Source organism: Rhinatrema bivittatum, chromosome 6 (genome assembly GCF_901001135.1).
Source record: "Rhinatrema bivittatum chromosome 6, aRhiBiv1.1, whole genome shotgun sequence".
NCBI classification, from domain to species: Eukaryota; Metazoa; Chordata; class Amphibia; order Gymnophiona; family Rhinatrematidae; genus Rhinatrema; species Rhinatrema bivittatum.
This window is the reverse complement of record NC_042620.1, coordinates 45,033,960-45,106,048: the sequence shown is the minus strand read 5'-3', so window position 1 is coordinate 45,106,048 and position 72,089 is coordinate 45,033,960. Positions and strand designations below refer to the sequence as shown.

General features: G+C 42.7%; 1 long non-coding RNA gene across 1 annotated transcript; it reads right to left on the bottom strand.

The window, feature by feature from the left end:
- Window positions 1–23,844: 23,844 nt before the first annotated feature.
- Window positions 23,845–33,822, bottom strand: LOC115093216. The gene is made up of 3 exons (XR_003857230.1): window positions 33,675–33,822; window positions 27,856–28,001; window positions 23,845–24,014 (listed from the first exon to the last, which is right to left on the bottom strand). It is a non-coding gene; the product is annotated as an uncharacterized LOC115093216 (long non-coding RNA).
- Between the last annotated feature and the right edge of the window lie 38,267 nt (window positions 33,823–72,089).

Sequence of the window (72,089 nt, the reverse complement as noted above, 5' to 3'; positions counted from 1 at the left end):
TGAAAATTTGCTGCATTTGGCATAAACTAACAACTCTTTACCATGATTCAACATGATGGGAAAATGTTAAAAAGAATTGCAATAGGATGTAGGGAAGAAAGTCATGGTGTATTTCCAGTGGAGATATGCAAATAATTCAAAGTGGAACTCCAGCCAGGCAGATTTCAAGCTGGTTTGAGCAAGCTGAAACTTTGGATTTTCCTCCATTTCTTCTTCGAATCTTTAGAAAATTTGAAATGGATCCACCAAACCGATGACTGACTGAAGTCCACATCCTATTTTCAAAGATCTGAAGTGGATTTTTAGATCCATTTCATAAATTTCCTGATTATTGTCTAAAAAAAAAAAAAGGTTCCGTGAGCTGATTCAATGAAACTCCAAAACTTTTCCAGGTTTGCCTAATTGTCAAAGCTATTTAAACCAAATTTGTTAATGTCTAGCTACTCATTAAGCAAAATTAGACATTCACATGGCCCAGTGAGAAAATTGTTGCTCTAATCCAAGTTTATTTACCGGCCCTGCGTGACCTATTTTCTATGCCCCACTAAATCCTTACTGACCACATTTCCCCTTCCTCCATGACAGACTATTGTCCACTGTGCAAATACTGCACAACTATTTCAATAAGAGATTGTTGCATATTTATTTCTGACAAATTATGCTTAGAGAGGATCTTTTGTGGGTATCTTGCATTCTGGAAAACTACTATGAACACTATCATTATTAATATCAGATACAGAGCATTGGTAAGATGGAGAGTGGGTGGGGTGGAGGTAGGGGTAGGGCGGGAGGTTTAGATGTTGGTTTAAGTATGGGGGCTTGTACCAAGAATGGTAGAGAATCAACCAGGGAAGTCAACAAAAGCTGACTTGGGTCAAGAGCAATATCCTATCCTGCAGGTGGTCAAGCTTATACTGCTGATAGCTGGGATATAGCCTTAGCTAGAGCAGGGTAGATGGAAACAATCAAACAGTGTGGATATGTCTAATTCATCCTTATCTGACAATATCTACTAAGTATATAGCTATTTTACTACCAGTGATAGAATGACCCTTATATATTGCAAGCAGTTTGTAACAAACCTTGATTATATTAAACTTTTCTTGTCCCCTGAACTAAATCTTGTACTCCAGTTATCACAGGTAACTGTCTTCATAAGAAATTCATTGTCTCTCAATATATGAAATAAGACAGACCCACTCCGGCATTCTAAATTATCTTTTCAGTTATTCTGTTTATTTAAGCATATTGCTTAGACTTTATCATTCAGTACTAAGGATTAATCAATTTGCTTTGCTTAAAGAATAAACAGAAGATACTGTTGATCTTGTTACTTCATGTAAGCCATAGCACATCTTCTTCATATTCTAGAATCATATTTTTTTAGAACAAAATATATACTTTCTAGTCAGTCATTTGAAAGAAATCACATTGTTGTAATTAAGGCAATAAAATTGGATGAATAGTATTGCCAGTAAGACTCATCTCTGGTTTTATCTAAAGGGTAACGACTCAAGAATTATGATTATTCATGAAGTGACAGGTCCAAAAAATAGCATAGCTTCAATCAATGTTTAGAAAATTAGCCTTGCAAGCTGCAGTTTAAAAATGAGTAGATCCCAAATGCAAGTGTGCAAAACATTTTGCACAATAGAGAAAAAATTGTAGAAAGGGAAGTTTGTACTCTTGTGAGTCATACATGCCAAACAATTTTTGCCTTCATTTTATTTTTGCCCCAAACTCAGGCAAGCACTGGTTGACTGGTTTGTCAGTTTTCCAGAGAAACTTTGCCCCTTTTGTGAAACCTTTGGCCAGGGTTGCGCGTCCCGTCTGCGCTAGGCCTGCACCTTCTCACCTTGCTCCTGCGCTGTTGGGCCCCGGGTCATCCTCTCTCGCTGCCGCTGCCGTGCCTCCCATCCGTGATGCTCCGTGGTGGCGTCTCCCAGGCCCTCCACGATAGGCCTAGCTCCACGCCGGGGTACAGCGTCCTCTCCGGCACTGGCCCTGCCCCTAGGTGGACACGCAGACTGCCTGGCCCTTTAAAGGGCCATGGGCAGGAACCAGCTCCATGGCGCAGCCCGATGACGTCATGTAAACTTCGTATATAAGTGAGGCCCTGTCTTCCTGGAACTTGCCTTGGCAATCGGGTCAACACCGCAATGTTATTAGTTTTCCTAACTCCATGTTCCAGTGTCTCCTTGTTCCATTGTCTCCTCGTTCCAGCGTATCCTCGTTCCAGCGTCTCCCTGTTCCTGAGTCTCCGTGTGTTCCTGCATCCTTCCCAGGTAGTACCCCTATGGACTGATCTCTGGTACTGACCTCTGCCTGCCTGACCATTCTCTTGCCTGCTGCCTGGAACTGACCTCTGTCTGCCCGACCATTCTTTTGTCTGCCTCCTGGAACCGACTCTTGCTTGCCTTGACTACGCTCAGACTGACCTTGGTATTGACCCCTGCTTTGGCTGACCACTTCTGGACTGATACTCTGGCTCTGACCCTTGCGCTTCACTTGGACACTCTCTTCTGGCCTATGTGACTACCAGACCAACCTGCTGGGAATCCACTTGCGGCTTCCACCTGACTAGACCCGCAGACGCTGCCTGTCTTGCCTGGAGAACCTTTCTAAACTGTGACCTCCCTGAGGACTCTGGAGCTTCTGGTTCAGGTCTAGTCCATCCTATCTTCATCAGCTGCGCACCCTTGCTCATGATGGACACACCCCTCTGCTACCTCTCCGGGAGACCATCTGAGGCCCACCTAAGTCCAGGCAGTCTGGGTACCCAAGGGCTCAACCTACGGAAAGCCCGGACTGTTATTGGTGAAGCTCCAGCTAGAGCTGTATTTTTGACGGTGTTTCGCAAGTTCCTTTACATTGCTGATACACAATTACTTGTTGCTTGATGATTCTACACCATTGTATTTCATTCAAGACCTTTGAATTGCCTAAGCCCCTGAGGCAGCGGCTGTTGAGCTGCGAAACTCGGCCTGAGTCGGGCGGTTTTATGAATATGTCTCTAATAAATATTTGAAAAAGATCAAGGCATCTATCCTTTTGTGTTTAAAAATTGTCCTCCTCCTATTACAGGACAAGTTACAAGAAGGCTTAACCCTGTGTCTTTAGAGAGATGCAGCTATAGCCTTGTAAAGGTTGTTCCTGAATGCTGAGGTAAGAGAGGAAGCAACAGTAATGAAAATTCATTAGACGCCAAATGCTAAAATATCTAGAGCTGAATACTAACTAGGTCACACTTTAGAAATGTAGTTTCTAATTTTCCACTACCCTCTTTCAGGTTTTGATAAACACCTATGCTTTTTTAGGGTGGGAGGGAAAATTTTAACATAAAATTCTGGTGGAGAAAGCCTTATAAGAGCACGGCAAAGAACAGCAAGCTATAACTCAAGGATACATAATCAGAACAAGCACAATGAATGAATCAGAGAATGCATGACTGAGTACATGAATAAATGAATAAAGGCATGGATGAATCACAAAGAAATAATAGTCAGAAGACATTTTTATATGAATATATATATGTCTGATTTATCAAGGGTTTTCTTCCATTTTGTGTGTGTAGAGAAAACCCCCCATAGTTACGCCTGTGGAGTCAAGTGAAACTAATCCAAAAGTGTGAAAAGGTGAACGTTTTACAATGAACATAGTCAGGTATGTAAATATGCAAATGGGGAACAATCAGTTCATTAGCTATGACCCCCCCCCCCCTTCACAAACCAGGGAATTAGGAGGCAAATGTTTGCACAGCTTGCTTACCACTCAAAATGTTGCTCAGTGTTGCCAACTTATGATACAGAGCAAGTGTGCTTACCAGGCATGATAACTCTGTAGCACGGAAACTCCAGCTCCAGTTCTGATGCATCACCAGGCCTCCTCATTGGCAAGCAGTAAGGGACTTTTCTCCTGCTGGCATGGGGTCAGATGTGTTTATGAGTTTAGATGATGCCATGTTATGGATCGAGAGTGGATTGGGGTGACAGTAGGGTTGACAAGTTTCAACTGTGAAAATTCCAAATACTTGGACACATGGAGTAATACTTGCACCTTTGTCTTGCTTCTACATGACTATTTAATAAAAAAAACCACCAAAAAACATATTACCTGTCTTATTACAAGAAAATTGTGCATAAAGCGAGGTATAACAAAATGATCACAAATATAAAAATTCTAATAACATTCCATAGAAATATAGAAACCTAGAATTGATGGCAGAAAAGGACCAAACAGTGATCCAGTCTGCCCAGCAAGCTTGAGGTAGCATCAAAAGTATCAGGCTTATTGGTTAAAGGTAGTAACATGCACATCAGCAAGATACCCCCATGCTTATTTGTTTTCCCAGACCTTAAAATTTAGTGTCCTCGTTGGTTGCTGTCTGAGTCAGACACCCCCCCCCCCCCCCTTTTCCCTCCTACCATTAAAGCAAAGATTAATATTGGAGCAGGGAGCAACATTGGAGTTGCATCAACAGCATGAAGGTCTATTGGTTAAGGGTAGCAACCACCACACCAACAAGTTACCCCCATGCACTTCCCTCCTCATTTCCATCCTTTAGGCCCTAGGAATCCACAGTGTTTATCCCATGCTCCTTTGAAATCTTCCACCATTTTTGTCTTCACCACCTCCTCCTGAAGGGTGTTCCAGGCATCCACCACCCTTTCCGTGAGGAAATATTTCCAGACGTTGGTTCTGAGTCGTCCTCCTAGGAGTTTCATTTCATGACCCCTAATTCTACTGATTTCTTTCCAATGGAAAAAGTTTGTCATTAAAACCAATGATGGTCTGTATTGTCTGTATCCTATCTCCCCTGCACCTCCTCTCCTCCAGGGTATACATATTTAGGTCCTTCAACCTCTCCTCATAATGCAGTTGATGGAGAGCCCCTCACCATTTTTGTCGCCCTTCTCAGGACCGCCTCCATCCTGTCTCTATCCCTTTTGAGATACGGTCTCTAGAACTGACACAGTACTCCAGGTGAGGCCTCACCAAGTTCTTCCATTAGAAGAGTCGGGAAAATTACAATTTCTTAACTGTAATCCCCATCATTAGAAAAACATGCACTTGCTTTGTCATTTATCTGGTCTCACAAACTTTCTAATAACTCATTAAATCTATTTTGCCCCATTACTGTTGCTTACCCCTTGAGCCAGTGATCGGTCTCCTAGTAAGATTCAGAAGATGGCAGATAAAGCCCAGACTGGTCCATTCAACCTGCCCAGTTAAGATTCCTCTGCTTTGGGTAGATGAGCATACATATTCCCACATGCAAACCAACACCAACTTTCCCCCACTATCTTGTCTGTTGCACCTATCATACCCATTTATGCACCACTGCTATCACAGGGCTGGTGCAAGGTCATTAGTTGTCCTAGGTTGGGAGGCACCTGACAGATAGTGCTCACATGCCTGGCACACTGAACACATGATCGCCATGGGGATAAATGTAAGCAGGACCACCCCCACCCCCAACCACCAACAGCTAGGATACTTCCGCATACAACTTGCCATACAAAAAAGATATTCTGATTCTGGTGTACCTCAGTAATAGGAACACAAACTCCTCTCCAACCAAGTTAATTGTAAAATACAAAACTTGAAAAAAAAAATACACATGTACAGCAAACTTCCCATACCATAGCAGCACTAACTCCAAGAACTCAAACAGCAATAGCCCTACCTATGAAAAGGTAGCAGTGCACCACCAATGCATGTCCTATTGAGAAAACAAAGACTGATACAAATGCCTTCATGCTAGTAAAATACCTCACCTCGGTCACATATAAAACCAGCCTTCCCCAAATGTAGCATAAGAGACCACAAATTACAAATATGGAGGCAAAAATTGGAATGGAAATCACAAAAAGCCACGCTGCATGCAGTGCAAAACTGAAGAACTAAAACCAGAAATACACTAAACAAAGTACAAAGCAGGGGAGGTTCTATAATAAGGCAGGGTGAAGCGACTGCTTTAGGCAGCAGAATTCTGAGGTGGCAAAAAATGCCCCTCCCAGAACACCACTGTGGTGTCTGCCTCCCCCTGCCTGCCCCTGCCGCGGCTGCTGACGCAGGCCGGTGGCGGCAGAAAAGAGGAGGGCTGTTGCCACAGGCCGCTGCCGCTGGAGGCCAAGCTGGGGGGGGCATGGAGGAGGGACGCCGAGACTGCCAGAGGGGGCTGAAGGGAGGAGGGGCGGGGATAGAGCAAGAGGGGGCAGGGCGAGGGGGGGCGCCATCTCATCCCCCACCTCAGGCGGCAGGTTGCCTTGAGCCACCCCTGGTACAAAGATAAAAGAAATGCACGTTCCCAAATCTGACATATTATGGCTCTTACACCCTGCATCTTCTTCCCTGTGTCCCCTCTTTCCCCTGCTCAGCTGTTCCTGCCCTCTTTCTCCCCTCTCCCCTCCCTGCTCAGATTCCCCTAACTCCCTCTTTCCTATCTCTCCCTGCTCAGCAGCCACCACACTTCCTCTCTCGTCCACCTCTCCCTGCCCAGCATCCCAATCTCCTCTCCCCCCCCCCCCCCCCATAGGGTGAAGAGAGCAATCAGCAGCATCACTTCTAGGCCCAGCAGGGGCAGATAAAGTTGGTGTCCCCTCGGGCTCAAAAGAGCAGGAGATGGTGATGTCTCCCTCTGATCTGGGTGTAGGAGGAAACAGCCTCTCACTGGGCCAGAATGAGAAGAAGGAAGCAAGAGGAGCCTCCTGGCAGGCCTGATAAAGAAGTCAGCTGACTGCCACCCGGGCTGATGAGAAGACAGCAGCCTCTTGCTGGTCCCGCGACGTCACCCAGGACCTTGCAGCACACCAGTGTGTGTGCGCTGACACACCTGGGAGAACCATCGCCCCAGGCAAAGCTTGCAGCCTTGAGTCATCCCCCTCCCTCACACACAAGTAAAAATTATGCAGTTATAACTGATTTTCCATGAAAAAGGACATTCAAAGTACAGTCTTCTGAGGTAAAACTAAAACATACAACAACATGTATATTATATTTACATGTAATAGCTGTGGTGCCTAACAGAAAAACCTGCATTAAACCTATTGTAACAATACAGAAAGGGAATGCAAACATCTATCAGTTTTATTACAATTCAATATTTTAACAATTTGTTTATATAATTGTAATAAAACTGATGTTTATATTCCCTTTCTGTATTGCTGTTGTTGTTACTTTAGGGATTATTGTATTGATTACCTTCTTGTGTTGTACAATTGAAAGATTAACCCTATTGTAACACATGCTGGGTGTGGGCTTGGCCACCAGAAAGCCATGAGTAAAGTGAATCACAATTGCAATATGGTAAACCACCCAAACCAAAACAGCACTAACTATCAGCATGCAAACCTAAGAAAAGACAGCACTGCAAATATTGCCCCAGGCCCTAAAACATCAATACACCTATCAGGAAAACAGAACAAGCTAGGCTGCTATAGATCCCTTCACAGAAACTACACTCTAGAAGAATATCATCTCTCCTTGGTCACAGATACAGAACACAGATAGGTTCTCACCAAATACTGGTTTAAACTGATTTTCATCCTAATTGGCAGACATCAGAAGTGTGTGTGTGTGTGTGTGGTGGTGGGGGGTGGGTGCTTAGGAGGCCATGGCAATAGGAACGGCAAAAATAACACTTTTGGCCCACTGTTATCTTCCTCCCCTGGTGGCGGCCGCTGCCCCCACTGCAGCAGCTCCTGCCAGTACCTCTGCCGCAATCCCAGTCACTCACTCAGTGCTGATATGGCAGTGCTTCGGTCCCTCTTCCTGCTCCATGGCTGTCGGCGACTGATGACATCATCAGGCATCGACAGCCATGGAGCAGAAAGAGACCAGACTCCTTGCAAGGCTGTGAATTTTTAGGAGGTGGCCAAGTGGGTAAGAGACTGACTCTGATGGATGATGGGGAGTGGAGGAGGATTAGGAGAAAAAGATGAGGGTGAGGGGATGAAGATGGAATCTGATGGAGATAGTGTTAGGCTGTTCATTTGCATACCTGCTGAACTTCACCAGGCATGGCCAGCAGAGGATCAAAAATGAAGACAGGAGATTATGGATGATGATGAGAGACTTTGGGTGAAAGGAAGGGATTGAAGAAATTGTGGGGTGGGATTGAAGGTGCGGGGGGGGGGGGGGGGGTCAGCATGAAGGAATGAGGGAACTGTGAGGGTGAAAATGAGAGCAAGTGAGGGTATTAGAGGAAAGGGAGGTGGGGAAGTGGGGGCAAGGGGAGGGAGCAAGGTTGGGGAGTGGATGGGGCAGAGGATGAAAGCAAATGGGTGTGGGGATAGGGAAGAGAGGAAGCCCTGAAGGAGAAGAGGGGGCGGGGAGATGGTGGAATCCTGGAGGATGGCTGGTAGCATGAAGAAAGAGGAGGGAGCTAATACGTAAGGCCTGTCATCTTGTTGTTGGGGGCTCCCTTCTCCATCTCTTCCTCTCTCTTCTGCACCCTCCTTCTCCTTTTCCCTGCTCCCACCCCTTCCTCTTGCTATCTTCTTTCTCCTGCCACCACTCCTATCCTATACCCCTACCCTCCACAAGAAAAACAACAAAGGCTCAGTAGGCACAACATAGTGCGATAAATTATGTTGGGGCTGCAGAGCCTTCATTGCTTTTCTTGGGAACATGCCTCTCTTCCTGGCCCCCAGACCTCTCCTCTTTCTTTTCTGCCTCCAGTTCAGACCCTTCTTCTTTCTCTTCAGTATCCCAACTCTATCCCCATCCCCTTTAAGCATCCCACCTCTCTCCTTATTCTAACTCCTTGCTCTCTCCCCATCTCCCCCTTCTCCCCTCTCAGAATGTTTTCCCTTGTCCTCACTTCAGTCCACCAAACTATGCTCCAATATTCACCCAGAAAAATGATGAGTAATTTTTCCCACTAATTTTCTTCCATTTTTATTCTTATGAAAATAAACACATAGAAATTCCCAGGAAAAATAAACAATATAAAAACCGAAAATGAAGGTCCCTATATATAGTGGAAGAAAGGAAAAACAGAAACATTACCGTTCCTCAGAAAACAAACAATAAAACCAAGAAATATAAAACATCTCAATATTAAAACAATATTGCAATATGGTTCATAAAAGTTTCATTATGTTTCATAAATATTTCAGGAGTCAATGAATAGAACATCCAATTAATAACTCACATTTAAAATAAAATTACCAAATACCAGAATTTCAGAAAAGCAGACATATCAAAGTCCAATAATTCATCAAATAGTTGTAAAAAATATCCCCCACTCTCCATACCTGGGAACCTTTGATTTCCAGTCACCATTTGATTGTCATGGATTAGTGGGGGAGTTGGAGGGTGTACATTTTATCCTCTCATACATGCACACACACTCCCTAACACATTTGTTCTCTCCTTCACAAATACACTCTCACATGCACTCCTTCTCTGAGACACACACACATACACACACACACACAAACATACAGGCTCTCACACACTCCCAAGCACTGTCTTACATGCTCACTCTCTCACACACGCAAAAAAACTCTGGCCCACACTCACACAGGTTCTTTCACACTCATTTGTGCTCTCTCCCTCTCCCACACACTCTCCACTCGTGGATGCTCTCTCACATTCACAGGCTTTTCTCCCCCACCAAGCACTTTCACACTCACAGACTCTTCCTCTCACCAAGCACTCTCACACTCACAGGTTCTTCCCCCCCTAAGCTGTCTCTCACTCACAAGCTTTCCCCCCAAGCTCTCTCACACTCATAGGCTCTCCCCCCAAACTCTCTCACACTCAAAGGCTCTTCCCCCCTCCCAAGCTCACAGGCTTTTCCCCCATCAAGCTGTCTCACACTCACAGACTCTTCACCCTCCTAGCTCTCTCACACTCATAGGTTCCTCCAGTTCTAAGCATACACACAAACACCGGGCCTCAGCTTTAGCATATCTATGGCCCCTCTGGGCCTCTTGTGGTGCTGCATTGTGGGAAGAAAGATGCTGGTGGCATTTATTTGTTGCCCAGCAGGAGGGAGAAGAAGAGCTGATGCCCAATATTTTGTACCGTGGGCTGGAGGTGAGACATTTGTGGCTCCGCAGGGGCCTTTTCTTGTTTGGAGCAGGCAGGAGGAGAGGTGCTGACTTCCATGCTGAACCTCTATTTGCTGCACCGTGGGCAGGAGGAAAGATGCCAGCAGGTCCGCAGCTCTTTATATTGTTGGTCGGCGAGTGGGAGAGTAGATGCCGTTGACCCTGCTGAGCTTGCTACTGAATGTGGGCCATGGGTGGGAGGGTATGTGCAGGGTCTGAAATTACAGCAAGGAGAGGGGGTGTTCATGCATATGCAGGCAACCTTTAGGTTCTGTAGTGCCACCATTTGCTGTGGAGTTAAACCACAGCGTCTTCAGTTTGTGTTAGGAAGTGTGAATGTGAAATAGCTGCTCTCGATGGAGGGTTAAAATCCGGACAATTTCTGGACATTTTAGCCCTTCATCTAGCTTCCGGACAGTACCCAGAAATTCCATACTGTCCAGAGAATATCTGGACAGTTGGCAGACCTAAGTGGCAGACTAGCAGCCATGCTATTGAGGAGGGAGAAGACTAGGGGTGGCCAAGATACTGGGGCAGGAGACCAGAGAGAGGAGAATCCCGGCTCAGGTGCGGAGAGTGACACGGAGTCTGGGATGGTGAGGGGCGAGAGCAAACCCAGATAGCCCGGCAAGTATCAGAGCCAGAAGCAAGTCTCTTTCCATGACTGCCTGCCTGCTCTGCCAGTACCAAGCCCTGGAAACAAGCTTCTCCTCTGCCCACATTCTTCATACCTTCAGCCAGCGTCTGCTTCAGAGGTGAACAGAGAGCTATCACCTGAAGCTGGGACCAAGGATAAGTAAGTTAGCCACAAGTATTAATATATTAGGCAAGCTACGGTTTATGTCATGTTGTTACCACCCATGATACAGAACCTTCTTTATGGAAAACTGGTGCTTAGTGGCCAGGATGTTAGAGACCGGAATTGTTGTTATTTTCTAAAGGCTATATCCTGCCAAATCTGATTTTAAAGAAAAAAGTCTGTTTCTGAGGAACATAGACGTTGTCTTTTCCTGACTTAGGATTGTGCAGTAAGGTGGTAGGGCAATTGGAAGTGTTCTGTAGCAGACAGGTCCCTGCACCCCTAAACTTGCTTACAGGCCTGAGACCTACAATCTTTTATCTGACAAATTCCAATAAATTGATCAATGCCACTGACAAAACTTTCATAATAATAAGCACACAATCAAACATAACATAAATTATCATAGAAATAATGAAAGCAATATTCAATGTGGACAAGTTATCCAGATATTCCGGATAAATGACCCACTGAATGTACTCTTTTAATGTTATTGAACAAATGTAACTGAATAACTTAAATCTAACAGGTGATATCTGAATATAACTGATTAGGTTTTAGAGTATCTGAGCAAATGTGGCTGAACTTTCCACTTAACTGGATATATTTAAAAGATTTCCATTTAAGTGGCAGTAAAAGAAAAGGCAAAAAACAGATAAACTCAGGGCCTGTAGGCCCAATCAGGCAGTCACCCACCTCCAAAAACACACAGAATTTAAGGCCAGATCACCAAATTCCTCTCAGACCTCACCTAATCAATATTATTCATTTAGATTTTTATATTCTGATTTTCACAAGTACTATAGGTATTTCTGTATTCCTAGAGGGCTTATAGTCTAAGTTTGTACCTGAGTCAATGGCGGATAAAGTGATTTATCGAAGGTCACAAGGAGAAACAGTGGGACTTGAACGCTGGTCTCCTGGGTTGGAGCCCACTGCTCAAGCCACTAGGCTTAACCCTGTAACGTCCCTATACTGATCTTTTTTTAATATGCATGTAAGTGCATGCTAAAGTGCATGCATACTATTTTCATCTTTCATAAAGTACAGAGTACGCGAGTAGAGTTACTTATGCTCTCCTTACGTATATGCTAATTTTTGTGCATGTAATGTTTTGAAAATTCATCTTATATTGTAGATGAAGTTCTAATCAAGGTCAAAGTAGTTTTCCCTGAAAGGAAAGGCAACATTTGTCTGTTAACAGCAGTTTTATTAAATTAATTAATTTATTCATTTTTATATCATTTTCCCATCTGACCTGCAGAAGGTTGTCTGAAGTAGTGACAATAGATTCCGCATAGGAACGTTTTGCCAGTGTTTAAAGATAGTGGTTATTTAGTAAAAACATTTTTTTGCAGTGTTATCTGAGTAAAATCAGGGGGTTTATTGCAACTAGCTTTTTTTTTTTTTCTCCCATCTGGAAATAAGAAAGGTTCGAAAAGTTCAAACATTTCTACAATAGAATATAATGGGAGGTGGGCAGCTGTGGTTGCATTCCAGCCTAGAGTTATGAGGACTTCAGGCAGGAGTAAATATATTGAATCTGAAGGTGCTGGAGGCAAATAAAATATATCTGGGTGTTAGGAATGTTTATAGGTGAAAGGGAAGACTTTAGTTGAGCATCTATGTGATGCATCTTCCTAAGAACTCTATCTTTTTTTGAGGCCATGACATATTGTACATGAACTATCTCTTTCATAATTGCTTCTATGGCAGTTGCTCTTTGACCTTTTTGCTATATTCATCCTCTGGAGGTCAAAAACACTTTTTAAATGTCAGTCAAAGATTAAAAAAAAAAAAAAAAAAAAGTGAAAGGCATTCTACATGTTTCCTGTTTGAAAAAACAGCTGCATGAATGTGCAAAATACAGTATAAGAGGCTCACAGAACAGTAGTGGATGCTTTTCATATCTTAAGTGGTAAATTTTCAAAATGTTTTCATGTGTAAAATTGGAAATTACGCACAAAAAGGTGGATTTTAAAAGCGTTGCTCGTGCAGAAACTGTCACATGAATCTTAAGAAGCTGAGAAGTACGCATAACCCTGAATTTTGCAAAGGCTGATCATGATGCTTAAGAACACAGTGAGGAAGAAAGAGAGAGATGGAGAGAGAGAGAGAGACTCTGAAAGAGAGACAGTCTGACACACTATATATCTCCCACTGTAGAAGGGGCAAGGGTCTGTAGACCCTTGTAACTCTGCTCCCCCCCCCAAAAAAAAAAACCTACCCAGAAATGAAAGTGCCCCTCTTACAGTGGGGAATTTATAGAGTGTCATATTGCCTCTGTTATAGATCTCACTCTCTCTCACACTCTCTCTCTCCATACAGTCACTTGTGCAAGTACACACATAAAGGTTGCACACATTTGCACGGCAGGGATATTTTAAATGATTTTCAAATATGATATAAAATTAAGCGTATCTCTACATGCGTTCCTTTTAAAATTAGCCAGAAAGGTAGCATGCTTGTGCAGAAGCAGTATTTTGCAAGATTTGGAAGTGTGCACATAATATGCAGTGTTACATGGAGAAGTGAAGGGAAAATAAAGGGTGGTTTAGGGACATTCTGGAGCAGTGTTCAGACGTTCAAGGACAATTTAGTAGTTTGTAGGCGGCATATGTGCATCCATTATCAAACTTGCCCGTGCCCTTTTACACAGGGAGGTCCACATTCAGTAGGCACAGTTACTGGACAAGTTATCTAGCTAAAGTTACTATAGTCGGATAACTTAAAAAGCTACGCAGCTATCTTTGAATATAGCCAGATAGGGTTTTTAATTATCTGGCTAACCTGCTGCTTTAAAAGATATCCAGTTAAGTGGCGATGCCCTCACCTAAAAAAACAGAGTGATAGTGGTGCAATCCCCTTCCTCTCCACCCCAAAGCATAAGAGTAAGGCCCTGTTAGGCTGTGCTTTTCAACCCTCCCCCCAAAAACCTTTGGGGCGGATTTTAAAAGGTGCGCGAATAGCCTACTTTTGTTTGCGCTCCAGGCGCAAACAAAAGAACATAAGAACATAGGAACATAAGAAATTGCCATGCTGGGTCAGACCAAGGGTCCATCAAGCCCAGCATCCTGTTTCCAACAGAGGCCAAACCAGGCCACAAGAACCTGGCAATTACCCAAACACCTAGAAGATCCCATGCTACTGATGCAATTAATAGCAGTGACTATTCCCTAAGTAAACTTGATTAATAGCAGTTAATGGACTTCTCTTCCAAGAACTTATCCAAACCTTTTTTGAACCCAGCTACACTAACTGCACTAACCACATCCTCTGGCAACAAATTCCAGAGATTTATTGTGCGTTGAGTGAAAAAGAATTTTCTCCAATTAGTCTTAAATGTGCTACTTGCTAACTTCATGGAATGCCCCCTAGTCCTTCTATTATTCGAAAGTGTAAATAACCGAGTCACATCTACTCGTTCAAGACCTCTCATGATCTTAAAGACCTCTATGATATCCCCCCTCAGCCGTCTCTTCTCCAAGCTGAACAGCCCTAACCTCTTCAGCCTTTCCTCATAGGGGAGCTGTTCCATCCCCTTTATCATTTTGGTTGCCCTTCTCTGTACCTTCTCCATTGCAACTATATCTTTTTTGAGATACGGCGACCAGAATTGTACACAGTATTCAAGGTGTGGTCTCACCATGGAGCGATATAGAGGCATTATGACATTTTCCGTTTTATTAACCATTCCCTTCCTAATAATTCCTAACATTTCCTAACATAATTCCTAATAATTCCTAACATTTTATTTGCTTTTTTGACTGCTGCAGCAGCTTTTTTGACTGCTGCAGCACGCTGACTGCAGCAGTACGCTGGATTTTAGTAGATACGCGCGGAGCCGCGCGTATCTGCTAAAAACCTGGATCGGCGCGCGCAAGGCTATGGATTTTGTATAGCCGGCGCGCGCCAAGCCGCGCAACCTACCCCCGTTCCCTCCAAGGCCGCTCCGAAATCGGAGCGGCCTCGGAGGGAACTTTCCTTTGCCCTCCCCTCACCTTCCCCTCCTTTCCCCTACCTAAACCACCCGCCCGGCCCTGTCTAAACCCCCCCCTTACCTTTGTCGGGGGATTTACGCCTCGCGCCAGCGGGCCTCCTGCGCGCCGGGCCGCGACCTGGGGGCGGGTACGGAGGGCGCGGCCACACCCCCGGGCCACCCCGGGCCGTAGCCATGCCCCCAGACCCGCACCCGGAACGCTCCCGACACGCCCCGAAAACTCCGCGCGGTTCGGGCCCGCCCCCGACACGCCCCCTCCGAAAACCCCGGGACTTACGCGAGTCCCGGGGCTCTGCGCGCGCCGGGAGGCCTATGTAAAATCGGCTTCCCGGCGCGCAGGGCCCTGCTCGCGTAAATCCGCCCGGTTTTGGGTGGATTTACGCGAGCAGGGCTCTGAAAATCCGCCCCTTTTTGTATCAGTTTAGGAAGGGGCCAGCATTGTATGTCAACCCTGGTCCCGATTCTGACTTAGAAATACAATTGGGCTGTCAGTGTCTCTTCTCCCCTCCTCCCGGAGCAGGGCGCGAAAAGCAGCCTTGCTCCGGGAGGAGGGAAGAAGAGACTGACAGTGAAGCGGCGAAGCGACTTACTTTTTGCTTTTAAGATTTTTTCGCTTTTTTTTTTTTTTTGCGCTTCGGGAGGAGGGGAGAGGACTGGGGCTGCCCCGGAGACCGGCACCCATGATCGCGGCCGGGGCAGGTGAGCGGGGGCTGGGGGAAAGCTTGCCACCTACCCTTACCCCTGCCTCTACCGCAGGGGTAAGGGTAGGCGGTAAGTTAGCAGGTTAAACGCGCGACAAAACGGCAGGGAAAGAGAGCTATAGTCGGGGTGCGGGTACGGGATGCTAGGGAATAGCTACTTCGCTCGTTTGCATGCAATATACATGCCACGTGCGGAAGGGGTTGGCCGGGGATTTTAGGACGTGGTAGGAGTAGGTTAAAATGGATTCGGGATCGCAGGAAGGGATAACGCGGCCGGAAAGTGAGTAGAACGCGGCTTAGGAGCAGGGTAAACGCGGCCGCACTTTACAGGATAGACCTGACTGTGCATTAATGAAAATAACGAAGTCTGTATTTATAACAGAACACTTATTTGACATTTTTATGCCATGTAAACCATTGAGATGATTTGTCTTATCGACGGTATAGAAACTCTTTTATAAATAAATAAATAAAAATAAATAAAATAAACATAAACCAAAGCTATACTTGTTGCTCAAACAAAAAAAGCAGACACATCACATAATATTAAATAATTAAAATGGCAGTCAATCAAGAAAAATAAACTTAAAAAGCCATCTTTACTTACCCCCTTCAGCAGCTCTCCTACTCCTCTTCCATGCAGGCTGTAGTACACACCAGAAGCAGCAGTAGTGGCTAAGCTCTATACTCATGGTCCTCTTCCTTAAGGCCAATGTCTCTCACACACACACCATATCAGTCATGCCCCCATGACCAGTTTCTGTCTCTCACACACCAATCATCTCCCAAACAGTCTTTGGCACACACACACCAGTCACCTTCCTGAACAGTTTCTCTCATGCCATACACACACACAGGCTTCCCACTCCCGTGTTCCACTTACATATATGGGCTTCTCACTCTCATAATCACTTTCTCTGTCTCACACACACTCACCAGTCTCTCACTCCCATGCTTGTTCTCTCCACATGCACAGGCTTCTCATTCCCATAATCACTTTCTTTCTCTCACACACATACACAAACACACACACCAGTCACCTGATCTCTCTCATGCATACACACACACAGGCTTCCCACTCCCAAGTTCTCTTTCAGATATACAGGCTTCTCACTCCCATGCTGTATCTCACACACTCCCAGCTTTCTCAGTCCCATGCTCACTCTTCACATGCACAGGCTTCTCATTCCCATAATCACTTTCTTTCTCTCTCTCACATACACACAAACACACACCAGTCACCTGTTCTGTCTTACATATACAGGCTTCTCCCTCCCATGCTGTGTCTCACACACACCCAGGTTCTCACTCCCATGCTCACTCTCTTCACATGCACAGACTTCTCATTCCCATAATCACTTTCTCTCTGTTACACACACACACACACACACACACACACACACACACCAGTCTCTCTCTCATTTCCATGCTCGCTCTCCACTGCACAGGCTTCTCATTCCCTGAATCACATTCTTTCTCTCATATTCACACACACCAGTCTCTCTCTCATGCATGCACACACACACACACACACAGGCTTCTCACTCCCATGCTTTCTTTCACATACACCCCCACAACACCAGGCTTCTTACTCCCATGCTTTCTCACATACCCAGAGTTCTCACTTCCATGCTTTTTCTCTCTTTCACACACACACACACATCAGTCACATCCCTGACTGTCTCACACTCTCACACATCAGTCATCTCCTTGAGCAGTCACTTTCATTGTCTCTCACATATACACATACATCAGCTCTCTGACCAGTTTCTCTCAATCACACACACATGCTCTCGATCAAATACATTCTCTCACTTACACACAGGCTCTCAATCACACACAGGCAGGCTGGCTGCTTCTCTCTCTTTCTCTCACTCACTTCCTCCCCCCCCCCCCAGCACAAATGGTAGCTGCAGCAGTCTCCTCCTCCTCCAGCCCCCGCAGGCCAAGAAGGAAGAATCCCATCGGCCGCGGGAGGCTCATGCTGCTAACTCCTTTCCCGATTACCGGCTGCTTCAATTGCTCGGGGGGCGATGCTGCAGCGGCCGCTGCTACTTTATCACGCGGCACTGCTCTTTCTTCTTCCCGCGCACGGCATATCACTTCCTGTTCCGGGTCATGGGCGGGGGGGGGGGGGGGGGTCAAGCGCGCGAGAAGAAGAAAAGGACAGCCACAAGTGCCACAGCTTCTTTTAGCACTGCTGCCATTCCCACTGGGCTTGAACGTGCTGATAGCCCGGCGGCAACGGCAGCAGGGAAGAAAGAGCAGCGGGAGAGACCGGGAGCACGCGACACACTGGTTGAGAACCGCTGGGGGAGGTCAGATGGGTCTTTTGGGGCGGGCTGCCAGCAGCGGCTCTTTTATTTTTATCGGGGGGGCGGCGGCTTAATGCAGCTCTTTTAATTTTACCGGGGCAGCGGCTGAGCGCGGCTCTCTTAATTTTACCAGGGCAATGCCGCCCCCGGGAAGCTGGCTCCCTAGGCGACCGCCTAGTTTGCCTAGTGCTTCCGCCGGCCCTGCCACCCACCCAGCCGCAAGAAAGACTAGTGGTGCCTGGCCCCCCCGCCATCCCCCTGACACTCCTCACCTCCCCCTGATATATTTTTTTTATGCAAGCTGGGAGCGAGGGACCCTCTGCTCTGCTTCCAGCGCTGCCTCTCTCAGTGCAGTGCGGGAAGCACTGGGGGTAGCGCAGAGAGTCCCTCGCTCCCGGTTCGCATAAAAAAGGCAATGGCGTTGGCACGCATGTCTATTAAAATCCCCCCACTTATGCAGGGGAAGCTGCAGTTGCACGTACAGGCGCGAGTCCACTTAAAATTGCACACACATGTGCGCGCGTTCAGGCTATTTTCTAACATGCATCTGTTATAAGATGGCCGCGTCCCTGGGTGCGGGCTAATGAAGGCGAGCACATGTGCACCCGCATGCTTGTTTAAAAGTTATCATCGATGTGTGCAGATTTGAAAATGCAATCACTGCACCTTATTTTCCTCCCACCAAACTAATCATGCCACCTAATACAGCTAAAAGTAGGAGCATTGTGAGCCCCAGGTGTACTTTTAGCTGGTTTGAGAGTGGTCAATTTTCAGGCAGCTTTTTCAGCCAGGCAAATCACTACTTATCTGGGTGATGGACTTTTTAAAATTGCCCTTCCCATGGGCTGCTTAGTTTCTCAGGCTATTTACCTCTCGCTTTCATTTTTTTCTGTTTTTTTTTTTTTTGTGCAAAAACGCAAGGATACTTTTCTTTTTCTTCTGCACATTCCATGGATTCTTCCCCTTAGCCGCACTGAACTAAGAGGAATTGCAAAATAACTAATTCATTCAAAAGAAATTGCACAAGATGGAGGTAGAGCGCCAAATGAGAATGGATTCGGATTTCTTATTTTCAAATAGCAGATGAACAAAGGAACAGTAAAAGCTTAAAAACAATCAGAATTCCAACAATATATGCCTAACGATATACCTTGCCTTGTGAATTAGCAATGTAAAGCAAACCGACTAGGAGAGCATTGGAAAGCAGTGCCTTCTGAAAAGAAGTAGCGAGCTACATTTAACATTTGCTGTTAACCTTTTCGGCAGCCAGTTAAAAAAAATAATCTAAGCATTTAGAGCATTACTTTGAATAGAACTATGATCCGACAGCTAAACAGAATTATTTCTTCAGGGTATAGTAAGGATTAGTCGTCCTCGAATCATTGGAAGATGTTAATTAGCACCAAATAAAGAACAATGTCTGCTTTCCTCCTTTGAGCCTGAGATTTGGGACAAGTTACTTCGCACGTGAGCAGAATGTGGAAGCACGAAGAGATTTGCATATCTGATTTTAATAGGTTTCATCCCACTGGGAAAAGACACTTGATTCTCTATGACCCACACCAATTATCATGATTTTCCCCATCGGCCAGTCATAATTTTAATAACTAATCAAACTAAGCCTGAAGGTTTTGCAAAATGCTAACTATGTACTTGCACTTTTGCTAGTTGCATAGCCGGTGCTTTGCTGCTTAACATTCCTGAAGTTTTTAAAAGGCTTTTTCTCAGTCCAATATGTTTAATCTTCTATGGAGTAATATATTATTTAGTCACAAACCAATTAATTATTTCCTCACAAAACATGCACATATTCTAAGGCAAAATGTCATTGAACGAGGATCAAACTAATCTAATCCATACAATATTCAAGGTCAATTATAGCTGATAAATAAATATATTCTGGTCAGGACTAGATTGGCAATAGCAGATAGAATCATATAGCCAAATTTGATCAAAGGGTTTTTTTTTTTTGACTCAGCAGTTTCCTCCTACTGCTTTGAACTTCTGACTTGATTGGAATCAGCCTCTATCGATTTGTGGTGCACTGACCTTTCCTTCATAGCTACCGGAGGGGCTTTCCCCTGTTTTATAACTCCTTGCCTAGTTCAGCCAATTGCCTTGACAGTGCTTGCTCAGACTGCGGCTCGCTCTGGATCCTGATACGTGTTCATCCTGAGTCTGACCAGCAGGTGTCACCATTGAGCAATGGTTGAGGCTGCTTCACCCCCCTCAGGGGTTATGAATACTGCCGCCCCAGTATCCTCAGCCCCAGGCCACATGGACAACAGAAGGCCTGAAACTGCCAGCGACCCTGCCACTGAGACACCAGGCTGTCTTACAATATATCATTATAACTATATGTTATAATATTTTTACACCTGATTCATTTTTTTAAGATCATGATTGTGTATTGAAATTGATTTTCCTAGTATATGATTTTTTTTTATAGCTGTGCAGAATAAGGGTTAAGAAACATAATTATTGGTGGTCCAGGCCAGTGGGTCCGACTTTTTCAAACCCAAGTCACATCTACATTAACAAAAATGTTGCAGGGCAGGCCAGCCTCCATGGAGCAAGCAGTGTGAATGTGGAAAGGATTCTAAGGCTCAAAAAAAGAGCTAGGGAAGCACTGGAAGCCCCAACCAGGCTCTATTCCAAATTTTAAAACAAAGGGAGAGAGGGGGAGGAGGCACACATGCAATCAAAATGGACCAGTTCCCTCTGTATACAAAGAAGGGGGGAAAAACTGGTGTGGTGAGGGCAATCAGATCAGTGAGCTACCTCGGCTGCTGCATGTGACTGCCAGAGCTCTTCCACTGCCGTTGCCTCTAACACACAGTGAGCTGCATCCTGCGCTCAGTTCATGCTCTCCCCATCTTATGCAGCCGAGGATGAGAACGAGGCTGAAAAAGGACTCAAAGGAGAGGCTCAGGAAGGGGGAAGAGGAGAAGGCGCTGAGTGTAATTTATGGGCTGTACAAAGTGGAGCTGTACAAAGTGGAGCTATTTCAGGTATGCTGGGGCTTGTGCTGGAGAAAGGAAGGAACAGGCATGCTTGAACACACATGTTCCTAGAAAGGAACATGTGTGGTCAAGCATGTTTAAGAGCCACTGCTGGACTGCTGGTATCTCCTGTTGCTGCGAGGTGCTGAGAGCAGAATCCAGGTGCTAGTGCGGATCTGAGGCAACGGTGACTTCTCCGTGGCACACCTGATCACGTCTGATGGCAGACCAGTGTGCCATGGCAATGGTTGGGAAACACTAATCTAAGCCACAGTGTTATCACATTAGGATTTCTGTAATTTGATTTATCTGGGACTGCCATAAAGAACCCTAAGTAGATTGCAATTTGTCCAAAATGCCGCAGCAAGACCGATCATGGGCTGTAAGTGATGAGAAGCAGCATTGCCGTTGCTGCTAGCCCTTCATTGATTGCCTATATCTTCACACATCCAATTTAAAATATAAATTTTGGTCTTTTGTGCTTTGGCTGGGATTGATCTAGCTCTTTAATAGAGAAAATCCAGCAGTACAGGCCTGCTAGATCATTACATTATAGCCAAGAAATTAGATTGGTGATCCTTTCAATTAAAACTATTGTGAAAGCCAGAACAAGATCACAAACTTTTTCTGACATGGCTCCGGCCTTGTATCAAATTATTTATTATGTCAGCAAAACTTGAAAACATACTTTTTTAAGGAAATAAATAGTTAAATTTATTACAAGATGGTCTCTGAGATTAAATATTTTATAAATTTTAATGTTTTAAGTCTCACAGTACATGATAGATGGTGACATGATTTCTTTATTGCATTTTATTACGTTAATTCATTTCTGATGGAATATGTAATTGGAAAAAAAGGAGTGATGGATACTTTGGATGCTTTACGTTCTTGATGTTTTACTTAAGAGACTATTTTATGGTTTGTACTGATTATTAATTACTGTGTTCTTGCATTGATTGTTGATTGTTGTATTAATTGACTTATGATATTGATTGATGCTGTTTTTTATTTATTTTATTATAATCGGCTTTGAAAGGGTTGTCAGACCAGTTTTTTGAATGAAATTAAATTGAAAAATTAAACTATGTTGGGTATGCATAGAAGTGAATTTATGCTGAAGAAGGCCCGTTGCAAAAGATTGCATAAGCCAAGGCTTCCCAAACCTTTCTTGGCTATCCCATAGCCAGTCATGTTTTCCAAATATGCACAATGCATTTGTATGAGATGAATTTTCATATACTGACTCTTCAATGTATGCAGATTTATCTCATGCATATTCACTGTGGAAATGAGACTGGCTGTGGTGCACTCAGGAAAGGTTTGGAAAACTTTACCATAAATCCATGTGGGATACTGGGGCAGGTGGGTGAATGGTAGGACTCCACTGTTACAAAAAAGCATCAATACATATATTAATTAGTGACCATTCTTATGATTTTCCTGCCCAAGATGTTTGCCATTTCTGCTTAGAAACTGTCGTATTTTACATTGCACTCAGTTTTTAAAAATTGATTTGTTTCCCAGGCCAGGCTTCTTTTCCCCGGACTGACCTGAACTGGGAATGCAGAAAAGTCAGCAACCAAAACTTTTTGGGTGGGGATTCTCAGCCATTGCTAAGCAGTGACACCTAGTGGCCATGATAGCTAGAGTCCAGAGGGAACTTACTACTACTACTACTACTACTTAACATTTCTATAGCACTACACGACATACTCAGTGCTGTACAAACATACAAAAAAGACAGTCCCTGCTCAATAGATCTTACAACCATATAAGATGAACAAACAGGACAAGAGACTTGGTTAAAAGAAAAGAAAGTTAGTCAAGACTAAAAGCAGACAGGCATAAGATTTAAAAGCGGTTTCAAAACCTAATTTGTTTTGGTTCCTGGGTGAAGACTGTAACTGCAATAGCTGGCCTGACTTGGGAGGAGAATATAAAAATAGGAGGAAAAAACCTCCAAGGTGCTTACAATGAAATCTCATGGTGCCATAGCACAACAGAGTCAGGTTCCCACCGAGTTGGAAGCCCAATAGAGCAGCGGGACAAAAAACATTCCAAGGGTCTTAAAACGGAAGCAAATTCATTCAGGGTTGAATCACCCACAGAAGTTTCCCCCTCCACTTGGCGAAAAGTGTTCAAATTGTAGGTTTCCCTAAATATCTATTGCAAGAAAAAGGGATATTCAACTGATATTTGGGCTGTTCTGAAATTCTCAAAAAAATTATTCAGAAGAGCTCAAAGGATATTTAGAATATGCAGGAGGCAGAGACTGCCCATTTTTACTGTTATCTGGCTTCGCTGTACTTCCTTTTCCACACACGAACATCTTTTCACTTTTCTAGATACTTGGCTATTATTTGCCTCCCTGAGGCATTTAGCATGAATACATGTACTCGAGTCTAGGCAGCCTCCCGTTTCTCTATGCGGCTCCTATTCTTTACTCTGAGATGGGAAAAATATTTTTTTTAAATTAGTTTCCTCTCCTAGATAATAATCATAGAGCTGGTCAGTGCCTTCCTGTTTCCTTTTACTCTGCCCAATTCCCTTGGAATGGAATTAAAAAAAAAAAAAAGCCGGACAGAAAATTCCATGTTTGAGCTGTTTCTCTCCACAGGTGGTCTCGCGCTCACTGCAGCACACCACAGGACCTTTCTGTTGAAAAGTGACCTTTGGCATTACCACAGGACCTTTCTGTTGAAAAGTGACCTTTGGCATTCCCTACACACACACCCCAACCCCCCCCATTTATACCTTCTTCTCAGAATCACCCTATCCTGTCCTGCACTCACACTCCCGAACGCACACACCTATCATTCAAAAGCACATATCACTAACCTGGAAAAAGAAAAAAAAAAAACTGAATGAACACTAAAATTCAAACCAAACGAGCATTTACTGTTCTAATTGTAAAAGGAGGGGAAAAAAAAACGGGCTTACAATTGGTTGCGGCTTCACAGGAAGATGCCGGATCCCAGGGTCGGGCATTCTACTACCTAGGCAGGCTGGACAGGGGGTTTTCGTCCTCCTCGTGCTGGTCTATGGCGGGAAAGCATGAGCCTTTCTGAGTACAGACAAAACAGCAAAGTGAAGCCACACAGGATGCCTCCCGGCTCAATTCAGCAAGCAGCAGCTGTGAAATAAGAAAGAAGGCAGCGCAGACCTGCTTAAACGGATGTTTTTTAATAGCTTGGAAGATGACAGATGTAGTAATTTAAAACATGTAACTCATTAGCTAGGGATCTTAATTTTTGGATATTTTTTTTTTTTTTACAGAATAATAAACTGCCGATAATTTATAAATAGTTTTTGACTGCGCGGAGGCAAAGTTTTCATTTTTTGTCCATTTATTTGTTTTGTAGATCACCTCCATTCATCTGCTTTGTTTCAAATGAAAAATAAGTTTCTGTTTACTCATTCATTTTTCATTTACCATGAAAGTCAATTGGGGAAGCGATGCAGCCTATTTTGCTCTTCAGAATTGGGGGTTTATAAACAATTCTAACGAAACTTGAGGATGGACAACATCAAAGGCTGAAAAGAATTCCAAGGCACCATAAAAGGAGTAAAGCAACAGGGGAAAGTGGCTTCAAATGAAGGGGTCGATAACATGAGAGAGAAAAAGTGGCACTAAGAGTGGCTTGAACATCCTAAGGTACCATGACAGGGGAACCATGCAGCAAAAGTGGTAGAAAAATAAAATCAAAGGCACTGCTAGAGGGGCAATCAGCACAAAGAACGGCATAAAAACTCAGACACCATGAAGCATGGAGAGTCTGGAGTATGGCAGCAAGACTCCCAAGGTGTAGAGATAGAGAAGGACAGCAAGTCAGAGCGGCAGCAAAAAACCCAAGGTATAGCATCAGGAGCAGAGCAGCAAGGCAGAATAGCAGCAAGACTGTAGCCATTAGGGATGTGCAGAGCAAAATTTTATGTTCATATTTTTTATGTCCGAAAGGGGGTCCCACTTGCGGCCAATATGGACATAAAAAAAATCCAATGAGTTGGGTATATGTACATATGTGCAAAAAAAAAATTTAAACCCCCTCACCCTCCTTAATCCCCCCCCCAGACTTACCACAACTCCCTGGTGATCGAGCGAGGAGTGAGGACGTCATTTCTGCAATCCTTGGCGAGAAGCATGTGACGTCGGTGGCACGTCGAGTGACGCGGCGTCACGTGATTCCCGGCTCGTTCGCGCCGGACGGCTCGTTCGGCCCAAAAAGAACTTTTGGCCAGCTTGGGGGGGCCTCCTGACCCCCCCAAGCTGGCCAAAAGTTCTTTTTGGGCCGAACGAGCCGTCCGGCGCGAACGAGCCGGGAATCACGTGACGCCGACGTCACGTGATTCCCGGCAAGTTCGCGCCGGACGGCTCGTTCGGCCCAAAAAGAACTTTTGGCCAGCTTGGGGGTGTCTACTGACCCCCTCAAGCTGGCCAAAAGTTCTTTTTGGGCCGAACGAGCCGTCCGGCGCGAACTCGCCGGGAATCACGTGACGTCGCGTCTGAGTGACGCGGCGCCACGTGATTCCCGGCGAGTTCGCGCCGGACGGCTCGTTCGGCCCAAAAAGAACTTTTGGCCAGCTTGGGGGGGTCAGGAGGCCCCCCCAAGCTGGCCAAAAGTTCTTTTTGGGCCGAACGAGCCGTCCGGCGCGAACGAGTCGGGAATCACGTGACGCCGGCGTCACTCGACGTGCCGCCGACGTCACATGCTTCTCGCCAAGGATTGCAGAAATGGCGTCCTCACTCCTCGCTCCATCACCAGGGAGTTGTGGTAAGTCGGGGGGGGGATTAAGGAGGGTGAGGGGGTTTATATTTTTATTTTGGCTCAACAATCGCGATTTCCCACATATCGAACATATCTATGTTCGATATGTGGGAAATGCCCCTAGTTCGATATGCCCCTAGTAGCCATCAAGGGGCACGTTGCTGGTTTTGAGCGTTGTATTTCTGTTACCCTGTCCATGCCTCTCCTCTGCTCCAAACAAGGGAGAGAGGATCAGATGATGGTGGCCCTTACTCTCCCAATTTCAATTTTTATGGGTTGAGCTGGCTTGCACTCCTGGCTTTCTGTAGCTAAAAAATGTGTCTTTTAAGTTTAGGGGTAGGACTCAATTTTTCTCACTATTACTAGTATGGCTTGTCCTTTTGACACACTGGGCTTGCTCTGCATTAACACCTAATCTTCTCCCCCTGCTATTCCCTCTCTCCCCTTTCCTTTGAAGTGGCTGCTAGCAGTTTTGATATCATAATATACATTATTGATACTATACCAGCACTCACCACTACCACTAATAATGAATATGTCTGGCATACACAATCAAATTCACAGAGTTAGCAGCTTGCTAGTAGTACAAACTCAGTTTCTGTCTTTCTAAGGCTATCTCTCACAGCGTATGAAGAAAAATGTCTTTCTCACACACACACTATGGGTCGGATTTTAATATCTACGCGCGGGAGTAGATTTGTGCACACAACCCGGTGAGCACAAATCTATGCCCGGTTTTATAACATGTATGCGCAGCCACTCGCATGTTATAAAATCTGGGGTTGACGTGCGCAAGGAGGTGCACACTTGTGCACCTTGCGCATGCCAAGCCCTGGGGGAACCCCGATGGCTTTCCCTGTTCCCTTCACCCCCTACCTTCCCCTTCCTTCCCCTACCTAACCCGCCCCCCAGCCCTACCTAAACTCTCCCATACCTTTATTTAGCAAGTTGTGCCTGCCTCCAGGCAAGCTTAGGTTGCTCGTGCCAGCCTAGCAACCTTAGGGAGTCCTCTGGCCATGCCCCCGCCCCCGCCCCACCCCTTTTTTCAAGCCCCGGGACATACGCACGTCCCAGGGCTTGCACATGTTTCCAGGCCTATGCAAAATAGGTTCGGCATGCGTAACCCCCCTGCGCTTGTAAATCCAGCTGGATTTACATGCATAGGGCTTTTAAAATTTGCCCCTATATATGTATGCACTGCTGACTGACTCCTTTTGCACACACAAGCAAACTGTTAGAATGAGAATAAATCAAGAAGTCTAGCATAGTATCACTTTTCTTCACTTCAGTAGAGTGTAGTATACTCTACTGTGTCAGTCAGACAGACACAAAAAAAAATCAGTGTCCACGTGTCAGGCACTGCTTCTATGTTTCCACCCCACTACCCTGCTCCAGTGAACAGACAGAAAGCAGGACATCTGTCTCTCAATCATAGTGAGAACACAGTGGGGTAGACTTTCAAAGGGTTATGCGCATAACTCCCGAAAACCTCCCCCTGCATGCGCCGAGCCTATTTTGCATAGGCTCGGTGACGCACTCAAGCCCCGGAATGCGTGTAAGTCCCGGGGCTTGGAAAAATGGGCGTTCCAGGGGTGGGGCCATGGGCGGGGCACCGGCCCGGGGGCATTCCGAGGGTGGGACCAAGGCCTCCGGGACAGCCACTGGGCTGGGAGATGGAGAGCCAGTGCGCACAAGTTACGCCTGCCCAGAGGCAGGCGTAACTTCTTCGATAAAGGTTGGGGGGGGGGGTTTAGTTAGGGCTGGGGGGCGGGTTAGATAGGAGAAGGGAGGGGAAGGTGTGGGGGAATGGAGGAAGGCTGCTTGGCTCGGCGCACGCAAGTTGCACAATTGTGCACCCCCTTGCACGCGCCAACCCTGGATTTTATAACATGCGCGCGGCTGCGAGTGCATGTTATAAAATCGGGCGTAGATTTGTTCTCGCCGGGTTGAGCAAACAAATCTTTGCCCACGCGCATATTATAAAATCTGGCCCTGTGCCTGCAGGAGTGAAGATCATAAAAAGCCCTTTGCTATGCCAACATTCTTAAAGCTTTTATTTCATTCTAAGAAAGCTTCTGAACCACAACCAGTCTCTGCAAAATCAGAGCAAATAGAGTATCTTTGCACATGCTCAGACATTTCAATGGGAGGGTCTCAGTGTCACTTGATCCAGATGACAGCTATAGGCTAGTTAAATAAATGTTTTACCTTGATTGGTCCTCCATATTATTTGCCTAGGTCTTCTGCCTCAGCTTTAGCCCAGTTGCTACCTCATACAGGCAAGAGTTGGTTGATACAGTTACCAGATAGTTCCTGCAGTTTTCTCTCTGCAGCACTGTTCAATGTGCCATAGACTTGAATGGGAAACAGAAATATTTTTTCAGGGGGCCATAAATAAAATTAAGATGATCTCATTTGTTACATTTTACCCACTTATTTGAAGAAATTAACATCCCTAATAATATGTTCTTATTTTACATGTTACTGTGCCATCAGTGTTGAGGTCCATACTGAAAAGGCCTGCTAAATTTGAGACTTAACTGGATAAAACGTGAAATTCAAAAATTCTGCATGCTCACCACCTTTGTCTTATCCAGGTAAGATTTTAGATGGGCAAAACGTACCCACAAAAGTCAGAAACATTCCAGGTATGTTGTTGGGTAGGACAAAGTTATCTCGACAAAATTAGCCAGATACTATTTGAAAATCAATATAATCTGGCTAAGTTATTTGGATAACTTTAGTCATGCTATAGGGCTATCCTAAACTATTCGTACATTACATTAACATTTTCCTGGATAATTTTGGATGTATATTCAATAGTGCAGCTGCAAATAAAATTTTGTTTTAAAAACAGGGCACCCCACTGCAAAACACAAAAACAAGAAAAAGAAAAGACAACACAAATGCTTCTTGGGCCCTCCCTCAAAACCACCATAGCCATCCCAGATGTTCTTAACCCAAACCTTCTTTCTTCACAGGGCATGAGCTCCTGGATTCTTAATGGTGCCAGCAGACCGAGCAGGTGCTATTATCAGTTTCTTCTGGACAAGAAAATGCCTCTGAACCCCCACCTCAAAATGTGTGAACACCCCTTAAGAAGAACAAAGTGTGCCAGATTGCACATGTACGCAGAGATGCTGGGAATGGCACCATAGAAGACAGATGGGACTTGATTGGAGGGGCAGAGAACGTGGTGTCTACCAGAACACCACCTGTTCATGTAATGTCTTAGCTGGACTATAATGTCTATACTTGCTTTTTACATATCTAGGAGTTCTGTGGGCTTCCCTATTGACTCCTATAGAGCCAAGTCAAACGCATTTCTTCAGAAAGTATGCAAATGAGGCAGCATTACAATTGACATGTAAACAGCTTTTCTTGACTTCTTGCCCTACGATCATGCTGATAGCTCAAGCTGGCTCATGCTCCTTGTGGTTTCCCCACATTTTTCTAAAGGGGACAAAGTCACTCGAGTGACTTTGCATATCCAAAAAAAGGACACTTGGGTTTATGTAGAGGAAAATGAGTCACCTGATTCAGATTGAGGCCAAAATTCTTCACTATATGATCTGGATGATTATGTGAGTTCCCAAAAAATTGAAAAAACTGACATGCAGCATAGCTCCTGCTCCAGCTTTGAATAGCAAATATTTGTATTTATCAGACTTCACAAATTACTAATCATGTCAGTCTTCTTTCCAGCCTCTAAATGGGTGAATTAACCCCTTAATCAACCATCTGCCCGTTGTACAGTAAAACATAGCAATGTCATTAAACTATTAGTTAGAGATATGTGTACAAAAAAAATGTGTTTTGGTTTAATCATTCATTTTTGGATTTTTTTTCATTTTGTGTTTTGGTTTTTTTTTTTTTTTTTTTTTAAATTAGTGCTGAAAAATAGCACACACTATTTACAAAACAAATGACCCTGAACATTTTTCAGGATTTTCAGGGGCACTGGCCATTGAAAAATCTGAAATAAATCTTCCTGGTTTGGATTCCTTTTGGGTTTTAAATGACCGCTCATCCCTATAGAAAATTCAAGCAGAGGGGAATGTAAGCATCACACGGCTGTGGCAGGTTTGGCACAGTGAATTGGCAGTAGTGTTTGGGGATGATTATTAGTACAACAGACCAGTGTTTCTCAAATGAGGTCATGATCCGGTACTGGGCTACAGGAAAACAGTGACTTGGGTTGCAGCGCTGGTCCTGCATTTATTTATTTGATTGCTATTCTGTTTTTTTCAGGCACGTCGAAGCAAATTACATTCAGGCACTGCAGGTATTTCCTTACCCCCAGAGGGCTCACAATCCTAAGGCAAAGGAGGGTGAAGTCAGATTTGCCCAAAGTCACAAGGAGTGGTAGTAGGATTTAAACCCTGGTTTATAACTTGCTGCTATAACTACTACTAGGTGACTCCTCCACGCCCCCATCTGTTGCAGCTGTTATGGGGAGGAGGGAACAAGACCAGGATGAGGCAGCTCAGCTCTCAGGAAGCCTCAATGTGCCCATGCTCCTGTGCTGTTCTCACAGTGTGGGGAGAAACAAGGGAGTAGAAGCAGGGTGCACCTCAAAGCGAGCGAAAGCCCCCACAGAGTTAGGGGGTGCACTGGAGATGCAGACCCAGTTATTGGAAGGGAGACAGAGTGAGTAATGGGGGTTTGGGAAAAGGGTGGGGTACGACCGAGTAAGCAAGGCCAGGGAAAGGGGGTGAGAATGAGCATGGGGGGACTAGGGAAGAGGGGGTGCGGGAGCAATGGAGCTGGGGCAAGTGCAGCTGAGAGTAAGCAGTGGGGGTGAAGAAGAAAGGGATTGAGCATAAGAAAAGGAAGCTGGTGGTGGGAGATGAGAGTGTCTTACTACCGAGAAGTTTTTTTTTCTTTCACTGGGTCCAGAGGAAAAACGTTTGAAAACCACTGCAAAAGACAATATTCCTACAGAGTTATATAATCATTGTTAGATGAGTGTGAATGTGGGAACATGTGTGGAAATCATTATTCAGTCTCTTGCTTAATGGTTAATTAGATTTTTCTTCACACACTAGTACTGCATGGACTTTATTAATCTCCTTATTTGCTTATCCATACACTCAAATACATCTCTCTAATATTTAGTTTGCATATCATGCAAAATAGATGACTTCTTCCAAATTTGGAACTCGGAAAATCCTTCAAGAATTGCCTACCTCCATTCCATCAGGGCCATGATTATTAATAGCATGGTGTGATAAAAAAAAAATGTAAGGAAAAGGTGCAGCACATTAAGGACCAGAATTAAACTTTGGGCAAAGAAAGGACCAGCTAATTAAAGAATCATGTAAGACAGTTCCTTTGCACGGTTTTGAAATGGTGAGTTTTGGGGCCTGAGATCTGAGTTCTTGCAGCTTCAGGATGGGGTAAAATTATATAGAAATAAAATAGGACAAGCTAAACCTTGAACAAAATGTGCTATGTATCTCTTGTCTGAGTCTTAGGACTTTTAGACAAAAGTCCAGTAGCACAACTGCACATTTTTTATTGTGCTTCTATTTTTTGTGCTTTTGTCGCTGCCTGGAAGTTGCAGGAAAGTACCAGCATTGTGTCAGCAAACTGACTAGCAGGTATACTATGTTGCACTTCTTTGCCTTACATTTGCTTGAAACATATCTGTCTCTAAATGTAATTCAGAAAAAAAAAAAATCCTGAGAATTTGTGTTGCAAAGCAAGTAGACAAACTACTTTTCATCATTATGCTATATTTGCTGTAGATTACCAATAACAATCTTTTTTGGAGAGGCATCAGCCCATCTTATTTCCCTTTGAAAATTACAGTTGCAAAGCATGTGCACTAAAGAGTCCACATGCTTTGCAACTGCTAATTGTCTGAGCCACCGAGTGGAGGCAAAATAGAGTGCACACAATTGAAAATCACCTGAATGTGTAATATTTTAGTCTCCCAGCATAAGCATGTGCATAGAACACTTCATTTTAATGCAGATAAGCTATGGAATTAATGCACACTTTTAGATACATTTGAGAAGAGCAAGTTGTAGTCAGGCCCTTTTACTTGTGAAAATACCTTTCAAAAAAAGTCCCTTCTTAATGATGCCATGTAAAAACATCCTTTGAAAATTGGCTAAGGAAAATTAACACAGAGAGAGTTGTACCTGTTTTTTTCTACTGCGGGTACATTTTTCAGGTCTAAAGAACACGTGGAATTTTGAAAATGCAAAACGGTATGTGTTGCTTCCCCTGGCCTAAACCAATCCCAGGAATGCTTCCATGAAAATGTGGTTAAAAGTAAGCATATTTTAGCATTACGAGTCTACTTTTACCTGCATACAGAATGGGTAATTTTCAAATAGCCCTTTTACCTGGTTAAATAGCCATCTAAATGATTTTTTAAAATAAACCTTCCTAGGTTATAAATATTCAGTCAAAAAATTGTAGATAAGTGAGCAACAAGGAATGGATCTCCACCAGTCAGTACTTCCAAGTGAACTGAGCTGACCACTTTCAGAGGCAGGATACTGGATTCAGTGGACTATTGGTGTGCCAATGTTCCCTGCAAGCTGTGTGCATGTTTTCGTGCACACAAATTGTGAAACAAGCACACACAGGAAAACAAAGCCCACAGAAGGAAAGGAAAATGGAATGGTTTTTCAAAGGACAAGCGAACAAATTTGTACACTACGTTGCACATGAGAATTTATTTGCATACTCGGCATGCAAAAAATTAAAGGGGACATTGAGTCTGTCATAGCATGGCATTTAAAAATTCTTGGACACACAATGGGCAGCATAAACCATTAGCAATATGTAAAGATAGCTTTCAATAGATAATGCAACATTTCCTTTTTGAAATTCCTTCCTCAAATGTGAAGTGCCAACCTCTTGAAAATTTTCTAAACTATATGGTTCTCAGCATTTTAGGATTGCCTTTTGTGATGTCTAAGGTCCTTCATTTTCAGTTTACACTGATTTTTATCCATAAATTCCTGGATTTTTCTCAAAGTTTACAATCAGTTTAAACCAATTTTAACCCTAATTTTAGGCTGATTAAAGAGCAGTTCCAGAGCTACGGATGCATTTCAAGGCCTCCCACCACTTCTGCAATACAGAGTAGGCCAAAGTGTGTGCTTCATTTCAAGGCCTGCTACCCCCAGCAATGAAATGGTTCTCCCTCTAGTGTTGATGATGTGGCATTTCAAGTCCTATCTCCCCTCCCCCCCACCCAAACCTAAGTGCCTGCTATCTGGTATGTGGTTTTTCAAGTCCTACCTCCCCCACTCCCAAAGTAGACAATGTGTCTACTGTCTGGTGCTACCTAGAAGCGGGCCCCGCACACTAGAAGCACTTCCCTGCAGAGTCCCTGATCCTGCCTCAAAAGCAGGTACAGCCCTAGAGAGTGCAGGAGCCACAGTAAACCTGATGCCAGAGGAGGGAGGATGAGCCTGGACTGAGCCACCACCAGCAAGGATGGATGCTGTTTCAGCCGGAGGGGGCGAGGGAGATTCTTGGTAGAGACCAGGAAGAGAGAAGGACATATTAGGCAGAGGATGGGGGGTAGAGAGGGGATGCTGCTGAGTTGGTGGGTGAGTGGAAGAATCTATTTAATATTACTATCCTGGCTTCTGTCCACCAAAATAAAATCTGATATGTACTTGAAAAAATGAATAATTTTTCCACTGATTTTCTCATGTTTTTGTTCTTGTCATATTATATACTGATACATTTCTAGGAAAAAACAAACAGAAATGAAGGTTCCTAATGATATCTTAGAATATAGACACACACACACACACACACATATATATATATATATATATATATATATATATATATCATAACTGCAAAGAAATAACCTTCTGCTAACGTGAACTGCACATATTCTCTAGCTCTAGTTCTTGCAGCCCATGTTGTAGTTATAAGAGCTCCAGTTCTCAAGGTTCCATCCTCCCCCTATCCCCCATCTCAAACCCATCTCTGGTGAGTTTGTAGTGTTGAGGAAACAATAATACAAGCTCACCACATTCATTGCTTACCCTGTGTGGCTGCTCAGATAACCCATACAGAAACATTGACTCCTTTCTAGGATTTATATCATCTGAATTTGAGTTGTTTTAGAAGCCAGTGGCCAATTGAGTTATTAGCAGAGCATGCCTCTATGCTGTCGTGGACATCTTCTGCTGTTAGGGCTTCCTGTTGCCTGTTGTAGTCCTTTTGCTGCTGCTCCTGCTGCTGCTGTAATGCTCATAGTTTTCTTTTTGTTCAAAATATAAGGTTCACACCATGTCCTAGTGGGCAGTGCCTGGCTCATGAGTGGCTGGTGTCTGGTTATTGGACAACTCCCATTAGTTATTAAGTTCATAGGCACCTGATTGGATATAACTGGTGAGCTGTCATATCATGATTGGTTAGAGTTCCTGACTGGGTGTCAGGGATATCCTGCTTATGCAGTCAGTTTATTGACAGGCCTTATTTGGCTAGATTTTACTTCAGGCTTGATTGGATGGTAGGGAAAAGTTACCTTCATCGGAAATTCATTGTCAGAAACTAATTGGCCAGCAATCATTATGACCCATTTAAAAGGGGGTAAACAGTACCCTCCTCAGTTTTGTATCTGCAGTTAGTTGTTCATATATTTTCCTGTGATCTGTTGAATTCTGTTTGGTACATGTCCAGCTTCTCACAATCACCTCATGATGGTGACTCATTTATCTTTTTGTGACAGCTTGCTTTGATATTTGTGCCTTGCCAAAGACATCTTTTGCAGCTAAACTCTATACTGTTTATTCATTCTCCCCCCCTTTCAGGTTTTCCACCCTAACTGTGGTTTCTAGCTTCTGTGTTAGGTTTAAAGACAAAGAAGTACCTGTTTTCTGCTAGAAGAAAAAAAATTACTTTTGTGTTTTAAATTTTATATGAAAATTGGCTCCTTCTGCATGTGAAATATATCTAAGATTAACTGCTACTAAACACTAACAATTATGAACTACTAATGCCCGTATTTAAGGCATCTTGAAGAAATACAATGGAGAAACAATAACAGGAAAATATTAAACTATTGACCTTTCATAAAGAGACTGAATCTGTATGTAATTTATGTTAACAGAGTAAAAAATGCTTGCAATTTTGAACATCTTTGAATGTCTTAAAAAATTCTCTTGTCATCTAAGGTGATAATAATGCATGAAAGAAATATGAATACCCTTGCTATGACTGGTGTTTGACTGATTTATGCTGTATTATGATGAGTGCATCAGTCACTTTAAGCAAGTGGATGATGAGTGCTCTCGGGATTTCATGGAAGCTAAGGATAGCTATCTGAACCTCATTGTTTTGCTCATCAGGTTCTGTTGCTCTTTTCAAATTTTGTGGCAGGAATCCTCTTAGGATAAGTCCATTATCATAATAACAACCGGCTTGATAGGGAGCTACAAATTGCCTTTGTCTTCCTTAAGAAAACTATAAATGCCAAACTTCTGACCCAATGAGTTCACTGCCTTTTATTTTAAACAGCACATTCATTTCATATTCAGCTTACATTTTTATTTTATTCCTATAAAATCAAGAAATGTCATATATTTTCTCTTAGCAATATTGACTTTTTCAAGTCAGAATTTTTGTTTTAAATGATGTTACTGAATAGTATTTTTTTTTTAATTTGAAGTCCAAATAGTGTCTTGAAAATATTAAATATGGGAGAGATGATATCAAAAAAATATATGATTAATAAAACAGTTTAGGAAGAGCCTGGTCATTGTAGAAGATAGAATGTAACATCAATAGTATAAATCTGGTAGTCAAACCCTTGAGGAAACAGACTTATAAAATATTTTCTCCTGTCATCATAAGGACCAGGCCATGTTAGAATAAATTTTGTTGAAATACAAGGTTACTGTACCTTAATACCCTGCTTACAATGAGCCCAATTTTCAATAGTCTGCATAAGGCACATATGTACGTGCATATGTTGACATGTGTAAAGTTAAAGCAAAGTTTTAAAAACTGAGTGGTGGAAGCCACACAATTTATAATTTAACGTGTATCTCTGCCGCGACAGGAAACCAACGGTGTCAGCATTAACCATTCAGCCCAGTGCTGGAAGTGCCTGTGATTCCAGTGCGCTGTGATCCTGGGTTTCAAAACAGGGTCAAAAACCAGGTACTGAGTGGGTGGGAGGGTTCAAGGGAAGGGTGGCGATGTGAATTATTAGTATTTAGTGGGAAGGGAAGGGGAAGAGCTAGAGAGTTTTAGAAGGATGTCATCTAGCAGGGGTTTAGTAACTTTGAGGTGGGAGAGTTGAAGTCAGGCCAGGAGGCCAAATAGTGAAGTTTTTTTCCTTATAGGAGTGCCACTTAACTGGATGTCTTTTGAAGATATCAGGTTAAGTGGCTGGTAATCTGCCTACACAAAGCCGGATAATTTCCTCTGAAGCAGATCTAAAGTTATCCAGCTAACTTAGGCAGTTTATTGCAAAGTGTGCTATTTTAGTGCTTTGAATAGGTATTACTGCAAACTGTGATAACTTTTTTGCACTTTGTGATAAGTGCCAGAATAGTTGTATTTCCTACATACAACCACTGGGGGGGGACAATTTTAAGGAGAGAGGGAGAGAGAGAGAACCTAGCCGTAATGCCTTCATACTAGGTAGATATTTATACCTCTATATGAGGCCTACCTAGTCACTTGAGGTGAGGTTTAATAGGTATTAGTGTAGGGGGTTAGGTGCCACTTTGACATTCAAAGTGAGACGTACGATCAGAACAGTGCTCTCTTGTGAAGATTTGATGACCTTCGCAGTGAGGAAGCTCACCCAAAGATGAGATTTGTGCAATGTTCTCTCCACCTAGCTTGATGGACTCTCTACCTGGGTAACATCAAGCTAGGTTGAGAGAACTTTGCACAAATCTCATCTTTGGTTGAGCTGAGGGCCCTGATAGCTAGGCTGGCTCTCCAGGAGCTTAAAACTACTAAAAACATCATAAAGCCCTATCGCATGGCTTTACTCAAATGAAAAAGGTGTAGTTAAAGCCATGCAATATGGCTTCGCAAATCATGAAGCTAGCCCCAAACTCCTCCCCTTTTTCTAATTTGCATCATACTATGTGTTATGGTATTTTCACATTCGTTAAAGGCGTTTGTTGTATGCGAAAATGCCTTAATGCATGCAAAAATACCATATAGCAGTTTGATAAATGACCCCCTCAGTTGCTTATAGTAAAACATTAGCTGTTAGGCCTGCTCACTATCGCCCCCGCATGACAAAAAAGGGGGCATGGCGATAGTGAGCAGGCGGCTGCATCGCAGCGATGCTTTTTCGCCTGCTACGGTTGTGGCTATGCTGCTCACTACTGCCCCTGTAGTGCATATGAACCAGCTGTAGCTATTTCCAGTGCTACAGGCCCCCTAATGTCCCTACCCCCTGCCCAAACTCCTCCCCTTTTCCTAATTTAAATGTTGAAATCGCGATGCGGTTGTTATCGTGTGCGTAAGGGCGTTATCGCGTGCCAAATAATAACAAATCCGGCTAAATTCTAGCCAGACAAGTGGCTCAATATTCTAAAACCTGCCAGTTAGATGGATAACTTTTTGAATTTTCTGCCTAAAAGGCTTTGAATATTGACCCCCCCCCCCCTTCCCCACCCCACAGTGTTTGTATTCACCAGAGTTAACAAATATATTTCTGCCAGAAATGTTTCCAAGACTTGAATTTCAGTGAGTGGACCTGAAAATTAGGAAGAGTAGGGAGCTTGAAGCTAGGCTGCTTGGTTTTCTGTGAGTCGTGTTTTTAAAAAGCCCCGCTGTTTAAATGTTCATTACCCTCCTTGGGAAGATCATAAACAATTTCATTTCTGTAGAATCTGTATTACAATTTATGTTTACCATAAAGTCTTCTCTCAGCTTTCCTTCAAATTAGTTGAAAATGCATTCCATTTGAGACTGAAATACATTTGTGTGTGTGTATGTCCAAAATGTAAACGGAATATTTCCAACTCCTCGGAGGGAAATCGAAATGAGGACTCTGCTGCATGTAGTCAGAATTATTCAGGATCCAGGAAAGTAAAAATCAAAGGCTTTAGAGAGTCTACCATTCCCGCAGGGATTATATGATGATTTTTACAAACTAAGCAAATCAGCATCAGTTTTATACTGATTTCATCACCATGTATTATTCTTCATGATGTGTGAAAAGCAATTTTCATCTGTACCATTGATTTTCATTGCTATAGCATAGTTGTAGATAACATGCACCGCATTTTCTCATGAATTTCCCTGTTTGCATTGTTATTCCAAAAAAAAAAATACGGAAATGTAGAAAATGTGTGATAAACTTTCATTTATTCTACAATTTCAACTTGTCAATTCAATTTCCACATCTTTAATGCATATATTCAAGTTCTAATAGGCATACAGTACAGTAGATGAGGGCAGAATCTGCTAGGGAAGCACAGGTAGATGACAGAATATAAAAGAATAATAGAAATATTAAAAAAGGAAGGGCAAGCTCTCAACTGTACAAGTTATGATAAAGTCGTAGTAAAAAGACAAGAAATTTCTCATTTGTTTTAATCATGACACACAACCTAAACTTGAATATATGCTCTGTTGTATTTGCTTGTTCCATATTTTCTGGCAGACCAGTCCTTAGACATGGCATTCTTAAAAATTCTACCTACACTAGGGCCAGCTTTAAACATAGATCTTCTTTGCTCATTTTAGGGAGTGTAGTACAGAATATATTGAATACACTTATTTGATATCACATGGGGAAAAGTTGCAAGTGTCATAAAGGATAGGATAAGGATGTGTAATGATCTAGACAAACTGAGGAAATGTTGTGTACACATAAAATGGATAAAGCTCAACAAGGACGAATGCATGTTGCTACAGTTAGGAAGTAAAAAATAAATGAAGAATAACTGCGCAAAAAAAATCTGGAGGTAATAAACTGAAGACGGGGCAAATAAGTAGCATTGTTTTATAAAGAATCTAAGACCCTTTGCAGTAGCATCGCAGTTGTTGGTAGAAAAGGACTACTTGGCTCACCCAATATGCCCTCTTGATTTGCTATTGTGTTGCCACAGATACTCCAGTCATTTTCTTGCTTTGGTCTAACTACCACTAGCCTCTGCATTCCCAAGCATGTTTTTTTTTTTGTTTTTTTTTATCTGGCACTTTACTCCTGATTCTTTGAGCTTGCAGCTCAGGGCTGTTATCTGGTGCTATAAGCCTTCATTGTCAATTACCAGAGGATTTTTTTCCCTATATGTCCCACTGCTATTTTACTTTACTCCAGTCACTGCAACAATAGAGGGGGTGCATAGGAAAAAAAATGTTGTTTTCTTTTCCTTGAGGTGTATTTTAATTTTAATTGGTTTTGTTTCATTTTGTTACACCTATAAAATTAATCTTATTTATTTATTTATTTAACATTTTTATATACCGACCTTCATGAAAGAAATTCATATCAGATCGGTTTACAAATAACATGAGGGGAATAACAAAGTCAATCATATAACAAGAAATGAAAGTTACATATAACAGGGGGTATTAACCTGGATGGCTAGGATAGCCGGAGCGATAGAAGGCATAACTGAACAAATTAGATAATACAATAATATGATGAGAGGAGGCGTAAGTGTATAGGCTACACTTGTCATAGAGTTTAGCTAGGAGTCAGTGTCTGAATTAGTGAGGAATTACTGGAACTGTTGGTTAAGTGAAGGCCTGGATGAAGAGCCATGTCTTAAGTTTTTTGCGGAAGGTAGACGGGCATGGTTCTAATCTGAGTTCTGTGGGCATCTTGTTCCAGATGGCTGGGCCAGCTGTAGAGAAGGTTCGTTCTTTGGTAGATGATAGGCGGGTAGATTTCGTTGTAGGGGGTTGCAGGGTGCCTTTATATGCTTCTCGAATCGGTCTGTCTGATGTGTATAATTTGAGGGGAATCTGGAGGTCTAGTTGTTGTTGGTTGTGAATGACTTTGTGAATTATAGTGATAGCCTTGTGTAATATTCTATATTTGATTGGCAGCCAGTGCAGGTTCTGTAGTATGGGGGTGATGTGTGTTCCTCTGTTGGTATTAGTCAGGATTCTTGCCGCAGCATTTTGGAGCATCTGTAGTGGTTTGATAGATGAAGTAGGGAGCCCGAGGAGAAGAGAGTTACAGTAATCTGTTTTGGAAAAGAGTGTGACTTGGAGCACTGTCCTGAAATCTTGGAAGTGGAGGAGGGGTTTGAGCCTTTTCATGACTTGTAATTTATAAAAGCAGTCCTTGGTAGTGTTATTGATGGCTTTCTTAAGATTCAGACGGTTATCAATGATTACTCCAAGGTCCCTTACTTGCGTGATCTGGGTGTTGCCTGCTGGTGGATTGATTACGGCCGAGTGGTCCGAGGAGATGATTAGGAGTTCAGTCTTATTTGCGTTCAGAACTAGATTCAAGTTGGTGAGCAGACTGTTTATAGATTTGAGGCAGATTTCCCAAAAGGCGAGAGATTTAGGGAGAGATTCTGTAATGGGAATCAGAATCTGTACGTCATCTGCATATAGATAGAATTTTAATTTTAGGTCCGTGAGCAGTTGACAGAGGGGCAGGAGGTATATATTGAATAGTGTGGGTGATAAGGAAGAGCCTTGTGGTACTCCTAATGTTGATTTGACATCTGGGGATTCGTTGTTATTGATTTTTACTTTGAAGCTTCTGTTACTTAGAAAGGAGTTAAACCAGCTGTGTGCAGATCCTGTTAATCCGATTTCTGTTAGGCGATTTAGTAGGATGGAGTGGTTCACGGTGTCAAATGCGGATGAAATGTCCAGAAGGACTAGGATAAAAGATTGACCTTTGTCTAGGCCCATGAGGATGTGGTCGGCAAGGGAGATAAGAAGGGTTTCTGTACTCGCTGCTTTACGAAAGCCATATTGGGATGGGTGAAAGATATTGTGCTCTTCCAGGTATACGGAAAGTTGTGTATTAACAACTTTCTCCATGATTTTTGCTAAAAAAGGGAGGTTGGATATGGGGCGGAAGTTAGAAGGTTCACTTGTGTCGAGGTTAGGTTTCTTCAGGAGAGGTTTGAGGGATGCGGTTTTCAGCCTGTCCGGGTAGATTCCTTGGGAGAGTGAGCAATTTATAATGTTGGCCAATGCTCTGGAAATAGTATTCGGGATGAGAAGCAGTAGTTTAGTTGGAATGTGATCTGTTGGGTGGTTTGATGGTTTTAGTTTCTTAAGTATAGATTCGATTTCCAGTGGTGTTGTAGGTTCAAAGGAATCAAGGATGGCCCCAATATAAGTCCTGGAATTGAAAATTATGGAGGGTGGAGTTGCATTGTTCGGTAGGCGTGCTAAAGTGTCTGCAGTTTTTTTCTGAAAGTAGAGTGCTAATTCGTCTGCTTTGGTTTGTGCTTGGTCGTCTGGAATGGTGGGTGTAGGGGATTTTGTGAGTTGGGAGACGTAAGAGAATAGGGTCCTGGCATCAAATTGAAGGTCGTGTATTCTGTGGGCATAGAAGTCTCTTTTTGTCTTTAAGATGTTCCGCATGTACATGAACATATGCATGCATGTTCATGAACATATGCATGCATGTACATGAACATATGCATGCATGTTCCGCATGTACATGAACATATGCATGCATCAGATCAATTTTATGCAAATAAAAACAAGTCCATACAATTATGAAAGAAAACAAAATGAATGCACATCCCTATGCAGCCAACCATATGTTTTATATATATTTATTTCCAAACAGCATCTTATACAATTTAACAAAAAGTGCTAAGTGCAATACATAATATCCCCGTTAAAAAACATACTCACATACACACCATACATACCCTCACATACCATCACATACTAAAAACCCCACTAATACATAAATACTGCTAATACCCCCCCCACCATATCCCCAAATGTTACAATACATCCTTATTGTTGAACATTCACTGTTATTACCGATACCAAGTATCTGTTATTAATTAACATATATCAATTAACATATATTACATTGTACCAGATATCTGTTATACATTAACATATATTGCATTGTATTATCTATAAAACACAAAAACAGCTCTTAAATATCATATCAGATACAAAGTATCTACCATATTAACACAATCATTGACTTAATTTATCCAATGTAATATCTGATATTGTAATGCCCGACGGGACACCCGTTTCACCCCTTCCTTGGGGCTTCCTCAGGGATGGAATTCAATGTTATACATATACCCCCTCTATCATCATGTTCCTCATGTGTATTGATCAATGTCCATGTTTTCATAAAGAGATATTAAACTCCAATTCATTAGGAGGATATCAATTGCACACAGCCGACACTTTTCCAGCAGATAACTTCAAACCGGCGAAACTGTTTCCCGCTGATTACCAAAGGCACTCATAATTGTAAATGCATGGCGTACATTCTCATTACATCATAGATGATCTCACGAAACAGGCACCCAAGCAGTCTCAGTATCTTAACAGAATTTAACACCCATCATGATGCCTAACAGTAGCTACAATTGGCAACATTCTCCTCAATGACTTTACTACGCCAGACGCCGCCGCCATATCCCGAACAAGTTCGGGATATGGCGGCGGCGTCTGGCGTAGTAAAGTCATTGAGGAGAATGTTGCCAATTGTAGCTACTGTTAGGCATCATGATGGGTGTTAAATTCTGTTAAGATACTGAGACTGCTTGGGTGCCTGTTTCGTGAGATCATCTATGATGTAATGAGAATGTACGCCATGCATTTACAATTATGAGTGCCTTTGGTAATCAGCGGGAAACAGTTTCGCCGGTTTGAAGTTATCTGCTGGAAAAGTGTCGGCTGTGTGCAATTGATATCCTCCTAATGAATTGGAGTTTAATATCTCTTTATGAAAACATGGACATTGATCAATACACATGAGGAACATGATGATAGAGGGGGTATATGTATAACATTGAATTCCATCCCTGAGGAAGCCCCAAGGAAGGGGTGAAACGGGTGTCCCGTCGGGCATTACAATATCAGATATTACATTGGATAAATTAAGTCAATGATTGTGTTAATATGGTAGATACTTTGTATCTGATATGATATTTAAGAGCTGTTTTTGTGTTTTATAGATAATACAATGCAATATATGTTAATGTATAACAGATATCTGGTACAATGTAATATATGTTAATTGATATATGTTAATTAATAACAGATACTTGGTATCGGTAATAACAGTGAATGTTCAACAATAAGGATGTATTGTAACATTTGGGGATATGGTGGGGGGGTATTAGCAGTATTTATGTATTAGTGGGGTTTTTAGTATGTGATGGTATGTGAGGGTATGTATGGTGTGTATGTGAGTATGTTTTTTAACGGGGATATTATGTATTGCACTTAGCACTTTTTGTTAAATTGTATAAGATGCTGTTTGGAAATAAATATATATAAAACATATGGTTGGCTTTAAAATTGAGCCGAGTTCCTCTGGGTTTGTGATATATAATGAGATTAACAGAGGATGCACTTTAACAGACATCCCTATGCAGCAACATTCCTTGACTGGGAACTATGTAGCAGGGAACCTTGCAATCATGGATCCTAAATTCAGTCACTAGGTGTCACTGTTGTGTGATTCCTGTCCCCTCCCAGGGGCTATAGGTTTCCACAATATCCCCAGCTTCTGCCAAGCTGTGGGGTGGAAGATCTGTTCTGGGAAATGACCGGAGCCACCAGGCCAGCACAGCATGAATCCTATTTTGGTCATTTATACCATTTTTATTTGCCTCTGCTAAGATTTTGCCAAAAATAGATTCTCTTCCGTTCATAGCAGTCCTGCTTAGAGCCAAGCATGGTCTCTTCATTCAACATCTTTTCCTTACATTTCTCACATTACTTCATATGGGAGTAAAAGTTATGAGAACTAACCCACATTCCCCTCCGTTCTTTTACATCAGAACGGCATAAAAAGAAGTATCAAGTAAAAGTCCCATTTCAAATTATTTTCTCTCTGTTTTTAAAGATAGTACCATAATTTTCATATTACATCACAGCATTTCCTTTTTGAAAAAGTATTACAATTCTAAAATTTCATCTGCAAATGGTACAAGTGATGCCGTTATCCTTTGTTACTGCTGTATAAAAGAACAGAAAACATAGGTCGTTCCAGCCTTGCAGGTTTCCTGGAGTGGTAGAAAGCTTAAATATCATATATGCAATATTCATAGCCTTAAGTCAACTGGGTCTTCCATGATATCTTCCAGACACAACTTCATCACACCAGAAACTTTCCTGCTTTCAACAGCTACAGAATAACCTGTAGGATCTGCACTACCCAACTTCATTGCAAAAACACAGTTATCTGTGAAAGAGTTGTCAGCTCCTATACCATGTAGCCATTTACATCTGTATACAAAACAGTCAGCCTTTTTTCCAATAGTCTGCTAAGCACACAGCCTGAAATATCTACTATGCCACTCATAATATTAGTTTCCATTAGCATCAGATCTAGAGAACAATTGTGAACCCCAAAGAAGAAAGATGATAGAAGAGGATTCTATGCATTTCATGTTTCCCTATCATAAATTCGGTGAGGGTTCTGAAAATTTATAACTTGCTCACCCACTACCCTGTGTCTTCACCTGGAGCCAACCTGTCTCCTGAGAGATGGAAGTTAGAAACCCAGAACACAACTCAACTGACAATGATCTCATCTAAAATCATGTTGCAAAGGGCACAGAAAGGTTGCATTATGCTATTTCCTATAAGTTACTGAAATGTGCCTGTGAAATATTGCTCAGTAATCTGGAGCAATATTGTGTAGTGAATATATATCTGCATTAACTGAAGTGTGAGGGGCATTTTAAGATAAGTAATAAATGGCAGCTTTGCTAAGCATTTTAACAATATTTCTTTAAATTTGATTGGCATAAGATTTCATGTCTTTTGTTTCATAAGAAATTTAGAAAAAATATTACTCTTGAATTTGGAAATGAGAAACAGAACCAGCAAACTTGTCAAAATAATCTACTCTAATATTCAGGTACTTATACAGAAGAAGTAAAGTGAAATAGTCATAACTTTAAAATATATTTTCTTTGGCAGTGTAAGCCTTTCATCTGAGGACATACTGTATATTTACAGTATCATAAAAGTGCATAAAAAATGGGGGTTATGTGCATGACCGAGCCTTGTGCGCACTGCGTGCATTTTACAAAGGATCCAGCCACACGCATAACTCCCATTACACACCGAAGTACTGGGCCCTGAAAAAGGGATTGGACAGAGGGCATGGTCTAGACAGGGAGGGAGAGTTCATCAAGCTAAGGCGAGGGAACACAGTAGAAATCTCATCTTTGTGTGACATTCCTCACTCCAAATGCCGTCAAATCTTCACAGTGGTGTACTGTGCTGTTCGTACGTCTCACTTTGTATGTAAAACTTGCCCAAAAACCAAAGCCTCAACTCGAGTTACTAGCTGGCTCTCCTACTATGGGTGCTACCCTAGAGATTCTCTTTCTCTTATATATCACAGGGTACAAAACTTTCATGCAATAAACTATCTCTATAAATGCTAACACAGGGGCCGATGCAATAAATTAGCGTAGAAAGCAGACGCTGAACAGTCAGCGCCTGCTTTCTTAATGTGCCCCCAAGGGGGTGCCATGCAATATTTAAGTTAGGGGGTCACATTAGCAAGGAAGCACTAGGGTCGCATTTGCATGTGATGAGCACTATTAGATTCACTCCACGTTGGATGCGTGTTGAATATGTGCTAATCCCCTTATTGCATTAGGGGATTGATTAGCGCCTATTCAACCTGCGTCCAACTGCGGGTTATACAGTGCGCTCGACAAATGTATGCCCGATTTTATAACATGTGCGTGCAGCTGCGCGCATGTTATAAAATCAGGGGTCAGAGCGCGCAAGGGGTTGCACATTTGTGCGTCTTGCGAGTTCCGAGCCACGCTGCCTTCCGCCATTCCCTCTCAGGCTGCTCCAAAATCAGATCGGCCTCAGAGGGAACTTCCCTACTACCCACCCACCTTCGCTTCCCTTCCCCTAACTCTCCCGCCCTCAGCCCTAAGCTAAACCCCCCTAAAAAAGTTATCTTACCTAGTTACGCCTGCCTTGGGCAGGAGCAAGTTGCACACGCTGGCCAATGGCCAACCTGCGATCCCGGGCACAGCGGCAAATGGCCGCTGTGCCTGGAGGCTCTGACCCTGCCCCGGGACTTACACGTGTCCCAGGGCTTTACAAGTGCCGCTGGGCCTTTTGAAAATAGGCCCTGTGTGCGTAACCCCCCTACGTGCGTAAATCCGCCTGGATTTATGTGCGTAGGACTTTGAAAATCTGCCCCAGTGTGTGCAGTAATTCTAAAATTATTATAGCCATGTCCATTTTTCTTATCGTGGGTGCTATCTATGTGAAGAATTATTGCATTCTGATGAATGTAGGTGTTTGTAGGCTGAGACGATTTGAGAAAGTTTTTTAAAGCTTGTTTATTAAGGATAAAATCTAAACTAAATCAGCAATAACTAGTCCAACTGGGATAGCTTTCAAAGCAATTCAGTCAACCAGGACAGAGACTGAGCTGGTTCACAGTCAACTTACCACATACATCAGCAACACAATAATAGATCAAAATCTTGTAGATTACTTGCATAAAGTGATAAATGAATTACCCTGTGCCTAGTTAGCCTATGTAATCCCTGCTAAGTGTACATAAATAAGAAGTTGGCTGGGATTTTCTCCCCTGACACCATGTTTGTAGTTAAAAAAAAGTTATCGGGTAAGATGTTGGATTGATCTGGGCTCAGAAGGCATTGGGGCACATTTTTCCCCAGAACAGAGGAAAGAAAAAATGCCACCCTTTTCCTCTTTTAGACCACTCTGAGTGGAGCTCTTGCCTCTTACCTATTAAACCCATAACCCTGGAATTCACAAAGGGAGTCTCATACCAAATCGTTAAGGTTCTACTTTATCAAACTTTTATTACTTTTACCAGCAGTAAAAATAACAATGAATGAGTCACAGGATCCAAACTGCAGAAATAACAGACAGCCTTGTATACACACAGATCCTAAATCTTGATAGAAGCAAAAATCTATAAAACACCTAAGGCTCTATCGGCTCCCTGAACAAAAAAGAAAAACCCACTGCTTGGCCCCATTGATAAGTCAGGTAGTACTCAGCACTCACTAGTAGGCCTGGATGTATCAGTATAGGAGTCTTCCTAGTAGGAAACTGTTCTTATAAATTGCTGTGTCGACAATCCCCTCTAGTACTTTTGATAAGAGACTAGGCTCCAACACCTAAGAGTAATCCTGAATCATACCAGCATCCATCTTAACACAATAGGCCAAAAAATACATTTTAAAAGCACAACCAAGGTCTAACTAAGCTCCTGCCTCTGCTTTCTGTAGTGTCCTGGGGCCTTCCTGGGCCCCTCTGATCCCCTGCTCCCCCCACCACTGGCCAATATTCTGTAACTGTTAGCAGACCTCTCAGATCCCACAACCCCCCATCCCCCCATGAATGAACCAAAGCCAGGGACATCCCCAGGCCCATTTATCCCTTCCATCAGGGTCCAACATGAAGAAAGTGACAGGAGCAATCCCCGTTCACTTCTATCCCTCCTGAATCTTGAAAAGTGGTGCCAGCCATTCCTGAGACCAGCGATAAAGTAATGACAGCATGGCACCATCTCAAGAATGGATGGTGCCAATTTCATGTATGGTTGTATGCTTGCACGACTGTACAAGAAAATGGCACTGGCCGGCCCTGTGATCGGTCTATTCTGATATCAGTCTCAGGGCTCACTAGTATCATTTTTAAAGATATGCCTGTGGGGCCAGGAGGAAATGGACATCGCTCACACATGGAAGGGCTGAGTGGGGGCTGGGGAGGAGGTCCCAAGCCCCAGCTCATTTGTCAGGGAGGGGGAAGGGGGAGATCAGAGGGGGCCTGTGGAGGCCCTGGCTTGTCTTGGCTCAGATATACACAAAACATCAAGGGTTTCAACCACAGGTAAATACAATCATAAGTAATTTAACACAAACCTGTGTGTTTACCATTTATACAAATTTATTTTAGCATATTTTATCAAAAATCATTTAAAAGTATTTAAACAACAATACCATACAAGACAACATTATCTATATCTCTTCAGCTCCCGGCATCGGCCGCCGCCCGTCTCCTCCACTGCCGAGGCTCCCGAGGCCCAATCGGGGCTAGAGCCCGCTCGCAATCCCGCGAGCCGTGCAGAGGAGGCATCAGAAATAGCAGGAAAAGGAAAACCAAAAATAAAATAAAATAAAGAGAAGGAAAAGGAGACGGAACCGCAGGACCCACGCGGTGAGTCAGCCACGCCCCCCTGAGAGGCACTAGGCCTATCACGGCGCAAAAAGAAAAAGGAAAAAAAAAAAAAGAGGCCTTTAAATCGCGTTACCACTCTCCGGCGTCACGCACAAGGCGTTGCGCGCCCTAAGGGGCGCGACCTAAGGGGCCTGCCCCTTAGTGCGCCCCTTGGAGAGCCCCAGGAATTAGAACTAAGGCCCCTCCAACAGTATCCCTCGCCTCAACATTGACACACAACATAGCCAATTTACTTGCCTCTTCCAGCCTCCAGCAGCATTCATCCAGCACCCATCCAGCCTCCAGCAGCACCCATCCAGCCTCCAGCAGCATTCACCCAGCACCCATCCAGCCTCCAGCAGCATTCATCCAGCACCCATCCAGCCTCCAGCAGCATTCACCCAGCACCCATCCAGCCTCCAGCAGCATTCATCCAGCACCCATCCAGGCTCCAGAAGCATTCACCCAGCACCCATCCAGCCTCCAGCAGCATTCATCCAGCACACATCCAGCCTCCAGCAGCATTCATCCAACACCTATCCAGCCTCCAGCAGCTTTCATCCTATAGAGATTCTTTTCCTTTGAAACAATCCAAACCGAAAATGTCCATTTTTTGGTACAGATTCCTTATTTGTTTCAAATAGATACACATCCCTAACAATTAAAGGTGTACCTACAGCCTTATTTTAGATCAGGGCTACACATTTTTCCAAAAGAAAATAAGTCTTATGAGAGCTTGCTTGCATATGTGTGAATTTTCCCCTCATAACTTTTTTATTTAGTGTTCTATCCACACCAGATTTTTAAGAACTTGTCGGAGGAGACATGATGACTCTGAAATAAATGTGTGTGTGTATGTGTTTGGAGGGGGGGGGGGGGAATGGAGGTCTTGAGAAGGTTTAGTTCCATGCCTATGTGCAGACCATGGATGCATGTGCAAATTTGTCTCTAGAAAAGAAGGCTTTTTTAGTAATAGGTGAAATTATCTTTTTTTTTTTTTTTTTTTTTTTAATCACAGTTGTAAATGTAACCCCTGGGCTGAGGATCTCACTGAAAAGTCCACAGGCTACCTACAATTCCAAGGACTTAAGTGCTCCAAACCTCCTATACTGTCCTTAAATCCTATTTCCAGGATTCCCTGTTGGGAGGGGAGGGCCCTGAGTGTTGTATAAAAGTCTTTAACATGTAGAGTAATAATCACACTAGATGATGAATGTGGTTCCAACATAACTTTACTGATAATTAACACAAAAACGAAGTGATTGACAATATACAAATCTTTGTTTCATGAAAACATTGCATACTTCGGTTCCAATCTTTTAATTTACTCTTCAGTGTTCACATCCCTTTCTAATTGCAGGGGTATAATTTGGAGCTCCCTCCCAGAATTGGTGGAATATGAATCTTCATTAAATTTAGGTGGCATATAATAAATTCCCACTTATCACACTTTAATTCAGATGACTACTCCTTATCCAATATCTTCCAGAATACTATGACGATATGTGATTGTTAACACTGGATAAGTACCACAGTTCTTCTTTCCATTATCTTCTCTCCTTTTCCCAGGAATGAATGTGATTCAAATCTTTCTCTTGACTTTTGATGGGTCCTTGGATTTCTCTGGGCGAGAAACTCCTTAAAAAACTCCTTTCTTCTTGACAGTGATTCCATTCCATAGGCTTCTGGGGAATTTAGTTGCTGGACCCAACAAAACAATTTAGATTTCCAGAAACAACAAAATGTGAAAGAAGAATGGACAAAACGTCCTCCAAAGCAAAGTCCAAAGTGGAAGTAAAACAGTTTCTCAAAAGAGAAGCTGTTACCTTTTCCTCTTTCCAATCCAGACCTTATTCCTAAAGGTCCAAGGGTAATTCCCTTCTAAATTAAAAGGACAGATGAAAGAGCCTCCTCAAATGTCAACTCAAAATTCCACACCCTCTCGGGATGTTTCTCCTTTTTTACATGACTAAGGAACAACCCATTCAGCAGCCCACATGGGGGAGCTGTACACCAACTAAAGATACTTCTCTTCTATCTATACAATTGGTATATTCCTTCTATCAGAATATACTGGTTCTCTACATATATTTTAGGACTTTTCAACCAAATCACAAAAAAGTATCAATTCCAAATCAGAGTCTATCTTCTAGAAGACACTAACATATTTTGCTTAATTCGTTAGTGATGCTTTATAATGCCCTAGTGATTACCATATTGCTACTTTATAAACACATTCAAAATGTCTACAACATCCAACAGTTGAAAAACTTTGCCTGATAGTGATAATTTCTTAGACCAGCTATTTCTAGCTGTGGTGGCTAAAGATTTGGAATTCTCTTATAAATCCATAATATATCAGTGGTCAATACTGTACATACTGATGGTTTTCCTGAAGTGGTATACTGCTGTGTATGAAAACAGCACACAAAAAAATAAATTAGTTCAATCCACATTAGACTAGATATTGTTCTATTTTAAGTAAAGGCACCAATTTTTAAATCACCTTTTAGATGCGTGTTTGTTTATGCACCCTAATGTGGCCATCTTCTTAATTAGCACATAATGGAGGATGGTAGATAAATTAAATCTGTCAGCACAAAGACAAATATTATACACTGCCAGTGAATATAGAAGCATGCAAAAATTATACTTTTCTAAACAAAGAGAATCATTTAGAAGGGGAGCTGTATAATTCACCAATTAAGTGGCCAATCAGTAATAGAATGGATAATAATCTCTGTATTCTTCATAGCAAAAATGGTGGAAGTTAGGAGAGCCTTGCGATGACAAAAAAATACCTGTATATCCTGATAAGACACTTACTGAAGGCCCATTGAAGATCTGTTTTGTTTAGTTAATGGGACATCAAGGCAGATTATCTTGGTAAGACACTACAATGCAAGAGCACTTTATGGCAAATCATGGATGGTATATAGAGAAAAAGTAAGGAAATCAATAGGGATGTGCAGACCAAAAGTTTAAGTTCATAAGTCCATAAGTCGAAAGGGGGTCCCATTTGCGGTCAATATGGACATATGGAGAATTCCATAAGTTGAGTCTATGTCCATATGTGCAAATAAAAATTTAAACCCCTCACCCGCCTTAATCCCCCCCCCCCCCCCAAGATTTACCAAAACTCCCTGGTGGTCCAGCGAGGTCAGGACGCCATTCCTGAACTCCTTTGCAAGGAGCACGTGACGTCGGCGTCACGTCGGAGTGACGCGGCGTCACGTGATTCCCCTCGGGTTCGCTCCGGGACCCCTCGTTGGGCCCAAAAGGAACTTTTGGCCAGCTTGGGGGGGTCAGGAGGCCCCCCCAAGCTGGCCAAAAGTGCCGTTTGGGTCCAACGAGGGGTCCAGGAGCGGAACCGCGATGGACCACGTGACGTCGGCGTCACGTCGGAGTGACGCCGACGTCACGTGATTCCCCACGCGTCCGCTCCCGGACCCTCACGGAACTTTTGGCCAGCTTGGGGAGTTTTGGTAAGTCTTGGGGGGGGGGGGGGATTAAGGAGGGTGAGGGGTTTAAATTTGTATTTAGATCAACAATCGCGATTTCCAACGTATTCAACATAGCTATGTTGAATAAGTTGGAAATCCGATCGTTTACGCCTCATCATTTTTTTAAGTTAAAAAAAAAAATAAGTTGTGTTTTCCATTTAAGTTCAAAACGAATGCACACCCCTAGAAATCAATGAAATGATCATAGGAGTCATTCAATTTGTAAAATATGTACTGGATGGAGGTAAGTTAGGGAGCTGGATAAATGAGAGTAAAATAATGGCAAAACATTGTGTCCAACTGGTTGAATTTTCAGGATGAGCTGATTTGGCTCTAGGTTTATTATTTCATCCATGTAATAGAGTAAATCCAGAGTGAAATCTACCTGTTCAGAAGCAATAAAGTGTGTGAATGGTGCCTTGATATCTTTTGGTATAAGAATTTGCATATGGTTGTGACAATGTTCATCATGGGGATTAATTGTCATAGATCCACTGAGTAACCATGAAAACCAGTTAAATTTAACTAATTATTTTTAGGGGAATCTTCAGCTAAATTTAGTTGGCTAACTTTATGGCTGTTAATTTATCCAAATCTAGCCTGTCAAAACTTGACCAACTAGATTTAAGACAGTTATTTGTCTGGCTTGGGATGTTCACCTAAACATAGCCAGTAGTGCTGAAAATTGATGCTAACTGGATAAATCATGTCCCCCCCAGCAACACATTTAAGGTCATCCCTTTTTTTTGCCTTACTAAATGTACCTGCCTTATTAATTTAAATTTAAATGTAGCAGCTCAGTGAGAGGAAAATGTTAAATTAAACAAAAGGAACCCCAGATATCTAATAAATCAATTTGCATTATTTATCAGCAAAACACATTCAAAATGTCTTTCACAAATACTCTAATAGTCATTTTTCTATTCAAATTTATTAACAAAATAGACTGAAAGAATGCCCATAAATTATATAAATTATATACACCATATACAACACTCCACAAAAAATAATGTAAATGTATAAAAATCACAATGAAAGAAACTATTGCAACCCCCTTGATTTTAATATGTTATACCATGAAATTAAAATATCACCCATTCATATACACATACATTCATCTTATCCAATAAAAACATAGATCCATATTTCCACATATGCATTACCCCATCACACATACATACATACAACACAATATACTCAAACAAAACACTCAAAATAAATAGTTTTTCAAAAAATCTTCCAGATGTGAATTAAATGAAAATGGGCTCTCTTCTTCTCATACTTCCCGTCAGTCAAAATTCAGAGAATCTATCTTCTTTTTAAAGACCCCTTCTTCTTATATATCCCATCCCAGCAAGAGAACCTCATTTTGCCTACACCAGACTTCATCAGGGGAAGCCAAGCCAAAATGTTTGATGTTTTTTTCGCATAGCCAATAACTTATGAAATAAGAGAAAACGATCATCAATCCCTCATCACAAATACCTCCTAATAATGATTATCTATATTCACACATAAATCTCCTACTTAGCAATAAATTCACTCATTACAATTATGTAATGGCCCCAAAACCAATGACTATGTCATCTGTCGCACATCCGAAACATATTGTACAATCTTTACTGCATTGTCTCCACCTTATATTACCTTTTAACTGCTTCCAAATACCTAAACAAAAAATACAACAATTTAAACAATATATTAATATAAACAATACCAATTTGCATAAACCTGACACATAACTCAAACCATGGTGAAAAATCGTATTTATTCAAGCAGCTGACAGCGTCTCTTAACTTCAGGTTTCAATGAACAACATACCGACACTATTTAATTTACATGTAAAACTGCCGGTATAGTGCACGGGGTTGTATGTCCATCTAAGCCAGGGGTGGGCAAGCCCGGTCCTCGAGGGCTGCAAACCAGTCGGGTTTTCAGGATACCCCTAATGAATATGCATGACATAGATTTGCATACAACTGAGGCAGTGTGTATGCAGGTCTCTCTCATGCATATTCATTAAGGATATCCTGAAAACCCGACTGGTTTGCAGCCCTCGAGGACCGGAATTGCCCACCCCTGATCTAAGCTTATATAGATGGGGTAAGCAAGGCAGGCTATTCGTTCCCGCTTCATACAATACAGGAGCTGAATACGGATGAGGAAAGAGACGGCTCCTTTAGTGACACATTGGGAGAGAGAGCTACACACAATAGAAGATTGCGTTAGTTCAGGTTAGCACATCACGGGGGGGATCTCTCTCGTAAACTGCTTTAATGTGAGCAGTGGTTTCAGTGAAATACATTGCACCTCAGGGACTTAATATGGAGATAGAATAGTCAGCATTTTTATAAGATTTTTGTATTTTTTTAGGTTACAGTTAAGTTCACCTGTACACTGTGTTTGTATATAATTTGGTTTTATATAATTTGGAGAGGGCTACTGTAGTATTTTAGAATGTTATATACGGTTAGTTTCTGCGATGGCGATTGGCTGTTTTCAATCATATGGGTGTGCATGCAAATTTTTTTAAATACTGACATGCAGCAGATAGCATCAGTACGTTGCTATATTTCGGAGGGATGCTTTACTCAGATATTTTGAATTTCAAAATAACTACATAATCTTTAGGCATGCAGCTAATGTGGCCAACCTATTTGATTGTTTTGAAACATGTAAAGGTATACACTTATTTTTAGTCTTATAATGACCCAATATTCAAACACAAGGTACCCTATATTAGGGATGTGCAGAGCAAAATTTTATGTTCATATTTTTTATGTCCGAAAGGGGGTCCCACTTGCGGCCAATATGGACATAAAAAAAATCCAATGAGTTGGGTATATGTACATATGTGCAAAAAAAAAAATTAAACCCCCTCACCCTCCTTAATCCCCCCCCCAGACTTACCACAACTCCCTGGTGATCGAGCGAGGAGTGAGGACGTCATTTCTGCAATCCTTGGCGAGAAGCATGTGACGTCGGTGGCACGTCGAGTGACGCGGCGTCACGTGATTCCCGGCTCGTTCGCGCCGGACGGCTCGTTCGGCCCAAAAAGAACTTTTGGCCAGCTTGGGGGGGCCTCCTGACCCCCCCAAGCTGGCCAAAAGTTCTTTTTGGGCCGAACGAGCCATCCGGCGCGAACGAGCCGGGAATCACGTGGCGCCGCGTCACTCAGACGCGACGTCACGTGATTCCCGGCAAGTTCGCGCCGGACGGCTCGTTCGGCCCAAAAAGAACTTTTGGCCAGCTTGGGGGGGCCTCCTGACCCCCTCAAGCTGGCCAAAAGTTCTTTTTGGGCCGAACGAGCCGTCCGGCGCGAACTTGCCGGGAATCACGTGACGTCGGCGTCACGTGATTCCCGGCTTGTTCGCGCCGAACGAGCCGTCCGGCGCGAACTTGCCGGGAATCACGTGACGTCGCGTCTGAGTGACGCGGCGCCACGTGATTCCCGGCTCGTTTGCGCCGGACGGCTCGTTCGGCCCAAAAAGAACTTTTGGCCAGCTTGGGGGGGTCAGGAGGCCCCCCCAAGCTGGCCAAAAGTTCTTTTTGGGCCGAACGAGCCGTCCGGCGCGAACGAGCCGGGAATCACGTGACGCCGGCGTCACTCGACGTGCCGCCGACGTCACATGCTTCTCGCCAAGGATTGCAGAAATGGCGTCCTCACTCCTCGCTCCATCACCAGGGAGTTGTGGTAAGTCGGGGGGGGGGATTAAGGAGGGTGAGGGGGTTTATATTTTTATTTTGGCTCAACAATCGCGATTTCCCACATATCGAACATATCTATGTTCGATATGTGGGAAATCCGATCGTTTATGTCGAATCAATTTTTTAAGTAAAAAAAAAATATGAGTTGCGTTTTACTAATGCGGTCAATCCGAATGCACACCCCTACCCTATATTTTGTTTTGTGCAGGCTTAAAATTACATGTGTACAGGATGCAATCTCAAGCCAGTTTTGTCTTGCTTATCCCATCATCTGAATACAGACAGCTTTAGTTTCTGATTTTCCAAATGAGTGCATTATTATCAAATTATAAACCTTCATTGTGTTAATAATTTGGAATCACATTCACATTCTATTATGATTTGTTTTGTTAATAGAATTGGAATGTATTATCATATTTCACAATGCATTAGCAAAATTAAATACAAGTACTAACATAATATGACAGCTGTATTCTTTCCATTGAAAGATGTTAATATAGTGAGTCTGGATTGCATTTTTCTGGAAGCATCATTTATGTACATTTCATCTTCATCCTAAAACAACCTGTGAGTGTAATATAGTAGTGCTCATTCCTGTGTCTGCTAAAATGGTTCCACATGCATTTTATATTGTTTTTAACTCTGTTGTGTCATGCCTTGAGCTATGGGAAAGGTAGGTGAAATACATAAAACATGCACAATAAAATGGATAAGAAAGTCAATTAGGTCAATTCCTATCAGATCAGTACATTTTCATAGATGAATGTGTGCATTATGTCTAATAGTATTATCTAATGCTAGATGTATATCCATGTCATTGATTAGGACACTCAAATCATGTTTTATGAATGTAGTATCAAACTATCAATATTCTAGAATATTAACTAAATACAGCATATTGGAATAATACATTTTTCCTACAAACCATGGATTCTGTGTATACAGTACTTAAGGACTTAGATATAATAGAATGCTATATGTGGGACCACAATAGCTAGCCATAAGTGTCTGTTCTGCAATCAATAGAGGTTCTTGTGTTTAACAACCAAATTCAGGTGAATGGCATTACACCATATCTATATTTTGCTTTAATGAAAGAGCCAGAAAATGTTAAGGTATTCCTGAAACACTTCCCCCATCAATGTGCAAATAAACAGAAGTTTACACGTAAGCAATTTTTAGCACTATAGTAAATATTCAAATATAGTTGAGTTTAAACAAAGCTAATCTTGACTTTTACTCCACTGGCTAAATATTTCCATTGCTTTATTCCATTGGGTAAGCCAGGTGTGTGTGGGTGGGTGGGGTGGGGCAGTCAGAGAGGATAGGTTGGTGGTGGTGGTGATGTGGGAGGCCAGTAGACTGTTAGCTGCTACTCTCCTCGCTATCATCTTTCTTTCTCACTGCTTCTCTGTCAGGGTCACTGTGTAACAGAAAACACATTTGTTTTCTCAGGATTTGTCTTGACAGTGGAGTCGTACACTGTACTGGAAAAACAGTTGTGAAAGTAAAGATGACGTAAAATACATGTGGCTGCCATAATGTGTTTTGCCTCATAGTGACACATGCATGTGAGTCTGTGAACGACTGCCAACACAGTGTTCATAGTTTGGCCTAGCTAGTGCCATGTGACTTCCAGTTCTCCCCTGTGGACCCCATCCTAGTGCTCACATGTGGATGAGATCATGCACAAGTGTGATGCCACCCCGGCTGATCCTCGAGCATGGAGAGCTACAGCTATAGAAATGCTGTAAAAATCAAATAGCTCTGAAGCTTAAAGGCACAGCCTAAAGGTACAGGTAGACAGTGAAAGGTTTCAATGACAGAGTTCCTGTTTTACTGTCTCATTCCATAGCTGACAAACGTGTGCATGTGAACTTATACATCTGTACTGGGTCGGCTTACTGTCACATGAGCATGGCAAGAAACAGCTGACACCACTGCGTCACCACTTTTAGAGCCACTTCTGATTCAGTTTTCCAACTGGATCCAGATTTCCTAGGTATGCTGATCCAGTCCTGGGCTTACTCCCACGCATGCAGGTATTGATAGTCTTGGTTTTGCTTGGAAAAGCTGTAGGGAAAACTGTGTTCCAAACCAGGACAGGATTTACCTGTCCTGAAACTTGGAGCCATTTGACAATAGGGATGTGAATCGTTTTAGGATGATTAAAATTATCGTCCGATAATTTTAATATCGTCTTAAACCGTTATGGAACACAATACAATAGAGATTCTAACGATTTATCGTTATAAATCGTTAGAATCGTGAGCCGGCACACTAAAACCCCCTAAAACCCACCCCCGACCCTTTAAATTAAATCCCCCACCCTCCCGAACCCCCCCCCAAATGAGTTAAATAACCTGCGGGTCCAGTGGCGGTCCGGAACGGCAGCGGTCCGGAACGGGCTCCTGCTCCTGAATCTTGTTGTCTTCAGCCGGCGCCATTTTCCAAAATGGCGCCGAAAAATGGCGGCGGCCATAGACGAACACGATTGGACGGCAGGAGGTCCTTCCGGACCCCCGCTGGACTTTTGGCAAGTCTCGTGGGGGTCAGGAGACCCCCCACAAGCTGGCCAAAAGTTCCTGGAGGTCCAGCGGGGGTCAGGGAGCGATTTCCCGCCGCGAATCGTTTTCGTACGGAAAATGGCGCCGGCAGGAGATCGACTGCAGGAGGTCGTTCAGCGAGGCGCCGGAACCCTCGCTGAACGACCTCCTGCAGTCGATCTCCTGCCGGCGCCATTTTCCGTACGAAAACGATTCGCGGCGGGAAATCGCTCCCTGACCCCCGCTGGACCTCCAGGAACTTTTGGCCAGCTTGTGGGGGGCCTCCTGACCCCCACGAGACTTGCCAAAAGTCCAGCGGGGGTCCGGAAGGACCTCCTGCCGTCCAATCGTGTTCGTCTATGGCCGCCGCCATTTTTCGGCGCCATTTTGGAAAATGGCGCCGGCTGAAGACAACAAGATTCAGGAGCAGGAGCCCGTTCCGGACCGCTGCCGTTCCGGACCGCCGCTGGACCCGCAGGTTATTTAACTCATTTGGGGGGGGTTCGGGAGGGTGGGGGATTTAATTTAAAGGGTCGGGGGTGGGTTTTAGGGGGTTTTAATGTGCCGGTTTTGCGATTTTTAGATTTTTAGATTTTTCACGATTTTTCACGATATTTTACCCCCCCAAACGGCAACAATACGATTCCCTCCCCCTCCCAGCCGAAATCGATCGTTAAGACGATCGAGGACACGATTCACATCCCTATTTGACAACCCCTTTGCTGACAGAGTGCTCTGGAAGCACGTTTTCCCTTACAGCCTTGGGTAAAGGGCCTGTGCTACCTGGTGCCATCTCCACAATGCGCACAAGTTCTTCCAAGGTAGCATACCTCTTGGTGGCTGCAGACATCCCGACACACATGCACTGTACTACACCTACCTATGCAATTTGTAAATGATAATGTGCAGAAAGTGCGGGCCTTGGCCATTATGATGTCAGGTAGGTTTGGTTAGCTTCTGGGTGAGCCTACACCAGGATGCACGTCTGGCTCTGTGAAGGCAGAACTGGGAATCAGATGGTGTCCTGCCTTCTAGAGATGTGAATCGTGTGATCGATCGTCTTAACGATCGATTTCGGCTGGGGGGGAGGGAATCGGATTGTCGCGGTTTTGTTTTTGTAAATATCGTGTAAATCGTAAATCGGGGGAGGGCGGGAAAACTGGCACACTAAAACATCCCTAAAACCCACCCCGACCCTTTAAAATAAATCCCCCACCCTCCCGAACCCCCCCAAAATGCCTTAAATTACCTGGGGTCCAGAGCGGGGGTCCCGGTGTGATCTTTTACTCTCGGGCCTGCGGTGCGTTGTAGAAATGGCGCCGGCGCTACCTTTGCCCTGTCATATGACAGGGCAAAGGTAGCGCCGGCGCCATTTTGTTTTTTGTCCCCCGACATCAGGAGCGTAGGAGATCGCTCCCGGACCCCCGCTGGCCCCCAGGGACTTTTGGCCAGTTTGGGGGGGCCTCCTGACCCCCACAAGACTTGCCAAAAGTCCAGCGGGGGTCCGGGAACGACCTCCTGCACTCGAATCATTTTCCCGTAAAGCCAGCGCCATTTTGCGCAAAATGGCACCGGCCGTACGGCAACACGATTCGACTGCAGGAGGTCGTTCCTGGACCCCAGCTGGACTTTTGGCTAGTCTTGTGGGGGTCAGGAGGCCCCCCAAGCTGGCCAAAAGTCCCTGGGGGTCCAGCGGGGGTCCGGGAGCGATCTCCTATGCTCCTGACGTCGGGGGACAAAAAACAAAATGGCGCCGGCGCTACCTTTGTCCTGACAGGGCAAATGTAGCGCCGGCGCCATTTCTACAACGCACCGTAGGCCCGAGAGTAAAAGATCACACCGGGACCCCCGCTCTGGACCCCAGGTAATTTAAGGCATTTTGGGGGGGTTCGGGAGGCTGGGGGATTTATTTTAAAGGGTCGGGGTGGGTTTTAGGGTTGTTTTAGTGTGCCGGTTTTTCCGCCCTCCCCCTTCCCCTCCCCCTTCCCCCGATTTACGATTTTTGACGATAAATCAGGGGAATTCCTATTGTATCGCGCTTCTAACGATTTTTGACGATTTAAAATATATCGGACGATATTTTAAATCGTCAAAAAACGATTCACATCCCTAATAAGTACCAATGGCAGCAACTATTATCCTTTTTTCTCTTTTTAGCATCAGAGGTGCACTTTGCTTCTTAGCATTGTGAGCATCTTATGTCAAATGATGTGCACACCTGTTGCTGCCTGCCCATTTACAGTTGAGGTGAACTTACCAGTCACGGCTCACGTGCTGTCCATCTGCTCAGCCATGCCCTCAAAGACATCTGGTCCCAGCCTTTGCATGATGCACTCCTCCATGGGGGTGAGGACTATGGGACAAGGGGCTCCTCCTCCAGTCCACCGTATATATTTGTTTCTGGTCGCCACCTTGCTTTCAGCTGCACTTTGATGTCCCGGGACCTGTGAGCCACCTGCTCCCCACTTTGTTGGACTCTGCTGTGCCTGGAGATGCCCTGGGGTATGTTGCACCAGATCTGCCCCTGGATGCCTTTGAGGTCTTTGCTGCCCAGTTACCAAACAGCATGGCATATAATGCTGCAGGACCCCTGCAATGACCATCTCATTTTCCTGGACACTGAACTTGATAGACCCTGAGCTGAGGACGTCCTGCTGCCTGGCTGCCAGAAGGGGGCGCCTTTTCTATTTCTGGAGATGTGTCCTCCCTTCCTCACTCTTCCTCCCACTCCTTTCTCCCTTCCTCCCCCTCCTCCTGCCCCTGCCCTGCCAACTCCCTTCCCCTCTGCCCTGTGTATCCCTAGCCTGCCATCCTCCTCCCTCCATCCTCACCTGCCTATCCCCTTCCCTCTCCCACTTCCTCCTATCCCTTCCCTCCTATCTCTACTCCTGCCCCTGTCCCTACTCCTACTCCTCATTCCCCTAGCACTCCTACCCTTGCCTCCCACCTCTTTCCTCCTCCTCCCCCTCCTCTTTTCATACCTCTCTTCTCTCCCCATGCCCCTCACTCTCCAACCTCCTCACTCCTCCTCACCACAAACACCACTCCTCCACAACACCTCTCTCCACTGACACCATTTCTCCTCACTCCTTCTCCACCACTCCTTCACTCCTCCACTCCTCCACCACCACTCCTCCACACCAAAAGACAGACAGATCAACTGGACTAACAAACAAAAACTTTCACTCCAACCAAGAAGACAAAAGACGAAGGTAAAGGAAAATGGATGGCAACAGAAGACCAGAAACGCATTCAGCTAATCGAATTAGAAATAGTTCCTACTCCTTTTAAACCACTCACCGACTCTCCTCTCTTCTCTCTCCCATGTCTAACACACCCTCAGAGAGGTAGCTGCAGGAAACCAGGATATATAAACTGAAAAATTAACGTGCCATGCACTAATTTATGCTAAACTAACGCGGCACACAGTGACGCTATGTGCCATGAGCTGACACAACACAGCGTGTGTTATTTACCTAAGCGATGCGGCAGGCTGCAAATTAGCCCAATCATGCCCTTTTTTTTTTTTATCGCGGTCGCTATTTTCACTATATTTATAGTGATTTGATAAATCTAGGTCAAAGTAAATCTATCTCTTGCACATCTATTGTAGCCGTTCTGCAATACAGACTTGTTTTGTAATCTTTCAAGTTTAAAAGCTTCCAGCCAAATTCTTTTTTCAAACAGATGGGAGAGGTGGAACCTTCCTTTCGCATCTCCAAGGCTGCCTCAGAATTGCTGACATTTAATTTAAATCTCTCTACTACAATAAACCTGGACTGGTGAAGAAAGGAAAAAAATGCTTTGGGTTTTTTCGTTTGTCATAATATTAGACTCCTGATTTCACTTTCTGCCTGGAAACACAGTTTCAGAACTGATGTAAATATGGTACCACATTCAATATGGTAAAATTGCTGCTTAACCCTATTACACTATACCATAGATGTTTAGAATATTCATTTTTAAAGCTAAGGAATAAAATGAATGTCTATCAAGAGATGTGATTTTAAATTTACAGGACAAATTAAAAGTCGTTTACATGTTGCAGCTTGATCCATTTTTAATTGTTGATTAATTTCTACCGCAGAATAAATAGTAATCGACTAATCCATGTTTTGTGATTCATAGAATATAATTGAACAAAGAATACAATACAAAACACTGTGCACCATACATAAGTTAATACATAACGAACATGCAGACTGGTTAAATAGAGCCCTACGTGTACACATTCCTAACAGAAACCTAAGGTCAGCAAACAAAGCACTATTAACCATTCCATCAGTCAAAATTGCAAGACTTACACAGGTGCGAGAGAGAGAGCACAATCACTGGCAGGACCCATACTATGGAACTCCATGCCCCTAGATTTAAGACTACAAAGAGACAGCAAAACCTTTAGAAAAGGTTTAAAAACCTGGCTCTTTAAACAAGCTTTCCAGAAAGAAAAGGTAGAATAGAAACCAGGGACAGGCAAAGCACGTTCAATATAACATCCACACACACTACTGTATTCACTAAGTGTGTAGTCTTTAAAGGACAAATCACAATTTTAAAGTAATTCTATAATAATAACCGAGATAGAGGCATGGACATGATTAGTTACATTTAACATGATTGATCACTATGTTACCGAACCTGATGGCACTCTTGTAAAGGTGCAAATCACAGTATCATTAATTTTATGTGCCTTGATGTAAACCGTTGTGACGGTATCCTCCAAACGACGGTATAGAAAAGATTTTAAATAAATAAATAAATAAATAATCTACAATCCACACAGGGGTAATTTTCAGTAGGTATCTAAGCGGGAATTTTACTGGCTTATCTTTAACAGAATTTTCAGCCAAAGATAAGTCGTTAGGCTTGTGGCTGAAAATGTACCTAAATCTAGCCGGATAAAATGTTCCTGGTTACACTTAGAATATTTGTGTGAGTGGAGTTATCTAGCTAAATTTAGCTGGTTACCACTGATAATTCATTTTGACTAACTAACTTGAAAACCATACTGGGAATGCTTCCAGAACCGATTCGTTTCTGACTTGCTAAATTTTGGAACCGTGAGAATTTGGGTGGACAAACTCAGCTGGTCAATATTATAAAATCATGCGTCCATATGTGCACGCCTGGTAGCACGTGCACATGGATGCGTGCGCGTATTTTTTTTTAAATCTACCCCTCAATGTTTGGGTACTTTCCAAGTACTTGTGACTTGGATTGGCCACTGGGCTTGATGGACCCTTGGTCTGACCTAGTATGGCATATCTTATGCTCTTATGTTCTAAAATTAACATTTGTAGATGAAAATAATGAACTAAAATGCAGTAAATATCTGTACTTTTTGCAGACATTTAATCTAAAGACTTTTATTTCATACCTTACTTTGTTTCCCTGGAAAGTGAATACCAGGTCATTTGAAATTTCTGCATGTCTAGTTTGAAATTTGTTGATAGTATTTTGAAAGCATCTTTTCAAGGGCAATAGATTTTATTATCCACTAGTTCCAGGTTTTTTTTTGTTTGTTTGTTTGTTTTTTTATCAATTTCATAACTGCTTTGGGCTATGTGACAGCTTCAAATAAATCATGGCTTGCCATTGAAACTTCTGTTGAGACCCTTGAGTGGGAATGACTATGCCACTGACATCAGATTTCAATGTAAAAGCATTGTGATTTGCATAAACGTCTGCTTCTTCGTCAGCCTTCTCTAGCCAAAAATAAATAAGAGCATAATAATTAGGTTTGGCATTAAGGACCTGAGAATCTGCTATGTTTGAGGGTGCAAAGGACATCTCGGCAGATATGAAAGAAAAATGACCATTATCTTCTTGATTTTATCATTCATACTTTCAAAATGAGCTTGCATCTTGTCTTATAAATGGCCATGAAAACAAAGGAGAATAGCATAGAACTGTGTCAAAAGGTGTTTAAGTCACATGGCCAGCTAAATTCTTCCCTAGAACAACAGGGTCATGTGCTTAGTACCAATCCTATTGTAAATGCTTTTCAGTTTGTAAGTATTGGATTCCATATTTTCATAGCAGAACTCCTTCTGCAGGAATCTTCACTCTGTGGTTATCTCTTCGTTCTTTCTTTTTCCATATACATTATAAAGATCTGGGCCCACTGTTGCACAGAGCCAAATCATAACATAGTACCTATGCCCCAGCCACAACCATCCAATGAAGGCAGGATTGTAGGAAGAATGAGGGCTGAGCATGAACTGATCGTTAAAGTCAGTTGGACATATGTCACAGCCTTTTCATGCTCCCGCGTTTACTGTATTCCCTCTCATGCTCCCATCCCTTTTTTTTTATTGTTATTTAATCAAGTCTTATTTCGTTTGGTGCAGTAATTTATCGCATGTCGCATTTTATAATATGCGGGCACATATGTGGGCGTATGTTATAAAATGTCCGTGTCCCTGGGTGCGGGCTGACAAATGCGTGCACGTGTGTGCCCATGCGCTGGTTTAAAAGTTACCGTCCCTTTGTTTTCATGTACTCAGGGTGGGGTGTCTGTGCCAAGGAATGAAGTGGATGCTGGAACTGTGATACGCAGCACCTAATCCGAGGGTTGGGGGCATCCCTATCTTTCAAGGGACATAGACCCTCTTCACAGGTGCTGCAGCATTAAGCAGCACAAATCTGAAGTCATGGTGATGCCTTGAGATGCCATGAGGTGTGAGATGGCTACAGACATGCCAGAAAAGTACACATGTAGTGGCACTAAGTGCTCTTTTACAAGTAGAAATCGTAAGGAAATTTTCAAAAAATCCCATTTCCTTACATAAAGTACTGTTTTACCCGTGGAAATTCCCACTGACTTGCTAGACCCTTTGTTGACCCCTATCTGTTTCTCTTTGTCTCTTCCTGGGCCTGGATATCTGTTCGATTCTAAAATAAAATGCTAAATTACAGGAAAAGTTGTACTGATAAATGCAAAACTATTTTAAGCCATAAAATGCAAACTGGATTAAGTGAAACATTTGAACCATATGTAGACGTGGCCAGGTTGATATAAATTACATAACGCTGAATATGGAAAAGCTTTCCAAGCAAGAATGTTAATAATAGTGTCATTACTTTAATAAATGTTAATCATTTTGTGAAGATTACCTTAGCATAAAAATGAATCTAATTAATTTCTGAAATACTATTTAACAACTTCTTTTTGCTTCAGTGACTGCATTATTATTACAGAAGAATCATGATTTTCATGCATTTCCCCAAGGTTACACATTTGAGCCAATGACCTTGACACTGGAAATTGTGAACCTTTATTTAGTGGAAAGAAAATGTGTGAACAGTAGGATCGTCGAATAACTGTAAAAATACAATGGAGGAAAACCAAAATCCAGAGTCAATTTAGTGACAGGTTGAGGGGTCAAAAAAGTCCACAGTACAAATGAGTCACGCTTGTGCTTCTCAAGTAAAAGAAAAATCAATTTTTTAAATAATTTTCTTTTTGTATTCATACATTTTATTGAATTCACAAAAATATTATTATACAATATCCATTTAATGATCAAAAGAACTCATCTGGGAGGATATTCCTATCACACTGAACAGCATAGTTTAATGATACAACAAAAAAATTTGCAATTATAGCACCTAGAATATAAAATAATCTACAAACTGAAATTTTCCAAGTTGATTATACTTTAAAGGGTGATTTTTCAAAATGTTACATATGTAAAATGTTGCATATATGCGTGTAAGTAGCCTCTACTTCCATATTCTGTATTTCATAAAAGTAAAACAATATTATATATATTTTTTTCTTTTCACATGAACATATACACATGTAAAAGAGTTATTTTAAAAGACACATATGTAGATTTGCTCATTTACTCGTGTAATTTCACACCTGTTAATTATCTGGCTTCAGCAATATTAAACATTTTATTGTGCACTATTGCACAATAGTGGGAGGTCTGGGGGAATGGGGGGGGGAGGGGGAATTCAGGCTGAAGAAACAAGAGGGTCTCGATGACCTGGAGAAGGATGGGACAAACGGGTGGACTAGTTGGTAAAGCTGGTATTTTCCTTGATGCACACATTTTAAAATTAGCCGATAAGGCCACAGCCATAGGGGTCAATCGCCATGGAGCACCACTCACAATGTGGCTTACAAGTTGCCTTTCTTTCACCCGATGAAACCTTGGTCCTCTAGAGCTCTGCTGCAGCCGGGAAAAGATGAACTGCTCTGCCTGCTCACGGTGTCCTCCTCCTCCCCCAACCCCTCAGCGTCCTCTTTGAAGAGGGAGGCGGGGAAAATGCCGTGAGAACAAAAAATACAACCGCTGCTACTCAGCAAAGGCAACCTTCACTGAGCACGCCTCTCTCTGCAATCGGTCACGTGCCTCTCTGGCCTGGCACTCAGCAGCAGCAGCAGAAGGAGCAGCGCCGCCCACGGGGCCATCAGAAGAATTACGTTTTTCACTCTTCCCCCTCAGTCAGGAGGTGCAGCATGGCCTGCTGGCCGAAACATGTAGCTTCAGTCAGGAGCAGGCGCAGCGCCAAATTCAGGATAGGAGGAGGGAGTGGTGGGCCCTGGGACTCTGGAGGCTCCTGCTACTGCTCCTTGTGCTTCCAGAGGGGGGGGGGGGGTGGGAAATGAGGGAAGAGGTCTGTGCGCATGTGTGATTGAACATGGCACAGAGAGAGCATTTATGTGTGCAACTGAATATGGCAGAGAGAGGTGAGTGTATGTTATTGAGCATGACAGAGAGAGAGAGCTTGGGTGTCTTTGATTGTCATGTGTGTGCATGTGTCTAATTGAGCATGGCAGAGAGCAAGAGCATGTTTGCGTGTGTGTGTGTATGTGTGCGTGCAAATGTTATTGAGCATGGCAGAGAAGGAGTGCATATGTGTGTGAAATTGAGCACAGCAGAGAGCAAGTGCATGCGTGTGCATGACATTGATTGAGCGCATGTGTGGTGTGTTCGTGCATGAGACTGAATGTGGCAGAGAGCGAGTGCCCACATGTCTGTGTGTGTGAGATTAAGTGCAGCAGAGAGTTAGTATGTGTGCATTTATGCGTGTGAGATTGAGCATAGCAGATACTCAGTGCGTGTGTGCATGAGATTAAGCATGGGAGGCAAAGAGGAGAAAGTTTGAGTGCAACAGTATCATATTTATGCTGCTATTTATGCAATTTTATCTTACATTCAATAGGGAAGGTACATTATTGGTGAAACGTTTTCAAGTATGCATGGAAGTGGTTCAGAATTCGTTAGGCCAATCAAAAGTGATTCTGATTGTACATAACACAGTATTACTTTGTCTAAGTAAATGAGTTTTGAGCCCAGATTTGGGTAGGATTCAGTTTAAGGGTCATGTGCTTCCAATTGTAGCTGAGGCATGGAATGTAAGTGTGCTCCTTGAGGCAAAATTGGCACTGAAGCCTCAGACAGCCTCAGTAGTGAAGTCGGCTTTCTTAAATTTAAGAATGGTTAGTTGAAAACCTTGCTTTCTCAATCAGATCTGCACACAGTAGTTCAAGCTCTCGCATTTAAACAAAATTGACTTCTGTAATGCTCTCTTTGTGGAGTTGCCGAAGGCACTGTTCCCTATCTTACATTTGGTACAGAATGGAACGGCATGCATTTTGACTGGGGTGGGATATCATGACCAAATTATGCCTGCACTTCTGGCTGTTTGTTTCAGTTAGAATTCATTTTAAGATGTTGACTTTACTTCATAAATCCTTTATGTTGATGGCTATCCATTGGCTGATTTGATCCAATAGCACTAATGTGCCAGAGCTTTACATTCTGCAGAGAAGAAATTATTTTTTAAAGATTTTCTTATGCAGAAGACATGTAATAGGGCATTCTCAGCTGTGGGTCCTTCCATGTGGAATGCTTTGAGCAATCAGTTGAGGGAAGAGGAAGAATATTAATTTTTTAGGAAAAAGCTGAAGGCTTATATTTTTTAACAAATGTATTTGAAATGAGTATTGTTTTATTAATGTTACTATCTGTTTCATGTAAATTACGGATGCTGATTGTAGTCCACACTGATCATATGCTTGGAGGTAGTGGAATATAAGTGCCATAAATAAATAAATAAATAAAATCCTGACGTTCATTTCCCATGTACAGAGCTTGTCCTCTCAAATGAAAATATTGAGAAATGTTTTTAAAGAAAATGCCCCTGAAACAAAAGGATCTGCAAAGCTCTAACCCAAGAAAAAAGTCAAAAATAAAAAATGGAGGAGAAGTAAAGCATAAGACTGTGATATCTAATCAAATTAACAGCATGCATCTGTATCAATAGCAGACATATTTCTGATTATTTTATCCTTAATGTACACAGATAATTGTGGGTATTCATAAAAGTACAATGTTACTTAGTTGGCTAAGTATACATTCCTTTTAAATCAGTAATTTTCTAGCAATTATCTTGTGTCTGGTGAGAATAATCCTATTATAAATTAGCATTCCAATATTCCAAGGTTTAGACCATCACACAATACCTAGCAGAGAATGTCCTAAGAACTGGCAGCTTGTGAGCTTGATTGGTCATCAAGGCTCATTTAACTTTGAAGTAAATCTATATGACTGTGGCAGTAATGCTGATAAACCTCTGGCGGCCAGATGCTTATTCGGAGGGCAGGGGGACTTGTACTTGTCCGAGTCTGGCTTCAAAACCCAAGTCAGTCATTTTGTCAAATGTGTCTTGATAACATAAAAGAAATTATAAAGGTATGCCATTCAATCATTGCACCTCCATGCTTGTGGGTGTAAAGGGGGCTAATTTTCAGGAGCTCAAGTTGTTGCAAAGTAGCTGGGTACCTTTTTAGCTGTGGATGTTGTAGCCAGTTTTGAAATGCAAGTAATGGGTTTAGTTCCCGTTAAAAACTGCCTACAAAGTATTGTAAATGGGCAAAATACTAGTACCCCTATGCTTTGCACCTCCTTGTCTGCAGGTGACAGAATTCATGCCATTTGAAAACCCAAAAGTACATGTGGTGGTTACTCTCCTGACCAAAACAAATGCCCCAGGAATGCTGTTTTTCAATAATCTGATGGAAAGCACATCCACTGTGAAAGACAGCATATATTTTTAGCTCCTCTGAAGACTATTTTCACCCAGGGTAATCTAGCTAGTGATTTGATGATGCACATTTTATTTGTGAACTGCATAGAACAATATTTTTTTACTTATGTGATATAATCATTTTCGAAATAATATTCAAAAATAAATAAATACTTAGTTACCCAGTTACTCTTTGAAAATTGCCCCACTCATGCATTTTCTGAGGGATATTTTTACAATCAATGCACATAAAAGCATTGATTCACATTCCTCTCTTCCTATGGGAGGTGACTCTTGATATGGCTAGTTATAGAGATGTGCATAGTTTTAAAAATTAGTTTCGGGCTTCGTTTTCAGTGAACCACGGGAAACTTCATTTTTCCCGCGGTTCAGGGATTTTTTCGTGGACTCCCAATTTTCGGGTTAGTGCGCACTAACTTTTTAGCACTAGTGCGCACTAATGGGAGTTAGCGCACACTAACGGGAGTTAGCACGCACTAACCCCCATTAGTGCGTACTAACCCGAAATACAAATTTTTCTGAAATTTCAGAAAAATTATTTTCAAGTTTCGTTGCCCCCGAACCATGCCAATTTTGTTGAAATTGTCTAATTCGGCAAAAATGAATCCCCATCTCTGCCATTTAGCATGCCAGAGTTAGGAATAAACTGCATAAACTATGGTTTAGGGGTTCAGATAATGAAGAGCCTCGTAATACAAATATATATATATATATACATATACATAAAATGTGTTTGTGTGTACTAAATTTCAAGTTCAGCAAACTTGATAATGCTTTGGCTTGACTTAATGTGGCCCTGCCAGATAAAATTAAACCTGTCAAGGTTTTCTAACCAGTTGAATCTAATATATTTCTGAAAAACTTTACCATCCTTTCTTGATAGAACATGCTAACTTGTGGAAGCCAGGTAGTTACTCAGCTACAGTAAACAAATATTGCTATTTGATCTGATTGTAAGTCTGAGAAAATATGTAAAGGGTGTGTCTTACCATTTATTTTTTTTTAATGATTTGTTTTCCGCTTTTGGGCTTATCATCAAGTTTTTGTTTACAGAGCAACACAATGTACAGCATTCAAGGACCTTGGAACTGATTTATGTATATGGTAACATACATCATTGTCACACAGTTAATGCACTATTCACTAGAAGCTTTTTCCATGGGCCAGGTAAAACCTCTTTTGAATAACGCACACTCCTTTAAGTCCAGGTAAGTACTAATTTCAGCACTTGCGTGTTCTTGTGTTGAGGACCATCCTAATGCTTATTGCAAAGCATGCTATTTTTTTTTATCATGCACAAAAGGCCTTTACCATGCATGGTAAACTTTTTTCATAGATCTTTATAAGTGTTAAAATGGCTCCACCATATGAGCTACAATAATGTACTTAAGACCCAAAGTATTATTATCCAACAGGGTATACTTACATAGAATGGAATGATGTATACAGGATGCTGAAAAGTCAAAGCAGTACAGCAAAGTACCATATTCGATCAAACATAATGATGAAAATGCTACACTTCAATGATACAGAATTAATTTATGTTCAGGACAAAAGCTGTAAGTGGGGTTATAGAGCAAACTCTAGTCATACTCATTACAAATCCAAGATTGCAATTCTGTGATCTTTCTCAGGTGCCATAATAATGGTAGAACATATGATGAATTATAGATATTATGGACCATTTTGTTTCATGTAGATACTGACACCTCAAAGAAAGTATGAGGCTACTGTATAAAAATGGAGAAAAGAATGCATTTTTTGCCATTTTCCACTCAAATTATTAGTTTTATCAACAAAAATAATTGACAGTGCTATTTTCTATTCATGGTACAGATTCAGTGCATAAAGATTCTGTTTACTATTGTTTACTACATAGTATGTAAAATATGCTGATGGCTACGAATATGCATTTGCTTGAAACTGTAAGATATAGCACAATGCAGTGCAGTGTATGTCAGTGAAGTTAGTAGACAGATTGAAGAAGAAACTTCCCAGGCTCCCAGCCTTCTTGGTTCTGTTTCTAATCAGTTTTTTTTGTGTGTGTACAAAGGAAGTCAACAGCGCACACAAATACTGTATATGATTCTGTATGTGTGTGACAGACTTTTCTTTACATACCAGAGAGATAGTGTGTGTGGTAGATAGTAGAAATGTGCATTCATTTGGGTCAAATTAGACAATTTCAATGAAATTTACTAATTCATCCTGTTTCAGCAACCCCGAAAAATGAAGCAAATTTTCCCGACATTTTGGGAAAATTGGTTTTTCTGGGTTAGTGCGCATTAACTCCCATTAGTGCACACTAACTCCAGTACTAACCCAAAATTCGGGGTGGCCAAAAAAAAAGGCCCGAACCATGGGAAACCGAAATTTCCTGTGGCAGGCCGATAATGAAGGCTGAACCAAAAGGTTCAGCCAATGCACATCTCTAGTAGATAGTATCAGTAAATTCCTTTTTAATATCAAAACCCCCAGTAGGATCTTCAAATTTCATCATGCGACTGCATCTGCTATTAGGCAGATCAAGCTCAACCTAATAATAGCAGCAAGAAAAAAGGCAGTCCTACCCCTAAACTTAAAAGAGACTTTTTTACTGAGAAGAAGGCCAGCAGTGGAAGCCAGCTCAAGCCAGAGGAAATTAAAATCTGAAGAGCATGTGTTACCACCATCTGCTCTTCTCTCTCTTGCTTTGGAGCAGAGGCAAAAGGTGGGGGAGCCATCCAAGGCTGGTATTAGCAGGACAGAGGCATAAACAGAGGTAACAGAAGTGCAACAGCCAAAACCAGTAATGTGCACATCTATGGTTACTGCTTTTCAGGCAATGGAGGCAGTATTTTCAGGAACTGATTTTGAGGAAGAACCTTGCCTGGAATTCCCTGAATTAGAAATTGAAGAGCTAGTCGCTGAAGAAAATTTGGGAGATTTAAACAGTGTTATCTTAGCCTCCAGTGCAGTGATGTGGAGATAGATTGTACTGATGGTATTGAAAGCAACATTTAGGAAGAGCAGGCAGAGCAGAAAGAGAATATGTGTGATACCCCTGACATTTTTCCTTATGGACCACTCTCAACTTCAACTTCAGTGCCAGCATCAGCCCCCAAGGATGCAGAGAAGACCTTGTGCAAGGCATCCCTATTCTGTAATCACATTTAAAGTGATCGAGGACTCAAATTTTACTTAGTGTATTCACTGCACTAAGACTATCAGTTGAGAGAAGATACTGGGGCATCTCTCAGATCATGGTATGCAGCATCCCCTGCAGAAGCATAACCTGCTTGCATTG